We start from the raw sequence: 72,089 nt of genomic DNA, 5'->3' as shown, positions 1-72,089 counted from the left end.
ACAAGTTACTGTCTTCGTACATATAGTATATACTATTTCCGTATATATATATCAATTGCGAAGCATTTCTGGGTTCGCCAGTTTGAGTAGAAAATCAGCAGATCACTGCAAATTATCGTACGGGATTCGTTTCTAATTCTTACATTTTCAGCTCACTTGCGTATTGTTGCGTGTCTGTAGCACGGGAAAACTGTAATATGGGGACTAAGGGGCAGACGAAGGCAAGGACTCCTGAGACATTTGACAGAAAATAGTAAATAATGGACGAAGCAAGGAGGACTTAAAGAACGGGGTAGCACAGGCAAATATACTCTTTACGGCCAAAAGATATCCGTTGTATCAAACAAGCGCTTAATGTGAGGAACAATGTTCTGAGGTAGCACAGCACTGTATTGAACTGAATCATGAACTGTGCGATAAATCGAAGAAGAAGAGAATCCAAGCGTTATAGGTGTGATTCTACACAAGCATGTTAAAAATTGTGTGGACTAATATGATAAGAATTGAGGAGGTTGTCCGTAGACAGGACGATCTAAGCAGTTGAGATATGATTCTATACAAGCATGTTGAAAATTATGTGCAGTGATAAGAGATGAGGAGGGTCTCCGTAGAATACGCGAGGATAGTGATCATTAGCAAAACACTGGCAAGAAGATGGGGCAGGACGATAGGACATGAGTTAAGACGTTAAGGAGTAACTTCCATGGCAGTTGAGTGAGCTATAGTCATTAAAACGGTATTGGACGACAGAAATCTGAATTCATCCAACATATGAGTGAGAACACTGGGTGTAAGTGCTACTCTGCCAAGAAAACATCACCAGCTCGACCTCATACTTTAAGGAGAAAAAAGATATCAGCCCCTGCAATCGATCCAGTGAGAAAATTTGGGCCATAATACTGACACTACATTGTTAAGATATTCTGCATGTACAGCTTTTAAACATTCGTGCACATCTGTTCTTTCACTCCCTCCGCCACACCTTGTCCAACTTTTTATATCTGATCAAAAGTAACCGGACACCCCCCAAAAACATACGCTATATGGGGCGCTCCGCGGAACTCACGGACTTCGAACGGGGTCAGGCGTTTAAATGTCACTTGTGTCATACGTCTGTACGTGAGATTTCCACACGCCTACACATCGCTATGTAAACTGTTTCCGATGTGATAGTGAAGTGGAAACGTGAAGGGACACGTCCAGCACAAAACCGTACAGGCCGACCTCGTCTGCTGACTGACAGAGACCGCAGACGGTTGAAGAGGGTCGTAATGTGTAATAGGCACACATATATCCAGACCACCACAGAGGAATTAAAAACTGCATCAGGATGCACTGCAGGTACAATGACAGTTAGGCGGCAGGTGAGAAAACCTGGATTTCATGGTCGAGCGACTGCTCATAAGCCACACATCACGCTGGTAAATGCCAAACGACGCCTCGCTTGGTGTAGGGAGCATAAACATTGGACGATTGAACAGTGGGAGAACGTTGTGTGGAGTGACAAATCACGGTACACACCGTAACGACCCAAGGGCAGGGTGTGGGTGTGGTGAACTCCCGGTGAACGTCATCTGCCAGTGTGTGTAGTGCCAACAAACAAATTCGGAGGCGGTGATGTTATGGTGTTGTCGTATTTTTCATGGAGGGGGCTTGCACCCCTTGTTATGGCGCTATCTCAGCACAAGTCAACATTGATGTTTTAAGTTCCTTATTGCTTGCCACTGTTGAAGAGCAAATCGCGAATGGCGATTGCTTCTTTCAACACTACAGAGCACCAGTTCATAATGAGCGGCCTTTGGCGGAGTGTTTACACGACAATAACATCCCTGTAGTGGACTGGCCTGCGCAGGGTCCTGGCGTGAACCCTACGGAGCACCTTTGGCGAGTTTTGGAACGCCGACTTCGTGCCAGGCCTGACCTCACCTCAGTGCAGCATTCCGTGAAGGAAGGGCTGCCATTCCCCAAGAAACCTTCCTACACCTGATTGAACGTATGCCTGGAAGCTGTCATCAAGGCTAAGGGTGGGCTAAGATCATATTGTATTCCAACATTACCGATTGAGGGCGCCACGAACATGTAATTTTCAGTCAGATGTCCGGATACTTTTAATCATATAGTGTATGTCTGAGCGCCAAGTACCGGACAGCGGAGTGACAACCTGTACCCACCTATTCGTGGGATGTTGAAGGCGTGGAAAGAGGTGGGGACAGGTTGGCACTTCTACCCAATGTGTTTTGAACTCTTGTTAGAAAACAGTCTTGGTATTCTGCGTGAAAAATTGCAAGTAATTTGAGTATTCAACATGTCAACCTCATTATACGTTCAACATTATTTTAATAATGTTGTCGTATTGTTTTTCTGCAACTATATTTACGTTTGAAAATCAAAATTAATAAATGTGGTTCACCAAGGAATACTTATGAAACGAAGTCATTTTTTCTCGATTTATGACTTAATCCTGCCAATGAAGAATAACGCATCTCCTGCTAATCACCTTAATAGTTCCAGTTTAATAATGCACAGAAAATAACACTAAAAAGCAATGTTAATAACTAAACAGCGTTACGCTGCTTCTCTAACGACACGCTAATGGATTTCATTTATTCAGATTTCAGTTGTGAATTGCAGCATAAAACTGTTTAAGACAGAGAGATCTGTGGCACCGGGTACAGGCTGCACTATGAGATAATAAGCGAAGCATGCTACCATTGTCAAAACAGTATTTCACGGAGTTGCTGCTCTGCTGTACAGCAGTTCGCCCGCAAGTATTTTGCAAATGTGCTTTTTCTTCCTGAAAAGTCCATATTTCCTTGATAGATGAAGGAAATTCGGGGCGTATCAAACCAGTCAGAAATATGGACATAAAAAGTCAATGTTTCTTTCAGTTTTTGTATCAAGCAAAGAGAAAAGAACGGAAGGCATAGTCTTTAACTCAACGTGGAAGACGTGATCATTAGAGATTGGCCGTAAGGTCAGACTATAGAAGGACGGGGTAGGGTATAGGTTTGCGTTTTTCACAAGAGGACCGCCTGGGCATTCGCCTTAAGCTGTCTAGAGAAATCACGGAATGGCTCCTGTTTATTATGTTAGTGGCTGATACCAGCGACGACCACACATCTTGTAACAATAATGTTCAGTATGGGCATAGATGCACACAGAATATTTCAGCGGATAATTCGTATTCTACTATGTTTTGACGCAGGCTTATGTCAAGAGGAATTCGCAAGTTATCAGAAAGAACTGAGAAGTAGAAAGAAGATGAGTCATGGAAATCTTATATGCGAATGTTTAACTGAAATAAACATTATTGACAATACAGTGGCTGGCCAGATACTTCATTGCCGGTCCATCCGAAACGATCCCGTATTCTTACCACTGCCATTCCTCTCTCCGCTACTTAACGGTGATACTGTACTCACCCAATTTTATTTATATTTTGAATGGCTTGTACCTAAAACATGTTATATTGTACTATACCTAAGCATAACACTTAAATGAAAGCTACGATTTTATGTAGCCAACCAAATCAAGTGGTTAACAGAAACAGACATCAGTAAAACTCAACGCCAGTACCATTGGAACGACATAAGATTGCTAGTCGATATTCATCCTCAGTCTTCGTATCAGTTTATATCACAAGAGGGAACGATCTAGTGACTAAAGCATCCGTTGCGTCAAGACGTTTATATCCCTCAGAATTGTACTGTAGACGTTTGTGTTTGATATATGAAAAAAAAAAGAAAACAGGTCGTAGTTCTGTGAAGTCCGGCTTTCATTGCTGTAATAAACTAACACTTATTCATCGCAATCTTGAACTGAACCTACTTGGCTAAAGAGTGGTATACACGTTGAAAATAAATGATGCAATAATTCGTTCAACTTCACTGTCTTCTGTGGTAATAATTATTTTCGGCAGTTTCACATAAGGTAACCACATGTCACCTATGTTCTTAATACTGGGTGGGGCAAATAAAAGTGACCCGGGCGACTGGATACAACTGGACTTGAATGCACGCATGTATCAGTGGAGTAAAGGACCTACACTTACTTCCAACAGGATGGAGAAAGAGCCCATATAGCCAGCAGAATATTAGAGCACATATACACAACCTTCAAGCTTGACAGAGTTCTTTGGATAGTTCAGCTTGATCACGGCCCTAGCTAGCCACCCAGTCACCTGATCTGTCAGTGTGCGATTACATAGTGTATGGAGCACTCACGTCTAAGGTACACTCCTGGAAATTGAAATAAGAACACCGTGAATTCATTGTCCCAGGAAGGGGAAACTTTATTGACACATTCCTGGGGTCAGATACATCACATGATCACACTGACAGAACCACAGGCACATAGACACAGGCAGCAGAGCATGCACAATGTCAGCACTAGTACAGTGTATATCCACCTTTCGCAGCAATGCAGGCTGCTATTCTCCCATGGAGACGATCGTAGAGATGCTGGATGTAGTCCTGTGGAACGGCTTGCCATGCCATTTCCACCTGGCGCCTCAGTTGGACCAGCGTTCATGCTGGACGTGCAGACCGCGTGAGACGACGCTTCATCCAGTCCCAAACATGCTCAATGGGGGACAGATCCGGAGATCTTGCTGGCCAGGGTAGCTGACTTACACCTTCTAGAGCACGTTGGGTGGCACGGGATACATGCGGACGTGCATTGTCCTGTTGGAACAGCAAGTTCCCTTGCCGGTCTAGGAATGGTAGAACGATGGGTTCGATGACGGTTTGGATGTACCGTGCACTATTCAGTGTCCCCTCGACGATCACCAGTGGTGTACGACCAGTGTAGGAGATCGCTCCCCACACCATGATGCCGGGTGTTGGCTCTGTGTGCCTCGGTCGTATGCAGTCCTGATTGTGGCGCTCACCTTCACGGCGCCAAACACGCATACGACCATCTTTGGCACCAAGGCAGAAGCGACTCTCATCGCTGAAGACGACACGTCTCCATTCGTCCCTCCATTCACGCCTGTCGCGACACCAGTGGAGGCGGGCTGCACGATGTTGGGGCGTGAGCGGAAGATGGCCTAACTGTGTGCGGGACCGTAGCCCAGCTTCATGGAGACGGTTGCAAATGGTCCTCGCCGATACCCCAGGAGCAACAGTGTCCCTAATTTGCTGGGAAGTGGCGGTGCGGTCCCCTACGGCACTGCGTAGGATCCTACGGTCTTGGCGTGCATCCGTGCGTCACTGCGGTCCGGTCCCAGGTCGACGGGCACGTGCACCTTCCGCCGACCACTGGCGACAACATCGATGTACTGTGGAGACCTCATGCCCCACGTGTTGAGCAATTCGGCGGTACGTCCACCCGGCCTCCCGCATGCCCACTATACGCCCTCGCTCAAAGTCCGTCAACTGCACATACGGTTCACGTCCACGCTGTCGCGGCATGCTACCAGTGTTAAAGACTGCGATGGAGCTCCGTATGCCACGGCAAACTGGCTGACACTGACGGCGGCGGTGCACAAATGCTGCGCAGCTAGCGCCATTCGACGGCCAACACCGCGGTTCCTGGTGTGTGCGCTGTGCCGTGCGTGTGATCATTGCTTGTACAGCCCTCTCGCAGTATCCGTAGCAAGTATGGTGGGTCTGACACACCGGTGTCAATGTGTTCTGCGTTAAATTTGGAGCTATGTAACGCCAGGATCTATGAACACATTTCTCTAGAATGTGCGATGCATGTTCGTGGTGATTGTTCCCTTACATTTTAGGGTTAACGGCTGGTGAGATGTACATGCGTCAACTTAAATGTAGCAGATTACATTATTTGGAAAAGACTTTCCTGTCACCTTGTGGCACGTATGAATACGGGTAAATGAATGAAAGAAAGAAGAGAGTTGAAGGGGAGTGAACAATAGCTGGGTAGTATGTGTCATGTGTGTGTGTGTATGTGTGTGTGTGTGTGTGTGTGTGTGACTGGGTAAGACTGTAGAGGGTTGGGGGAGGTGACGGGAGGGGGGGGGGCGAAAGTTTGAAGGAAGCACGTGAGCTATGAATTGACTTTGAACAATAGGGATTTTTGTATAGTATTCGCAAGAAATTAATATCTGTAAAATTGTTTAGAGTTTCAAAATTAGATGGCTGGAAATCCAAGAATTATACCGCGTACTTCTGTTATTAGTACTTCTAATATTAATCACTATGTGTTAACATTACTGAATGCGTAGATTTCACGAACACACGCAAGTAGCTCTACTGACAAGTGCACTAACAAATGAGAGATAACATGCAGATCATTAACTTTGTTTTGGAATGTTTTTTTCATTCTTCTAAATTAGATGTACTCCCAGACAGTGAGTAAAATTGAGAAGACAGAGGGTGCCTGAATTAATTTCTTAATATTTACGAGAGTAAATGGGGAACCGATATTCTTGTCACTATTCACGTTTTCCTGTCCTCAGGACAGTGCATTGAACAAGGTTGGTGTAGTTAGTTTATTTTATGTATCTGATGACATCAGAAACTGAGGTCTGTACCGTAACAGAAGTGATCAGAGAATAATTTTGTTACATCAAACACAAGTAATTGGGTTGTGTTATTGATTTACTGTGTAATGACATGATACCTAGTAGACCAGCAGAGTAAATGAAAAATTTCTATCAGCCTAGAAAGGCTGTAAGGCGGTAAGGTTTTCTTAATCTCTGCTAAATCCTCCTGTTTTGAACTTTTATTAAGGTCATGCATCTCTGGAGACAAGTCAAGAAGAAACGCCTGTGAGTGTGCAACCAAAATGACGCACCTACTTTCCGGCTGCCTACAGCCCAGGCGCAATATGCTTGGGGAATTGCCAGGTAAGACCGTACTGGGTACAGCATTGTATTCAATAACTTTCCCCCTAAATTGTGTGACAATAGGGGATAACGTGACATTGACACATACAAAGTTAAATTAAACTTACCTGGGCCTGTTGGCAGCAACAGATATAAAGACGGATAGTGCGTAAACCTCGAAACAAACTATCTTATTTCTTCTTTCTCTGGTACAAACCCAGGCTGAAAGTGTTTACAAGTCAAACTACTGCTACCTTTGGCCTTTTTGTCATGGTTTGCTTTGACCCAGACGTAAAATATAAAAATAATCAAGTGCAAACATGTACTTCTTTTCCATTACATATATTAAAGTGAATCACGTAAGTGTGATCTTCTTTCTATTGATTTCTACACGAAAATTACTCGTAACTCACAATTTTATGTGATGGGGTGCAGCTCGTCTTTCGTGAAGATCTTCGTGACTCGCGATAACAATGTAAATTGTAGTTGTGTGTCACGTTGTGTTCACACTCACTTGACTGAGTGAATGTTCGACATTTACTTGAAGATATTTTACACACACATATAAAACACATCAACACCGCTGTTACATGACGAAGTACTGCGGGTAAATTATTATAACACTGACGTCATAATATCTATGCAAATCAGTGTGTGAAGAAGAATCTAGATTACTCACAACAAAAGCTCATATCGATCATCCGCTTGGGTCGGAAGCTCTTGTTGAAGCTTTTCGTGTATTTGAATTGAATGACAAGTACTACCAGAAGCAACTAAAATGGGACGAGGTGAGAACATGCTCAGAAACAAGGACTGCAAATATATTTCAGCATAAACACCATAGTGCAGAAAAATTTAAATACAAAAAACACTTCCAAAGCTGTAATCTAACATGTAATCAGTAGTCCAAGCCATTCTGTCTACATAAACTAATCATGCACAAATTTTAAAAGCAGTAGTCTGAAACGTCAGAGTCTTAAATTATGAAAGTACGTCTCAAGATCATGTCATACAAGAAAATCACATGCCAAACAACGCCTAGAGTGATCTAAGATCCTCAGAGAAGTCAATGGTCTTACAATAGAGGAAAACTAGCACATACAAAAGCGGTGGTACAGGGAAAGAAAGTCTTGAATGAAGGTATAACACTGTGCAAGGAAGTTGAAGTTAGCGCCTCAATGAACAGAAACAACAGCAGCAACGTGAACATATCTCTCTCAATGAGTATGGAGATGCAGGAGTTTCTTCAGATTTCTTTTGTGAAAAATGCGTGTGAAGGAAAAAAAGGTGAAAGTGAAATATAGTGTAAGTATGGAAAACAATGCACGCAATAGCTATGGAAAGATGTATCCACGAGAGTTGCACAACAGAAGAGTAAATGTAGGTTCAGCGACATACATAATCACCAACCAGGAAAAAGTATTTCAAAAATAAGCAGATTGCTTCACGACAACATTGCAGATTGTCAAAACGATAACAAAGCGCACAAGAAAGCCGAGCTGCAAAAGTCTGTTTTCACTAGCAGTGTCATTTTCAGGTGACCCAAAAAAAAGAACCTGCTGCTCTTGTTATACTTTTAGGCAAAAACGGCTGTATCCAACACAAATCTATACAATTTCCTACAACGTCTAAAGCCATGGAAAAGCGTCACGGAGATCCTGAAGAAACTGAATATGCGGGCGCTTGAGCACGGGTGCAAAATATCACGGAAAACCTACTTACTACATTTCAAGAAATGGCTTTTTCTAATGTAACTAATGACCCCAAGACTTTACGACAACGCTCTTCGTGAAACTTCCTGGCAGATTAAAACTGTGTGCCGGACCGAGACTCGAACTCGGGATCTTCGCCTTTCGCGGGCAAGTGCTCTACCAACTGAGCTACCCAAGCATGACGCACGCCCAGTCCTCACAGCTTCAATTCCGCCAGTACCTCGTTTCCCACATTCCAAACTTTACAGAAGCTCCCTGCGAACCTTGCAGAACTAGCACTCCTGAAAGAAAGGATATTGCGGAGACATGGCTTAGCCACAGCCTGGTGGATGTTTCCAGAATGAGATTTTCACTCTGCAGCGGAGTGTGCGGTGATATGAAACTTCCTGGCAGATTAAAACTGTGTAACGGACCGAGACTCGAACTCGGGACCTTTGCCTTTCGCGGGCAAGTGCTCTACCAACTGAGCTACCCTAGCACGACTCACGCCCCGTCCTCCAGCTTCAGTTCCGCCAGGACCTCGTCTGCTATCTTCCAAACTTTACAGAAGCTCCGTGTCAGCGCCGTAGGGATTGCGAAAGCATGATCAGACTAATAACAGCACCTTTACAGAGACGCCTAAACAATCATCTTCTCGTACTCCGTGAGTGAATGGAACAGGAGGAAGCCCTAAAAACTTGTGCTATGTGTTTCACCCTGTCATACAAAGTATCAATGTAAAAGAAGGTAAATTAATTGCAAAGTTGTGAAAAATGAATTCTGATGCGGAAATATAGCATTTTCGCGCCTATATTCGCAAAAGTATTTTGTTTAGTACGTATGAGAAGTATGTGTAGAACGCTTGACCACATCTTTTTGTCAAGCTATGAACGTATTGTTAACTAAAGTAAATGAGCTCATTTCGTGGGGGAAATAAATCGAGTCTCTTTCACGAAACTTATATGTCACATTCAGTGCACGTTAATCTATTTGGTGTTAAATTCTACCCGTAGGGAAGGCCGGGGTACATTTACGCACGGGACACGTTTACGCAGAGCAGTTTCTCGAGAATCATTACAGCTAGAGCGTTACAGACAGCGGAAGATTACTACTGCCATCTAGTGGAGTCTTTCATAAACTTCACGGTACCAACTGAGAGAATTTCCTAGCTCGAAGAATATATTCGTGTTTTTAGGCAAGGTTAGTAGATTTTGTTAATCACATGTCGATATAATTGAGAATAGATAAATATGTATTAGTTTACAGGAGATAATTCTACTTTAGAAGATAAATTAGTATAATTTGAAAGCCTAAAGCTTACTACTGTAGTTCTTTGAAACTAATCCACCATGGCGATGTGGCACGTTGACGCAGCTCTGTAGGAGCATGAGTATGCACTATTTTGATTTGCCATCCTAGCTGATACTCCAGTGAAGGGAACTTAAAGAAAACAGCTGTTGGAAACACATCGAAAATAAAAGAAGGCACATGGCAATAGATGGCATAAATTGCTAAAAACGCTATTTGAGGATAATGAATCTCAAGTGGAAAGAATTATTTCTATGAGAGCCAGAACCTACATGGGCAATAAATTGCTAAAAGCAAGAACAGGGGAAAATGTGGATAGGCCTGTTTCTGATGTCATCATTAGTGTTTTGTCCAAAGGAAAGTTGCCACATTATAACTCTCCACGCTTTCCTGTCTTCAGGCTTCCTCCTCAGGTTCGCGTGATTTCCGCTTCCTTTATGTCATCTATCATCTTAAATCTCTTCCTTCCTCTCAATCTCCTCTCACAAACTAGTCCTTTCAAAACGTCTGTTAGCAATCACACCTATGTCAACTAATGTACCATCCAGTTTCTCTTCCTCTCTCTTAAAACTAGTAGTAGTTTGTTGAAGAGGATAAAAATTGCCTTTGTATTTACTGCTTGAAATGATGCAACCAATCACAAGGAAATCAAGAATTGGGTTCAGTGCCTTAAATATGAAAGACTGTGCCACATGAAACATTAATTTTTGTGTGCATAAACTGCAGCTCAGACAGTGATGATGAAGAGGCCTTTGTTAAATATTCAAACTTCAGCGTAGGCCGTATTATCCAAACAGATGAAAATCTGACAAAAAGTTCGTCTACTACCAGTAACATTTTGGTATTTTTCCGCGTTGTTTGCTTAAGTAAGCCAGTGATTTTGTTTACTTGCAATAAAACATATTTTGAAAATTTTACTAATGTGTTTTGTTTACTTACTATATGCTTCTATAATATGTGTAAACATGGCGTCATAGGTGCATAAATTTGCCCCATACCCGGGTCACATTTACGGACTTGCCATGATCCTACATAAAATTATTTTGCACTCTTATGTGTAATTTTGAAATATAACTGTGTATACAAAGTTATACTTTAATAACCATACTAAAAGATTAAACAAATTTAACCACGAAAAATCTAACTGAAAAAATTTCAAAAATTCAGTAATAATTCGGTCAAATTGTGTCCCGATCTGCGCTATACACTTAACAAATCATGACTGGGACTGAAAACATTATGTTGATTTTCTTATCGGACCTGCAGCCTGATCATGTAACGATCAATTCCGAAATGTATTTGCATCGAAGGCATCAATGGTGGAAAGGTTTATGCGGAGTTATTTATCTTGGAGTTAAATCTCATGTAAAGAACATTTCCAGAAACAATAAAGTCTTATAAAGTTGTAATATTATATACACCCAATGAAGATATTCGAGAATAAATCAGCTAACATATAAGGAGTTATACGCTAAGTACAATAAAGGGAAACTGTTTCTGTTATGAGCACATTTCCAAATATGATTAAAGAGGGAGTGAGTAAGTCTGCATGTCGTAATTTGGATAAAATTTACCTGGATACAGAGCAGTGTTACATTTTCACCAACCTTTAGTGCAGTATAATGTTGCTATGTTTGCCAAGGACATATTTAAATGGACAGTGAAATAACACTCACTTTGCAGTGAGATCATCAATTTGTTAATCCATCGAATTACCGCTTACCTAATTCTCCATGATTTTAAGAAATAACCAAAGAATAACAGATACATTTTGGAAGTGTGCTTGTAACGCCCTTATCGCAATCAATTTTCGGGAAAGTGAAATATCTGTGTGCGAGTCCAAATCACACTCATACTCTTAATCTACCAGGAACACTCGTGATGTCATTCACATCAATAAATGATCCACTCATGATACAACTTCTAGAACCGCCAACAGTATTGATTTTAGGTACATTATAACAACTTTTATGTTATTTGTAAAGTTGTGCATATCACCACATTCAGTATAAAACTGTTACTATTTTGAAAGATATTGTACACCAGCATTAGTTATCTGTAGGAATCCCATTAACAGGTATTCACAATCTGTTTCCCCCCATCCCGTGTTTTTATGAGCAGGAGGCACTTTTGAAAAGACAAATTTTTGTTATATACTGCTGAGCAGTAATGTACGGCAGGAATCAGTGTAACACAAGGAGAAAAGTAGTTTAAGGAAAGTAACAAAGTAAGGAGAAAGAAATACAAGGGGAAAAGTAATATAAGGAAACAAAAATGGCTGGTAGACGCCTATGGAAGTACAGCTGAGGTTTTTGTAAAGTCAGAACGTCAGGCATCCTCAGTAAGCGAAGGGGACACTTGTAGCTATTTTCTCCATCGTGAGAAGCCACAAATAATCCATATATACGATGGGTAATACATTTTCGTCTGGCATTCTCAGAGGTAGAAATTTGTTACAACATAGGGGTGACACACATCGGGTAAGTTTGTTTGTGTGTGTGTCTTGCCAGCAGGTGAGCGAAAAGGGATAAAAGGGAAAAAAAGCCTGCACATTCCCAATCAAACTAATCAAATTTTCATCTTAAGATACTCTTCACATCAATTTCTGCCTATATTACATCTATCTTGTGGTATATATTGTACCATATAGCCTCAAGTCTATAATTTGAACGACATATTTAGTTGTCATCTAATAATAGCAAAGAAACGTAACTGCAATTGAACTAAAAATTCTATCTACACGGAAAATGAGTAAGTTGTCGAAATAAGATCGCCAAATCATATCTGAAATTTATTCGAATGATCGAAAAAAAGTTCGTTCTGGGATGTTTATCTTAATTTAGTATACAATAGGAAATTTATTTCTATTCAAAGATCTGTATATTATACATCCTTGTAAATCTGTAATTAACAGTAAACAAGCTGATTGGTCAGAAACAATATTATGAATATATTTCAGCGCAGCGTGTTTATCCGAATCAGCTTAAGTTTCTATAAGTATTTGTAATATACCTGGAAGTAAATGGCATCAAGGGACGTTGTCTATTAGGAGACGGTGATCTCAGATGTAACGAATGGCGCTATACTCTACCCTCAATACGAATGATAACTGAAAATTTAAAACGGGGACTTTGTCGCGGAGAGTTCCGGTTGTGGAGTTGCTGGAGGAGGAACATGCGAACGATAAGTAATCATAATGAATTTTAAAACATTGTATGTAAATCAGGTCTCTCTGTTCTTTAACACAGGCAAATTGTTTGCTCAATGACTCTGCGTGGGTTGAAATAGCCAGAATAGTATTTAGGAGAGCGTTTCGCTCTGCTCCTGCACATTGTTTATAGTATTAAAAAAAGAAAATAACAGAATGTAAATTTCTTGTGACAAAAGTGGCAGAACGTAGACAACTACATTCATCGACAAGAACAGTTAAAGCAACCACCGAGCAGTAACGATTAAGTCCCAGCGATTCATGGTCATCATGTATAGTTTCTATGGCCATTCCAAAAAACAGTGTACAAAATTGCATTCACCCTAACTTTCACTATGACTCCATTAGACCAGACCATCTTTGTCTAGGGGTAGCCTCTTCCATTAGTGTAAGTAACACTTCCTAGGTCCTGGGTCCGATCCACACGCCTGTTTAAAATTTCTATAAAATTCATCTGCAATGGCGGCGGAAGATTCCTGGTTTTCAGCACCTTTGGTCTGTCAACTAAATTATGAAAGAAGGTGCTGCACAGAGGTACACGACAATGTCTTGCCCTTTGGGAGCGAAACTGCCCCTAAAAGGCGAGAGAACCTGCAATGGTCAACTGCATGATGATGCAGAAGACAACAAAAACCAGTATACGTAACCAATAATTAAGTGCCATAATGATCTCTCCAAGGGCAAATGATCTCATATCAGTCTTTTACTCGTATCTTCCGGATGGGAGGGCCAAGAGAAGTTAACCAAGAGATAAAAACTGTATAGACAATGAAAGGGTGGTGTGGAATGTGAGAAGTCTGAATCCGCTTGGAAAGCTACAATATCAATCTATGTGTACTGGGCGTCAATGGTGTCAAACAGCAAGATTAATATCTGGTCACATACATTAGGGAAAATGGGCAGCAGCAGAAAATTGAATAACTGGAGAAGAACTCGTTATGAATAGGAAGGTAGGGCAGAGAGTGAGTTACTGTGAACAGTTCAGTGATGGGTTTGTTCTCATTAAAATCGATATCGAACCAACATCAACAGCAATAGTTGAGGTACACATGCCGACGTCACAAATAAATGATAAAGAGAAAATATATGAAGACACTGAACGGGTAATTCAGTACATAATGGCAGACAATAATCCAGGGATTAACAACTGGCCGGTTTTGAGCGCGAGTACTCGCGTTTGCTCAGGCACGTGCTCGCGAGCAGGTGCCAGGTCGCGGAGTAGAGTGGGAGGGGAGGGAGGGGAAATGCGCGCGCACTTTTGAATGTGATCTCGCGTTCTTAGCAGATTTAACTAGCCATCTGAATGCTTTGAACATTTCACTACAAGGTAATTACTCATTTCATAGATCGAATACGAGCTTTTAAAATGAAATTGACACTTTGGGTGAGTTAGCTGGAAACAGGAAACCTAGCTCATTTTCCTAAATTACCATCCATGCAAGATGTTCACAAAGACTGTGAACGTTATTCACATAGTTTAGTTGATCAGCGCTTTTAAGATCTGACAGCACTAGACAGTGATTTTGATCTGTTCTCTCCATATTCAGCGAATATTTAAGAGATTCGTCCTGAGCTTCAGCAAGAAATTATTGACCTTCAGTGTGACAGAGAATACAGAGACAGATTTCAGAATAAGAAAAACATTTTGGTATTTCCTCGTTTGCACAAACTGGCGGCTACAATAACATCAATGTTCGGTTCCACGTATGTTTGTGAACAACTGTTCTCTGTAATAAAATGTAACAAGACGCGCCTGAGAAACGCATTGTCTGATCGAAATTTAAACAGCACGCTGCGCCAAAAATGCGCAAGAACAAGTCCGCCAAAAATGCGCAAGAACAAGTCCGGTAGTGGGGGTAGCGTGCTCGCGCTGCTCCGTGCTCGCGCCTTGCTGCTCACAGCTTGCTCCGCGAGCACGTATGTTGTGAAGCCCTGCAATAATCGAATGAACGTGGAGGATAGGAACACGGTGGTAGGGGAAGAAACAGAAGACAGAGTAACTGGGTAATATATGCTTGGCAGTAGGAATGAGAGAGGAGAAGATACGGGTAAGCTAGTAGTAGAGTATTTATTTATTAATTTATTGTGAGAGTCCACAGCCTCAACATGATTTCCTTTGAGAATGAAAGTATGGTCTAGGTAGAGTGTATTCTTTTTATTAACTATGCGATTGGCCCCTTTCAAACTTTGGACATTTTCAAGATGTACCCCTGTCCACATATACCAGCGACATGTTTATCATAGTGTAAAATGAAGGTGGAAGCTTAAGGTACCTGCTTCAAAGCGACAAAAGGTTGGAATTGGCCAATGGCGCAGATATTAAAGAGAATGCAGCATACCTGGTCCATGTTTTAATTGACAAAAAATGAAGTGTACCTGGAAAAGCTCTGGAATACGGGACTGCAGGTGGATTACGTCATGGTCAAGCAGAGAAAACAGATGTTATGTAGACTGTAAGGCTTACTAAGGAGCAGACAAAGATATTCATCAGAATTTAGCAATGTAGAAGGGTAGACGGAAGAATCAGTGTAGGGGGAACTGGGATACTAAAATACAGAATAATGATAAGATATTTTTGAAGTTCTGTGAGGATGTTGGCGCTGCGATAATGAGTAGCACAGTAGGCAATTCAGCTGAAGAGTCAATAACACAAATAGGACAAACATAGCCCACTGGATATTGGCGGCGAAGAAACGTTCCTTCATAGATGAAATTAAATAACTGACGAAAGAAGGAAATACGAAAATATTGATGGAAAGACAGGAAGGCAGCAATACTTAGAAATGAAAGAAGTACGAAGTGCTGGGAGGATAAAGCGAATTGGCTGCAGGAAAAATGTGAAGAAATTCAAAAAGGAATGGTCGTGGAAATGATACATCCATCAAATAGAAACATCGAAATGGACGTGGCTGAAATTGATAACAAGGTCGTCATCATTAAGAATGCAATGTGATTTCCACTTTAAGAATACAAATTACGTGTAAATGGTGGGAAAATCGAAATTTTTTATGAATTTATTAATTTCTAAAGTCTTTCCTGATTACATTGATATACACATTATAGGGTTACAAGTGAAGAATGACCTATATATGCCGCCACGCACCTTTATTTCTGTTACGGAAACCGGTATTATTTCTAAAATAACTGTGAACTTTCTGTTTCCAGCGATTAGACGTATGATACATTCTATGTGTTGGTAACAGTGCAGTTTTCTAGTGTCTGTAAATGATTGCTAGTATTTACTTTTGTTTCACTGAAGCAGTTTGTTCACGTTCTACTGAATGTTTGTTGCCCAAGTACTACATGTGTTTATGAAAGTACATATCCTTTAGTGTGCAATAAATACGAACTATGCCACGCATCAAGAAATTCAATGAAAAGTAATTCCGCTCTAACCAGTTCATAAACAAAGCAAGCCACACTATTGAAAGTAACCTACGTATCAGTTCTTCAGGGAAGAAACCCCCAAACAGCACGCTTCTTGGTGATTCAAATTTTTGTGTTAATAATGACGCTGTTTGTAGTAGTTTCTTTGTTGTTGATGTGAGCATCTTATCTTTTTTAAAAAAAAGAAGTGGAGCAATGGAAACAGTGTGATGCTATAGCCTGTCGGGAAATAACTGAACAACAAAGTAGCAGGAACATTTTAGCGTTATAATTAGTTGTTCTGTGTAGACCTTGCACTAAATCTACCCTGAAAATGACTTCTAAAATTGTGCATAATTCGCATGACGTGAATTTGAAGTTAGTGTATGCAATGCGTGCAATAGGAAAAGGGAAAAAGTCTCCTTAAACGTTTTGTGGTTTGATGGATCTTTCTCCTCTTCCAAGTAGGTTGAGCATGTACATCAAAATACTTTTACGCACCTTGACGGTTGTGTCTAAAACATCTATGATACGTGTAGTAGAAGAGACTGTAAATATTAGTGCAAAGCAAAAAATATTGGCCACATACACCATCATAAGCATTCTCTTTGTGAGCCTCTTATGAATGAAATAAAATAAATTTTAGGAGACCTGAGTGACCCTGTTTTGCTTAGTAAATGTCTTCATGGTAGACACTCAGAATACACATGAAAGTTTCAACCATTTCGTATGGGAAAGATTACCCAAGAATGTTTTTGTAGGACTAAATACATTAAAAGTTGGTGTACTAGATGCAGTGATATGTTTCAGTGGTGGAGTGGTAGAAAGGTTGGAAGTGCTTAGAAATTGAGGCATAAAATGTGGCTCTTATATAGACGATCAATTGCTTGCGTGTGACAGACAATGGGTGCGTGAAGCTGAAAAGTTCGCTCTTCAAGTTACTGAAGAAGAAAAAAGTGCTAAAAGGAATGCCAAGGTGAAGCTTGATGACGAAGAAATGCTGCAGGATGAAGACCATGTTTCAGGAATGTTCTGAGGCACAGTTTAATTGGACTCATTTCTTCATTCACAATTTCGTGCAAGTTGTATTTGTCAGAATTCAGATACAAATATTTCCTAAAGTTTATAAGCATTGCCGTAATTTTTTTCTGTAACTTGTAATAGTTCATACGCATGTAGTAGACCTAAGCTTTATTGCAGAAAAAACTAATTTATAAAAAAATAACATATTTATTAGGAAAAAAATTATAAAAATTAAAATGTAAGATGTGATATTTTTTCCTTGTAATATACATAATAGGTGGAGGTCTAGTACATCAGTCATCATGTCATGCATGTCTGGTAAAAATTTGGTCTCCTTAAAATGTGTAACATTGGGTTAAATGGTAGCTCAGTTTGGGGAAGCATTTTGGAAAAATAATTGCATCAGTTTCTTTGTAATTTTTTAATAACCCTAAACAGGTTAAAAAAATATTGATAATACTTCTAATTTGTTTATAAAGTGTGCTGCATTACCTGATATCAACAAAAAATGTGTAAAACATATACACTATAAACAGTACCTAAAAGAAGTAGGTGTTTATATCTACATAATATTGAACCGGAAAAGTACCCTGCATCCTTAAACACAGATGACAGGGCAGACAGATGGAAAGAGTACATGGAAGGCCTCTGGGAGAGGGAGGAACTGTCTGATGACTTGATTAAGGAACAAAAGAGTGTGGGGGGGACTGTGATCCAGTATTACAGTTTGAGTTTAGTAAAGCTTTGAAGACTTGCAATAAAGGAAGGCTGAAGCGATAATATAAAATTTTCTTTCGCAATTTATGATATCATTAAGGGTAGCGGTAACCAAGTAACTGCAGATATTGGTGAAAAGAATTAATAATTGTGGAGACACATCTTGTGACTTTCGGGTAGACGTCACCCACGCAATCACGAGAGTAGCAACGGCAGATAAGTGCAAAAACTATAAGCACAATTAACAGCTTAAGCGTCCAAGTTGCAGACAAAAATGCTATACAGAAAAAGGAAGAGAAAATTGATGATATGGTAGGTGGATTTAGGAAAGGTAAAGGCACGAGAGAGGCAGTTCTCGCTCTAAGACCGATAACAAAATCAAGACTGAAGAAAAATCAAGATACCTTCCAAGTATTTGTCGACCAAGAAAAAGCTTTTGAGAACATAATACTGTAAATGGTGTCCAAAATTCTGAGAAGAGTAGGAGTAAGCTATAGTAAAGGTTAATATACAATGTATACAAGAACCGAGAATGGGACTGTGAGACCAAGAACTAAGTGCTCAGATTATAAAAGATTTAAGATAGATGCAGTCTTTGCCCCTATTTCAGTCTATACATCGACAAGAACGACAGCAGTAAAAGAAGCCTTCACGAGAGGGATTAAAATTCAGAGTAAAGGAATATGGATAACAACCACTTTTGACATTGTTATCTCCAGTGAAAGCCAGGAAGAATTAATGACATTCTTAATGGAATGAGCAGTCTATCAAGTGCAGAATATGGAATGGGAGTAAATCGAAGAGAGACGACAGCAATGAGGAGTAAGATAACACCGAGAAACGATTCAGCTACCTCAGAAGCAAAATCACGAATGACGGCAGAAGCAAGGAGGACGGCAAAGACACAGGCAAAGAGGGCATTCCTTGCCCAAAAAAATGGTACTAGTATCAAACATAGGCCTTAATTTGAGGAAGAAGTTTGTGAGGACGTACGTTTGTAGCACACAATTGTATGTTAGTGAATCGTGGACTGTGGAAAGCTGGAAAAGAAGAGAACCGAAGCGTCTGTTTCGTGGAACGATTATGAAAATTGGGTGGACTTATACCATAGGGAATTAGAAGGTTCACTACAGAACCAGTGGAGAAAGGTTCGTAAGCAAATTACAAACAAGAAGAGGGACAGGACGATAGGGCATGTGTTAATGCATCAGGAAATAATTCCCATGGCGTTTCATGGTGCTCTAGAGGGTAAAAACTGTGGTGGTAGACAGAGATTGGAATACACCCTAGAAATAATTGAGGACGTAGAGTGGAAGTGCTGCTCTGGGATGAAAAGAGAATGGCACAAGGAAGGAATTCGTTATGGATGGCATCAAATATCTAGAAGGCATATGAATCTAATAAAGTGCAGATTCGTTTACAGGTACTCTCTGACTGAATTTCTTAGTTTTCCAGTTTACTTTGTATGCACGACACGCAGAGAATGCGAGATTAGGAATATGGTAACACAGCGTGCTTTTTTACTGTGCGTAAATGTACAACATAAATGTCAGGGCATGAGTTTAAACAGATACTATTATTACACCACATAGGATCATTATCTTGATATGCACATTCGTAACTGTCAAGCGACACCATGATGTTCGTCCAGCATTGGAACTTTCGCAAACATTAGAATCTGAAATTGAGTTTTACTGTTGACTTTGTTGTTCATATTCTGTCCTGAGGCTGTTCCACAGATTTGGTGTGACACTACAATACAGAAATTTACCAATTTTTTTTTCACTTCGTGGTGTTAAATCCTCTTTGTCAGCTTACATTCGTGTTCAGTAAAACATTCAATATTTTGCCCAAATAAACGCTACCATTGCTGTATCTTACATCAGTTCCCTCGTATATTTTCCAGTTTTTTCTTGTTAAATTTTTATCTCAATCCGACAGTCCTTTGTAATTTACGAAGTTGTCCGAGTAGCAATATTCTCATTTCTATATTGTCCGTCGTAGAGTGCATGACTATACAATATTATTTCATGTGTGAAAGAAAAGTAACATCTAAGTTCATCCTGTGTTGATAAAAATTTTGTTGCTTGTCATAAAGTTCCTGTTAACTTTGAAGGCCTCGTAGTATCGTACGGAGGACCAATAATTACTTTTCGATGAAGCTCCAGATACATTCCCGTCTGTACAATATGCTACCAGTTACATGCTTCGACAGTCATTCGTAGCAATAGCCGCCGTATTGCATATTCATGAAGTTTCGCTATAATGTAATGATAAGGAATATGTATGAAAAAAAAATATAATAAACGATGTAGTGTAAAAACTCTGGAAAGGAAACGATGTTTGTCTTGTTGAACAGCATTTATTTCTGAGAATGAAACATAATTTTGGCACAGTTTGACGAATGATTATAATGGCAAGTCATGTCCAACAATAGTTTACTTTACATATATGTGTGTATAAAATGAAATGCACACTACGACAATAATGAGTACAAAAACACAGAGAGACTATGTGAAATGCAAGAAACTTAAGAAAGTCTTAACATCTAAGACTAAGTGTCAAGATTCTCGCCTGTATTCTTTGTCATACCAGTTTAGTAGCAATATCATCACTTCTTACAGTCTCTAAGAACCTTAAATAATGCTACAAACGAATGGAGACCAGGTGCATAAAGTGAAGAGGACGCAGTGGAATGGAATAACTTAAAGCGGTCTTCCCACGGCTCCGTCTAGTGAACGTAGTTGCTCGGAAGCACTGATTCGCCTTTTACCACTTGTCACACGCGCACGCCCCTTTTAGGCGTGCTGCGGGAAATGTCCGTATTATACGCGGTGTCACCTTGTGCTCCGGATAGTCACTACTGGCGGAACCTGCTGGGTGTCGGGTAGTTGTCAGGCTCCTCTGGAAGAGCACCATCAGCCAGGTTCTGTTGGAATTTTGGGTTTCTCGCTTCCTCCTCCTGAAACAAGACAGCATAATGATTAGTTTTCAGCCAAGAAGTGGAACTCAAATTCACTCGCTTTACATGCGTATGATTATCACATATAAGCAACGATTTGTCTTTTCCTGATATGGTTCCAATATTATGCAGCACGGTTTTACTTGGGAAGCTAGGCATAATCAAACAAATCGTCGTGTGGTGAACCAAAGCCTTTCTTGTCCAGACGAAATTGTGCCGAATTTTGCTGGGATCACTGGAACTCCCGCGTTTTTATTATTGTTTCTACTAGAATATACTGACAAATTCTTTCTTGAAATTAACCATTTTGGAGTGAATTGTCCACCCAAACATTCTCCCAGGATCACTAATTCATGGAGAATGCAAGTATACAGCTTTGTGAAATTTGGGAAGTGGGAGTGAATTACTGGGAGATCTTTGAGCTAATCTGGACAGTTACTAATGGCTAGATAGCTTGTTGGGTAACTTAACGGTGGGGTATCGTGAAGGTCTGGATTAAAAGGGACTCAGGACACGACACTGATCAGTGCGTGTTCCCTGCACTCGCGACTGTGTCTCCATTAAATGCAGAGACCATGACTGTACATAATGATATTATGAGTGTGGTGTAGCGATAGATAATCACTCATCTGGAAATAGTATTGTCCATCTGTGTATATGGTGTGCTGAGGTGTTTCCCGAAACTTTTATTCCTATGCTACCCGTGCGCCAAATAGTGTGTTGTTGCGGGAGCGCATGTAGAGTCGATAAAGCATAGACAAAACTACGGATTTTGTTTCTGTCCGTACAAGTCCATCGTCTGTAACAAAACTTGATACAGACTTTCTTCAGTCTGGCATAACAAATAGCTTACACGCCATAGAAAAAATCTATCTAAACATCTTACTGTCAAATAGTAAAAACTGTTTTTACTAACAGAAGTTAAATATATGTCTATGGTAATATTCTAATACATTAGTTATTCATTTCAAGTTATTGGTTCATAATATACGGTTTTTGTGCTGTGACACTATGTGATGGTGTGAGTGAAGAAGAGTGTAATACTTAGTACGTCAGAAATTAAAAGATGTTGTTACTTAAAGATGGATTTCTGTAGGCTTATAATTTGGCAAAATTCGAAACAATACAAGGGCAGCAACGATGTTCACTGGCCAGGGATTGCCTTAGCCAATAAATAAGTAAATAGATAAAACACTTCCCCACGTTCTACAGACTACAAACTGCCTACGTAGATTAATGAGCGAGGAGTCAGGATACTCTCTCCATAGAAGAGGGTAGTGTCTCCATCTGCTGTGCAAATTTTGATATTGCTTTTAATCGTGTATTTTGGTGACTAGCATTGTGACAGACGACAGAGTAATGCGTTAGTGATTCTATGATTTTGATTATTTCTCATATTTTTGTAAGCTAAATTGAAATTTACCTTTCTTGGTACAAATGGTATCATCATTTTACATATTACACTGTAGTTGCTTTGATACACCAGCTAGAACTGTGTAACCTTTGGCAAGTAAATTTGAACTTTGACTACTGTGTGAACGTTTGGTAAGCTGATTTCCATTGCGCTTTCTAATCGAAATGTCAGTAGCTCGATATGGATGCTGACAGTGAGAGTATGTAGCTTTAGTGAACTAAATAGTTTAATTACAGAATGTACATATAGCCACTCTCGGTTGCATAAAATAGTTGGTAAACTGACCATGGTTTCGACAGCTCTAAGGCGCTCTTCATCAGAATAATAATCACGTAAGATTACATGTACTCACACCTTTAACTTAACGCAGCAGAGGTGGCTATACGTACATTCTGTAATTAAGTTAAAGCACGGTTGTTATACTTCAGCCAATAACAATGTTTAAAATTTCAAGAACTAAATAGTGTAACATGCTGACAATCTTGAATATTTTTATCAGAACTGTACACTCGAAATATGTACTCGTTGTTCACTAAGGACATGATGTCCGTGTTTGTAAGTTTTGCGTCCAGTAGAGTTATTTGTCGAAGATGTTACCTCATTTTGATAGTGAAACTGATAATGGAAGAAACATACACACATGTTTAACATTACATTCGAAATATTACAATTTTTTAATAAGTTATACAGGATGTACACATGAAACCTCCATAATGGGCAAACGTACTTTTAAAAAACTATGAGACATAGATACTTGCTGTCTGCGGCATCAGATAAAGAAACTCAGAGTCTTCTGTAGGTTTTCCTTTCCCAAACGATTTCTTCTGTTCTGTTTCAGGTGCTAAATAATTACCAGAAATGACTACGCTTTCACAAAGCTTAATGCGCATTGGGGTATGCAGAAACGAAACCGCCCTTTGCTTCTAAAGAAATTTCAGAGGTCAGTTTCAAAGGCAGACATGAGAAGTAGATACGTTTAAGGCATAGAATGATAAGCCACTGGAAGTGTAAACAGACATTGAGGGTCTGGCAGACAAAGCTTCGTATGAAATGGTAGAGGAGATCCTCCTTCCAAACAGGCCCACTGATCTCAGTTCACCGAGCATCACGAGACTTAAACATACCCTGACCAGCAGTTCACAAAGTGCTGTGCAAACGACTTCGCTTGCACGCTTACGAAGTTCAAATCGCGTAACGACTGAAGCGAATGTATTTGCAGCTTCGCCACGAATTTGCTATTGAGATGCTGGACCGGATCGAGTAAAACCTCAAATATCAACGAAATGTCGTTTCGTGGATGAAGAAACCTTCCACGTATGTGCGAAGGCCAGTCGTACTGATTTTGCATATGTGGTTCGGTAAACCGACAAAGTTTTTGTGAACATGTCAGAGTCAGCAAAAAGTTGAGTGTGTGGTTTGCACTGCTGAAAAACGGTATATTTGGATCGTTTTTCTTCTTCGAGTAAATAGTAACAGGAACCGCTCGTCTGAAGTGGTTGAGCAATGTGCTGTCCTTGAGCTTCATCCCCTTCAGCGAAATGCAAACGAGCAGGATAGTGCACCACTGATCTGTGGTTTCCTGTTTTTCCACTGTGATTTCGTGAACTGAACAATTCCTTAGCGCTGGAAAGGATGTGATATACCAAACAAGAGGCCACCGCGACTTGTTGACATATCCCCTCTCGATTTCTTCCAGTTGCGTTATTTGAAAAACATTGTGGAGACCTCATCTGTACGTCACCTTAGTGACTGCACGGAAGAGTTGGGAATGCAACAGCCTACATCATTACAAACATGCTTCTGCTCTCAAAGGTTGAGATATACGGAGAACCATCAAGCAATTCCCGACATGCTCTTCTCATTCTTTTCTAAAAGTATTTTATTAGATTTACATTAGACCTAGTAATTTTCTAATTCGAGTTACGAGTTTGGTAACAGTGATTGTAAGGATCAAGCCAACTCTATATTCTTCTCTATTATTCTGACTCAGTTTCTGTGCATGTGCATTTTTCGCCTGTGTCAGCAGAGATCTTCGAAAGTCAGCGGTTACACAGAGCAGGGGATGCGACCCAAGACATCCCAATGCGTTATCCTGCAGACAGCAGTAGTGACTTGAGAAGAGCTGCCACCAGGTGATAGAATGCATTGATCCAGCTGGACACGGTAGATACTTGGTCAGCTAGTGTTGTTGTAGATCGGATGTTGGTCTGGCGCCAGATTACTAACAGCGGTGACCCACGGAGACTCACTCCAGTAGATAAGTAGATGTTTTTATAGCTAGGCTCTTCCCTCGAAGTACTTTCTCCATAGGGTAGCGTACTTTAACTAGTGAATTCTCAGAAGACAAGTGAAAAGAAGACACATTCGTGCAGATTACTATGTGCCTGCCGGTCCTAAAGGCAGATGAGCAATTCAGATTCTGCATTTTTTTTCTTTCGCCGCTAGGTGAAAGTGTCGCAACAAACTTGCGCCAAGACCAGATGGCACAGCAGATATTTTCTCCACTCACAAGTAAGAAAGATACGTATTGGATGTTGTCAAAATAAACAAATAAAGTGAGAGATCAAGAACAGTTTCCTGAAATTTTGTACGAAGAAGGGCCATGGATTGGAGAATAAGCAAATGAGATGAGTCAGGAAGTCTTTGTAAAACTACGGGGAAAAGGCGAGTCGACTTCAGAATAAGGATATTACGCTATTGGCTAGAACTGGACAAAATTTTTCTCACTGGGAGTGATTTATTACTCGTATATACGAATTCAGTGCAGAGCAGACATAGGAGACGCTGCTAGTAGACACCCACTTGTGAGGCACCTGAATTAGCACACGAGTTGTGTTGTTGTGATGGCATCCATTGGAACCATCCACAGTCCACTCGTCAATTAACACCAATCATATCTGGTGGCATCAGCTGGTCAATAAATTCATTAGCACAATCGCTGTTGCCTACCTACGGCTATTTGTTCTAATTTAATATGTTACGAAACTGATTACTGTCGAACCCATTCCCTGAAATAACATCATTGAATATGTTAGTGTTTATTTTAACTTACTGTCAAGTTTCAGTTAGGTGTTCTTTGCCACACGATCAGCTAATATCTTTGGACGGTCAGCAACGTTAGCTGGGTGGCCACCGTGTCTGACTGCCTAGCAGCGGGCTCGGGTTCGGTACCCAGCCGGGTCGGGGATTGTGTCAGGTCAGGGACTGAGTGCAGTGTTATCCTCCTCACCATTTCATTGACACGGAAGTCGCCCAATACGCCGTCAACTGGAAGGACTTGCACTCAGACAACCGTACTTCCCTAGGGGGTGGCCTCCTGACCATCAGTGCCATACGATCATTTTCATTTCTATACAGTGTCGTTCATTAATCTGTGTGCATTCAAATCTTTCTTTATAATAAAATTGGGTACCCTTAGGCCAAATAATTGATTTTACAGTTAATGACGTCTATTCATGCCGTGGGCCAATATTAAAATATGGATATTTCAATACCCGAGACTCATTAATAGGGCAACCCTTTTAATTAATAGTGTTCATTAAAATACATTTGTACAGTATCTAAGTGCTTCGGAGACGGATATGCCTCTCTGCAGCGCAATTGATACAGATCACTGCACCACTCCAGAGGGAAGCTTCAGGTCGACTGGCATTTCGCAACGTTATAATCTAAGTATTTTACGGGTTACGAAAGGAGCCCATTTAGAAATGTAGTCACATGTTGTAGAAAACTTTTTGGGTAGCTTTGCATGATACCACAAGTATCTATGTCTCACAGTTTTCCTAATTGCTTTTGGAAATCTGGGAAGTCTCATGTGTATTGTTCGTAAACTTAATCAGGTGGCAGACCTGTGTTGCTTATTGAGGTGAGTGAACAGTGGATAAGAAATGAACTGGACAACCACCAGGATGTAGTGCGGAGCAGCTGATGTACGCACCTGCTGTTGCTTGATGCCTGCGTAGATGAGGTCCAGCGACTTCTGGATCTCCTCGGGCACCGGCGGCGGCGTGGGGATGTGCGAGCCCTCGGCGCGGAAGCCCTGCTCGTCGGCCGTGTACGTGATGGTGATGAGCGAGCCGTCGGGCGCCGTGTACGAGTAGGAGCCGTGCTGCACCAGCGCCTCCGTGTCCTTGTCGCCCACGTTCTTCAGGAAGCCCGTCTCCTCTGCCACGATGTTGTTGCCCGTCTCGTAGCTGGCAACATCCAGTTTCAGAGGTCAGTACATTGGTCCCACTAAATGTGACACAAGCTGTTCACTTCAGATTTGTTCTAAGTTAGGAAAACTTAGCATTTGTATCTACAATGTAATGTTTCCGACAGCATCACGTTCTACGAGGGTCAGTCAAAAAGTAATGCCTCCTATTTTTTTTTCTACGTTTAATTGTCAGGAAATTTAAATGCAATTACATAGGTTGAAAACCACAACATTGAGGATCATTTTGTCATTTTTCAATGTAATCTCCGCCCATCTCTACGGTTTTGGTCCATCTTTGAACAAGGGCATGTATCCCAGCACGGTAAAAATCACAGCTCTGCTTCCTAAGCCATTGACGCACGGATGTTTTGACGGCCTCCTCATCTTCAAAATGAATCCCACGATGAGCTTCTTTTAGTGGCCCGAACAGATGGAAGTCTGATGGTGCCAGGTCAGGGCTGTATGGGGGATGAGGCAAAACTTCCCATCCAATTTTGACAATCTCGTCAGAGGTGTGACGACTGGTGTGTGGTCTTGCATTGTCATGCAAAAGAAGAACATCTGCCATTGATTTTGTTGGGCGAACTCGCTGAAGACGTGCTTTAAGTTTGTTGAGGGTTGTGACGTATTGAACAGAATTTACTGTGCATCCCTGCTCCAAAAAATCAACCAGAATCACACCCTCTGTATCCCAGAAAACTGTTGCCATAACTTTCCCTGCCGATCGCACAGCTTTGAATTTTTTCTTCCTCGGCGAGCTTGTGTGACGCCACTCCATTGACTGCCTCTTTGATTCGGGTTCAAAAAAATGCACCCATGTTTCGTCCCCGGTCACAATTTTTTTCAGAAACTCATCTCCCTCCAAACGGAAGCGCTGCAAGTGTTGGGAGGCTATTGTTTTCCTTGCCTCTTTATTCTGATCGGTTAACATTCTTGGAACCCACCGTGCACAAACTTTTGAGTACCCCAATTGTTTAATAATCGTGATCACACTGCCTTTACTAAGAGAAATAATGCGACACACTTCATCTGCAGTCACCCGACGGTCACCACGAATGATGTCATCAACTTGCTGAATGTTGTGTGGAGTCACTGCACTCACCGGCCTGCTGCTCCGCTTTTCGTCAGTCAACGGTGTTTGCCCTTCAGCTTCCTTACAACGATGAACCCATCGTCTAACAGTGCTGTCATCCACTGTCACAACACCATACACCTTCTTCAGTCTTTCATGAATGCGTATGGGCGTTTCACCTTCTGCATTCAAGAATTCAATCACACAACGCTGTCTCAAACGAACATCGATGTCGGCCATCTTACAAACTTCTGCTGTGCTGCCACCTGTTGACACAGAAAGTTACTACTGCAGTGGATTGCAGAGGAAGGTTTGAGGAATGGCGCCAAATTCAAATTTTTCACTTAACTTAATTTCTTTAAGTAGAAAAAAAATGGGAGGTATTACTTTTTGACCGACCCTCGTATTTTGTTGAATATTGCTCTGCTTATACTTGTTTCCGCTGTACAGCGTCGGTGCATCTATTCTGCAATTATTGAGTTACGTGCATTCAGTTTGTTCACTATTATTTCAAGAAATAAGCTGTACAGAAACTGCAAATGTTTGCAGCATATAGATCATTTTATGTTGTTATAATGTCTGTAATTATACTCCAAATCTTCTGTGTAACAGATACATTTATTTTAAACTATCTGAAAAGGATCCTGTCCCTTTTGTTTCCTGAACTGGAAGAAAAGTAATGTGTTAATGATTTTATATGTATACCATCTAACTTAATCAGAATATTTCCAGAATGAGATTTTCACTCTGCAGCAGAGTGCGCACCGATATGAAACTTCCTGCAAATTAAAGCACACAGTTTTAATCTGCCAGAAAGTTACTCAGAAGAAATTGTTATAAAATAAATTTGCTGTTTTGCTTTCGGGTGCAAAGACGAGTAAATTTCTCTCAGGAGTGTTAGTTCTGCAAAGTCATCAGGAGAACTTCTGTTAAGTTTGGAATGTAGAAGACGAGGTACTGGCGGAATTAAACCTGTGAAGAGGGCTCGTCACTCATGCTTTGGTAGCTCACACGGATGAGCTAAGGTCCCGAGTTCGAGTCTCGGTCCGGCACACAGTTTTAATCAGTCAAGAAGTTCCAGTAAATTACGCGCTTGACTAACAAGCAAACATGGATCATATATGATCATTTCTTTAGTGAGTACCATCGACAAAATAAAGGTATTAAGTTTTAATTGAAAAATAAGGATTGCAATCTGCACGATGACGTGTTATGTACACACGTTTCCCAGTTGCACCTGATACTGGCTCAAAAGCCGATACTGCAATAGTGAAAATAATAAAAATAATACATTCAAATACCAGCAATGTTATCTTTTAATGTATGGTTGTCTGGCCGACACGATTCATTTAAATTATTTCCGCAGCATTTAAACATTTCTTATGTGCATTATTGACAATCATACAAGATACACTAATTTCATCAGGTATTTTCTTCTTTTCAAGAAATTTTCCAGCCATCTACTGTGCATCTGAATTGCAAAAAAGTTCAAGATAACTGTTGCAGACCTAATTACGTCGAGATTTTCCTTTTTGTAATTCACGCTTCTCGTCGTTATGTATTACGCAATAGAAATGGGAACCTTTTAAATCAGTATGGTAAATTAGTTGAAACGCATTGTGTTCGTGGTAAGACTACCAACCTTTCTTTCTTTTTCCTATTAAAATTTCCAGTTGTATCACGGTAATAAGTTTCTTGTCGGGGCATAAAAGGGGCATTGAGCAAATTTAGAAATTCTATTTTAAAGCTGTGGCTTTCATTTTGGTTTATCATTGTATGAACTGATTTAAATATTTTTTCTTCCCCTTGTATCATATACTATGTCCGTTGACTTACTGGTTGATCTGTGTAGTTCTTAGCTGTTAAAACTGTTCGCTCACACAATCATTATCACAGTGACACGATTCGCAAACATTTGGAGAACTCCAGCTCTTTTCCGCATCAGTAATACTACGCACAAACGGTTGGTGTATACATTATCCGTCCCGAGTGGGGGAGGGGTTATGAAGTGGCGACAAGAATTCATCATGCAAAATCTGTTAATAAGCAATCCGATCCTGTGCCGATGCAGTACAAAGCTGAAAGGAAAAGAGGAAACAAGATAAACTTCCTTCAAGCAGGTATTTTCTTCTTTACTTCTTTGCATGATAGTTTGCAGACTATTAATGTAGGTCTGCGTTGCTAAAAAGTTCAAAAACTGTTGCAGACCTCAATATCTCGAGATTTTCCTTTTTGTGTTTCACGCTTCTCGTTGTTATGTGATCCACAATAAAAAGTGAAGTCTCATATCAAAGCAATGTCTCTTCTACAATAAGAAGGCACATCTGAAGCTGTAGGTTGTATCAGAAAGAATGAAGATCTTGGTTGTAGTTTTATGTTGCTTTAACTCGTGTTAAGGACTCCTTTACGTGTTCCTTTACATTGTGAGATTTGCTTACTACGCCATATTTCACTGACAGTAGTCAGATCCCATCGTTGTACATTCGTAGATGAAATTTTATAGAAAATGGGAATACTTTCAGGACAGAATTATAGGCCTCTATTTCATTGAAGAAAATCGTAATGATACGAAGAACACCACTTTTGTGCAAGAAACATGAGGTCTGTTATTGGAAGAAATACCTTTAGGAACGAGGAACAGAATGTGGTATCAACACGATGAGTGCCCGGCACGTTTTTCGCTGATGGCTATAAATGAGCTGCAGAGACAATTCCCAAATCGTAGGATTGGACGTGGAGGAGATATTTCGTGGTCGGCTCGTTCGCCTGACTTGACACCTCTGGAGTTTTTCTTACGAGGGTTCGTAGAAGACGTTCTTTATATAGACATTCGAACTACGCCTGAAGATATAGACATTCCAACTATACCTGAAGATATAGACATTCGAACTACACCTGAAGATATGAGAGCGAGAATTGTGAGAGCATATGCTTCGATAAGTGCCAGTGTGATAAGAAATACCACTCTATCCATGATAATGAGACTTCAGCACTGCACTGATACCAATGGTCATCTCTTTGAACACGTTCTGTAAATGGACGCTCATGCCACATTTGTTACCTTCGTTGACCTTCAAAGACCTTACTGTTAGATATCATCGTATTCCTCTCGACAGCTGCTATCAGAAAATAAGTACCAAACTATAGAATCCCATTTAAAAAAATAAAGTTGACCTTCATATGTCTGAAGCGACGCCACCTATCAACAAAGAATCAACGTCATATTATGGCCCCTGTTATCCCATTCTAGTTTTGTCCCACAAACTTTTCAGCTCATATCCTACTTTCGGAGCTATTCTTGGTGGCAACATTTAGTGACTCCGTTTACGCTCATAGTTATTGTGATATTTACGTGAAAGTAAGACAATGGGCGAAATTCGGAAATGCGTGCAATGAAAAATAGAGATCGCTACGATGTTTCGTGTGGTTCATATTGCATAATACACTGTTGCGTATTAAAATTAGCCAACATATTGAATTTTTCTATAGACTTGGCTAGAGATATCTATCTGTCACCAACTTCGAGAAAACTGATCTAGCACACTCATTTGCGATCAAGCCGCACCAGTGATAGAGCCACAGTGAAGTACCGACAACACTCCTCACATTTCATAAACGGTTTCGATATCGAAATCAGATTGTGGTAAAAGGTAGCATACACAGAGGAGAGTATTTTACCATATCGTTATTATTTACAGTGATATTCCAATAACTACAGTCTTTTTCAGTGAATAAATGTAATTCTTAAGGGCCATCGATAGCTGGTGAAAGGTGGTATGCTATGGCTTTTTGAACAACTCGTGTGAAGACATTACACTTTTTTTGTACCGATGATGTGCTTTTTCACAAGCTACTGACATTACTTTTGCTAAGTTCCTCACTTAATAACGTACTCTTTCAGCAATTTCTCGCAAATGTGTCTACTAAACATGTAAGATGAGACAGTGTAAACTCCGCTGTGTTTTGGCAAAAGAAGCATATTTAGAAATGAAAATAAAACGTGTGTGATACCTTATGGGACTTAACTGCTAAGGTTATCAGTCCCTATTCTTACACACTAATTAACCTAAATTATCCTAAGGACAAACACACACACCCATGCCCAAAGGTGGAATCGAACCTCCGCTGGGACCAGCCCCACAGTCCATAACTGCAGCACCTTAGACCGCTCGGCTAATCCTGCACGGCTCAAATTTAGATGTGACTACCAGAGAAATGTGTAGGTTTTACTCAGAATGTGCCACTCATGGTGCTTCTCTGGAAGTGACAAATGGTTAGCTAGCCATGCGCAAAACAATCGCTGCTTTTTTGGCGGAATCCTTTTTAGATACTAATGGAAGCAGAGGTGACAGTACATCTTTTTGAATGGTCTCCATGAAAGTGTGCGCGTGGAGGGGCCCAATTTAATAACTGCAAAAAGATGTGAGGGTAGGCTTCGTTTAGAACGGCGCTTCCCCTCCAGCGCTCGGCATTTTCCCTACAGCCCTCTGAGCGACCCCCCACCACCGCCACTCTCCCCTCGCTTTCCCAGCCGACTGCGCATCTCGTGGCCACGGCCGTTTGCGCGGAATGTATACCTTGTGATGCTTACACCGTGACGAAACCCGTTCCCGAGCGCCTGCCAGCTGTTCAGCAAGTCCAGCGCTCCAGTTGCCACAGAGTGCGATTGTTATTCGCCGGAGCGCGGCCGAGACCTTTGGCGAAGCGCGGCCGCGACATTCGCCTTGCAGGCGAGAAAACCGGGGCCGCAATTGTCTTGACGCGCCGGCAGTCGCAGAAACTGGTTCAGCTTTCACCACTCTGACGCCGGTTCGATTCCCGCTGCCGTACCTACGCGCTTTCCCCATCGCCGCCCGCGCGGTGGCATTTAGGCCTAGCACCATTTCCCTGTTACGACCCACGCCTCCGGGTCAGCCGCTGCTCGTCCCTGTGTGACGCAACTCTCCAGTGGAGAGTGAAACCCAGGCTGTCTGTAGCCGTCGTGCGGCCGCCGGCTGCGCGAGGCTGCGGAGTTGCGCAACAACTGGTGCCGCATCTCCGGCCTCCTTCTCTCTCTGTCTCTCTCTCTCTCTCTCTCCCTCTCTCTCTCTCTCTCTCTCTCTCTCCATCCATCCCTCTCGCACACTCACTCTCTCTGGGACGAGTCGAAGAGCCCGATTTACGACGGTGCTCCCGTAAAGGTCGCGCCGGCACGACTCGCACGCCGTAGCCTCTTGCGTCACCCTGCGACCAAACGCCGTTATCTCCCTAGGAGCACGCCAGGGTTGCGAAGAAGCCGCGACCTTTCGCGCATGAATAGCTCAAGCGATTTAGTATGCTTGTAGTTCGCTCATCACAGTAACAACTACTCTTCGCTGATCAAAATAGCAACTCCCTGCTGGAGAAATTACGGCATATGATCAAACGGCTGTTACTTCGCGTTAAAGGGTACTGTTATCTGTGAAAGACCACAGTGCGTTTCAGCTGCTGAAATATAAACGATTGTGAAGATCCTGGTCCGATTACCCGGTGCCAGAAATTTCACCCAGGAATGTTCCTAGTGGGAACGAAGCAAAGAAGTTTCAAATGGTTCAAATGGCTCTGAGCACTATGGGACTTAACTTCTGAGGTCATCAGTCTCCTAGACTTAGAACTACTTAAACCTAACTAACGTAAGGACAGGACACACATCCATGCCCGAGGCAGGATTCGAACCTGCCGCCGACGCGGTTGCATGGTTCCAGACTGTAGCGCCTAGAACCGCTTGGCCACAACGGCCGGCAGCAAGGAAGGAATACAAAAACTATTTGTTAATAAAATCTTTTAATGGTCAGGATCGCATGTAAGTAACATTAAGTGATAACTAGTATGGGTACAACAAGATCTTTGTTATCTTCGTATTTTGTGGCTTTATAGCACAGAGTAGTGATGGCTAATTACTTTTTCTTCCCAATTTCATTTGTAGTGTCTTGTGTGCTTATTTGTTATAAAAGTGACTCCCAAGTATATTTAAAGCACGGACACTACATTTTAGAGGATCCTACATCCAATTCCTCTCGACAATCTTCATCTACAACCAATTATTCCCGGTTTTTGTGTTTATTATCAGGCCCCAGTTTGAGTATTCATCGTGCCGTTCCATGAACATATAAATGGAGTCGTCTTTGTTTACGGCTATCCGGAACTGGACCTTTGTACAGAGCAAAGAGTACTGTATTCATTGTCCTACATTCCCTTATTCTGTTATTTTAGAACGAGAATTTTATGTGTGAGAGAGCAGATAAGGCAGTATTTGTACTGAATCAGCAGTTCCACAACTATGTTATATTATTTTTATAATCGATGGCGTATGACAAGAGATCGTGATTTCTGTTGGTATAGTGAATGAATAGCGCCGCCTGGATCGCTTTTCTGTTGGTATAGTGAATGAATAGCGCCGCCTGGATCGCTTTTCTGTTGGTATAGTGAACGAATAGCGCCGCCTGGATCGCTGCTCTTTATGTTGATAGACATAACCAACTACTGAATCTGCCAAAGTGTGAATACTATATATGAGACATTTGGACAAGATCTTCTAGCGTTTACTCTATAGGTGTCACACTTCAATCTGAAACCCTTCCTATTGAGTGGAAAGATCAGAGACGTTTTCCGTTCTGTTGGTAGTTCTTCTTTGGTCCAGATTATTTGCATCAGCCGGTGTAGTTCTTCTGCAAGCTTCTCGCCTCCTGCCTGGATAATCTCGGCTGGTATTCTTTATTCACCAGGCCTCTTACGATTCTTAATCCTTTTATTAGTGTTTAGATCTCACCCAATGTGGATGGGGGTGTAATCCGGGTCAGGTGTGCTTAGAGACAGGAAATCTAAGCATACATCAGTTCATCACAGCTGAGAAATTGGTCGAAGTAGTTCCTCCCTCTTTCGGCGATATCACTTTCATCGGTAAGGATTCCATCAGCCGAGTCTTCGACAAACTTCCGTCTGGCCTGGTACTCTTTGATAAAACACTTCACCTTTCGGAACACTTCCCTCATCTTATTTCCTCTAAGAGCTGTTTCCGCCTCAATGATGATGTCCTTGACATACTTATTCTTCGCTCTACGAGGAAAGTTGCTTGGGTAGCTCTTCGAACTTCCTCAAATTGTCCTTCACTCGGCAACAGCTCTGTCTCTCCCAGTCATTTGCTCATGGCTTCCTGACTCCATTCCAAACTATCAGCGCCTTCCTACGCAGACCACATCTGCTTGCCAACTGGGTCTCGTTTGAACCTTTCCATTGCTTTGTCTGGCACTGAGCTCTATATGTCGCTCCTCTGCCGTCCAGTTTACTGAATGCTTCGAATCGGCTATTAAGATTTTTGTGCTGCATCACTTAAAATGCCTCATCGGTGTCAATACTTTTGCTTGCTTAATATTAAGATTTACAGGAAATTCCCTTTTTCCATTGCATTGTTCATTTATCTGTTAAGTTCAGCAAGTTAAATGATTTCAATCAGAATAGCCAATTGTAAGTTAGAGCCTTTCTCTTAATCTATTAACGGTGAGGTTTTTATAAGTGAATCACGAGCTCGAATTGGAAGCGGGTGGGGAAATAAATCTGTCGCATCCTGTTTTCTGTTTTGCCTTTAAGCAGTTTATGAGTACCGCGAAAACCCTAAGGCTGGATACTGTTCCAACCACTATGCGAATTTGCTCAAACTGGATTTTTATAGTCAGCCACCAAAACCGCAGGCAGTTTCTAGCTCCATCTTATCTGCTCCTGAGGTTCCTACATTCTAAAGACCGGCTCTATTAACTCATAAAAATTGCAATATTCTAACTGACCTTACTAAAATCGTTCAATGCGACAGTGTCAAAAGTCTATAACTAAGGAGTTATTATAGTGCAGAATATTAAATTTTTTGTGGATCCGGTACCAAACGACCAAAGGCTGAGTATGATTAAAGTTTACAGCAGACGCTGGGTCGTGTCTGCTACCCTTTTCACACACGGCCATTACAATTACTAACACTCAACAAATACTCTTAACACAAAATCCTCCAAACCACTGTAACATAAAGGAATATATGTGATCCGCAGTAATGATGACATAGTGCATAACTCCCACCACTTCCTTCCATTATTACCACAAGTACGGTGGAAGCTCAGGTGAATGTCCACCACCGCAGGATGTTCCAATGACCCTCGCCCGAGGCGCAGTGCGCGTTTCGAGCAGCTTTTCACCCAAATGGCGGTGCAACGGGACAGGAAAATCGAGTTAGTGGAACAAGAAATGTGATTCATCCAACCTGGCGACATTATCCACTTGATCCACCGCTCTAACTCGACTATCATGGGCCGACCGTATTCGCAGCTGACGATGTAGTTTGGTCAGCTGCTGCGGAGACCGATGTTCAGCAACGTACGCCGTGTAGTGTGATCCGAAAGACTTGTCCGTTCATCAGCACTGTATTCTTTCGTCAGATCCGTCAAAGATCGCTGCAACCGCGCGTTACAGACCGACAAAGCATCACACGTTGAGTCACGAAGCGTTGACGTCCTGAAGCTTGTCGCCTGCTAGTGCTTTCACTGTCCTTCAGCCACTTTCCATAGAAGCTCTTGACAGTGGCACGCCAAATGTCGACAGGTTCCACGCTTTCTGAGATGCTCGTTATCGGGTGTCGGCCCAAAACAATCTTTCCTTTGTCAGAGTCGCTTATATCGGTGGATTTTCTCATGCCTACCGCGTCAAATCACAGTGACGCTATGACGAGGCACTTAGTTTCGTGTTAGGCAGTGGCCAAAATATTTTGGCATGGAAATGAAGTACACATTGTCTTAAAAATTATCGAAAGATTGTTTAGCCTACTTTAGATGACGGTAAATGGCTGTTGTGTAATATGCCAATGCAAGCTTCTTCGGCAAATTCTACTGATTAATTCTTCTGTGAACATCAGCTAAGCATGGCCTTAGAATTCGACTCAATTGAATTCCCGAAAACAACGCAACTGAACCGTTCCTTACACGAGTGGAAGTCCGAAAATAAAGGGACTGCCGGCCGAAGTGGCCGTGCGGTTAAAGGCGCTGCAGTCTGGAGCCGCAAGACCGCTAAGGTCGCAGGTTCGAATCCTGCCTCGGGCATGGATGTTTGTGATGTCCTTAGGTTAGTTAGGTTTAACTAGTTCTAAGTTCTAGGGGACTAATGACCTCAGCAGTTGAGTCCTATAGTGCTCAGAGCCATTTGAACCATAAAGGGACTTTTGAGAAAAGGACTGTTACTATTATTGATAGAAAACTGAAACATACATTATTTTTGTACATAGCCTCCCAACACATAAACGCACTTTGTCGAACGTTTCACGAGTTTCTTGAATCCGTCGCAGAAAAGAAAAATTGGTTGCACCTGTAACCAATTTTGTACCGCATCGATAACTGGAAATCGCTTGGAGTCAGGTCAGGATACGATAGAGGGTGTTCCAGCAATTCGAATCTTAACTCCTTTATTGTTTCGTCCGTCCACTTGGGAGAATACCTTTCCGCAGTTTTCCGCGACGTTAGCATAAGATTGCAGGTTTCAAATGGTTCAAATAGCTCTGAGCACTATGGGACCCAACATCTTAGGTCATAAGACCCTTAGAACTTAGAACTACTTAAACCTAACTAACCTAAGGACATCACACACACCCATGCCCGAGGCAGGATTCGGACCGGCGACCGTAGCAGCCACGCGGTTCCGGACTGCAGCGCCAGAACCGCACGTTGCAGGTTTCAGTTTAGTTCGCAGCACATCACTATAGTTCGCATTGTTCACAGTTCGCCTCTTGGGATGAAGTGAATGGCTACCACATCTTCCATGTCCCAGCATAGCGTTAGCATAACCTTACTATCTGATGCCTGATGTTTAAATCTCCTAACTTTGATGAAGGGGTGTTTTTCAAACCATGCACGCAGCCTTACTTTTCGGTTCATGATGATGCAGTTACGTTTCACTTACACCAACGATTTGCTGTAAAGCTGCATCTCCTTCGCGATGATGTCCATTCTTGCGCAGATAATTCCAAACATTTTCCTAAAATTTAGCCTGCCTCCACTAAAAAACTATCTAATATGCCCCCGAACAGGCCATGAAGGCCCAACGGTACCGACCGGCCGCCGCGTCATCCTCAGACCACAGGCTTCACTGCATGCGGATATGGAGGGGCATGTGGTCAGGACACCTCCGGCCGTATGTCAGTTTATGGGACCGGAGCCACCACTTCTCACTCAAATAGCTCCTCAGTTTGCCTCACAAGGGCTGAGTGCATCCCGCTTGCCAACAGCGTTCAGCAGACCAGATGGTAGCCCCTAGCCTAGCCCAACAGTGCTCCGGTGATGTGACGGGAACCAGTGGTACCACTGCGGCAAGGCCGTTGGCATTATATCTCTACTACCTGAATGAAATCAACTATAACAGCTTAGTACGCGAATAATACCTGTCGGTTATAAGTGAAGCCCAACCACTCACTGAGATCCAGTGCGGGCTGTAACTACCATATCGCAGCGATACTTGGTATACATACGCTGGAAAACAGTTTGTTCGAATTGTATCTACGATATGCAAACGTAGTACTGTTCAGCATCTCGTCGACATTTCTGGTGCTCATTTTCAACAAATTGTGAAAGGGTCTCATTCGTTTTACCTTCTCTGCCCACGTCCCGTTCCTAACCCATTACATATGGAAGCAGTTCCGTGTGTCTTTCATGCATTCACAGCGCCATATATACAGTTTGTGGCGAAAATTGGAACTAATTACTTTCTCGTGTAAATCGATTCCGCATCAACACATCACAGTACCTACTAAGTTCCGCTGCCATACGATAATTACAGACGACACTGGACTTCGGCGATTAGCTACCCAGTTCGCCATGGACTGTCAAAACGTGAAATTTTTCACCGCGTAATGCTCCACACCTCATTTGAACCGCAGCCGCCCCCCTTGAAGTAGACAACTTCACCATATTTATGATCCGTTTGTGACCTCTCGAAGGATAATAACTGCTTTCATCGCAATTCGTATCATTCGCTATTATGGAGTAACGCCACTTGGCTCTCCCTTTGAATGAGCCTACAACGCGGAATGACTAATGGGGAAAGTGTTTCTGTCGGCATGCAGTTGCTCCACAGCAGCGGGTTGTCACCTGTTTTTTCGACCGCTGCCTTCGTGGCCCACGGCGGACGCTCCTTGCCACGTGGCGGGCAGCCTTCACGTGGAGCCGCCCCTCCCAGATCTGTTACAGTGGGTGGCGCACTTTCTCCAACGTCTCAGGTTTGGGAGCGGCCGGACAGATGGACAGACAAAGACGGCGTTGGTCTATTGTCTCGCCGGTAGAGGGCGCCCTCCAGCAGAACTGAGAGCCGGAGCCACGTCCTCAATCGCACGGGTGGCGCAACGGTCCAGCTCAACAGTGTCTCCCTGAACGTTAGTCACTAGTTTCTATTCGAATACTCGGCACGCCAAAGGTGCAAGAACACAAGGAGGCAACAGTAAACCACCATCGACATTGTCGTTGATGTGGTCTTCAGTCCTGAGACTAGTTTGATGCAGCTCTCAATGCTACTCTATCCTGTGCTAGCGTCTTCATTTCCCAGTACCTACTGCAACCTACATCCTTCTGAATCTGCTTGGTGTATTCATCTCTTGGTCTCCCTCTACGAATTTTCCCCTCCACGCTACCCTCCAATACTAAACTGGTGATTCCTTGATGCCTCGGAACATGCCCTAGCCGGCCGGATTGGCAGCGCGGTTCTAGGCGCTTCAGTCCGGAACTGCGCTGCTGCTACGGTCGCAGGTTCGAATCTTGCCTCGGGCATGGATGTGTGTGATGTCCTTAGATTAGTTAGATTTAAGTTGTTCTAAGTTCTAGGGGACTGATAACCTCAGAAGTTAAGTCCCATAGAGCTCAGAGCCACTTAACATGTCCTACTATCCGATCCCTTCTTCTAGTGAAGTTGTGCCACAAACTCCTCTTCTTCCCAATTCTATTCAATACCTCCTCATTAGTTATATGATCTACCCATCTAATCTTCAGCATTCTTCTCCAGCACCACATTTCGAAAGCTTCTATACTCTTCTTGTCCAAACTATTTATCGTCCTTGTTTCACTTCCATATATGGCTACACTCCACACAAATACTTTCAGAAATGTCTTCCTGACACTTAAAGCAATACTCGATGTTAACAAATTTCTCTTCTTCAGAAACGCTTTCCTTGCCATTGCCAGTCTACATTTTATATCCTCTCTACTTCGACCATCATCAGTTATTTTGCTCCCCAAATAGCAAAACTCATTTACTACTTTAAGTGTCTCATTTCCGAATGTAATTCTCTCAGCATCATCCGAGTTAACTCGACTACATTCCATTGTCCGCGTTTTGCTTTTGTTGATGTTCATCTTATATCCTCCTTTCAAGACACTGTCCATTCCGTTCAACTGCTCTTCCAAGTTCTTTTCTGTCTCTGACAGAATTACAATGTCATCGGCGGACCTTAAAGTTGTAATTTCCTCTCCACGGATTTTAATATCTACTCCGAATTTTCCTTTACTGCTTGCTCAATATACAGACTGCTTAACATCGGGTAGAGGCTACAGGCCTGTCTCACTCCCTTCCCAACTACTGCTTCCCTTTCATGCCCCTCGTCTCTTATAACTGCCATCTGGTTTCTCTACAAGTTGTAAATATCCTTTCGCTCCCTGTATTTTACACCTGCCGTCATTAAACTGGTTGTATTCCACTGATCCCGCTGAATGATTGGATTTTGGACTTCGTTGGATATAGAACACAACACCTACTTCTTAACGATATAGAGTCAACAGATTCATTATCATTATTGTATAGGGTCCCAGAACTTATACACATGCATATACTCGAATTAAGACGTTACTAATTAATACTTACATATGACAACAAGATCGCAGGTGTCACCTCCTGCAGGTCAGAAGGCACTTCTCCACGATATATCCTATAGTCTTTTCCTGTGTACCGCAGTAACAACCAATACTCTCAGATTAATCCCACTTCCTCTGTATGTGGCTACATGTCCCCAGTGCCGGCCGAAGTGGCCGTGCGGTTCTAGGCGCTGCAGTCTGGAACCGCGAGACCGCTACTGTCACAGGTTTGAATCCTGCCTCGGGCATGGATGTGTGTGATGTCCTTAGGTTAGTTAGGTTTAACTAATTTTAAGTTCTAGGGGACTAATGACCTCAGAAGTTGAGTCCCACAGTGCTCAGAGCCATTTGAACAATGTCCCTAATATCAATAGGATGCGGTTGAGAGTCGACTATTCCTTATGGGTATGATCAAACCATGCAGCCTTCGTCCTTAGGTGTGTGTGCTGTGCGAGGACGTTCATATCACTTCACGGAGACATGGAAAAATTAACCTGTTAAGTGGCCAAAGATGGCTGGCTTGACTTCACGGATATAGCTGGTGAATTCTGGAATGCATTACTTAGATATTTCTTATGTGACTCTGTCATCTTGAGAATTTACACATCGGGAGGCCATCTGAGATCCAGGAGTATAGAACAGGCAAACACAGAATGCGAGTAGATCTGATGTATGTGTGCTGTTTTCCCAGCAAGGAGCTCAATATTCAGCAGCTAAGTACACGAGTGAAACTGCAGAAGTACGTAGCGTACCCGAAGTGCTTCTGAAGCTATTTGCGGCTGTTCTGGGGACCAGATTTACTCTTGATCTAAGCTTCTTTGACAGTTTCCCTTAGCGTCAGTTAAATGGCTGTGTCAGATCGAAGATGATATACAGTTAGGTAGTGAAAAACACTGCCTGACAAAAGAAGTGAAACAACTAAAGACATAGCCGGATGGCAATGTAAATGTGAACAAGTCCTCTCAATCGGTAGGAATCTAAATAGTTAGAGTTGTCATTTTCCGTGCCAAGTAGAACAGTTACCACAGTGCATTACGGTTCTTCGTGTTTGGTGTTATTACTAGGCCTAGTACATTGTGTAAGGGAGGTGAGAAGGTTCACATGAAACACAGATATATCAGTAGGTGACAGAGTGAAAGGCGTATTATTGTGGGTCTCCATTTGACCAGATAGTCTAACTGTGCTGCATTCAGGTTTCGGGGCGTTCGTATGGTACAGTGGCTAGATGTTAGATTGCATGGGAACTTGGAGGTAGGCATACTCGTTGTCAGCTTTCTGGTCGATCAAGTCTGACCACAGCGAGGGTGAATCACCGTATTTTCCGCCAAGAACAACTTAGCCCATTCACATTTGCATTGGCCATCCGAGAGCAGCTATGTTCACCCTGCAACGTTCTTTATTATCCTACTGTTCCACACCATTGGTCGAAGACTACCGGCTGCCGTATCATGGGAATAGAACTCTACGCGTTAGTAGCCTTTAACACTACAACACACACGGCTGCGTTCGGTCTGGTTCCTTGACTGGGAAACACTGGACCGTTGCATTGTGTTCAGCGATCATTGGCGGTTCAGCTCTACTCCAGATGACCATCGTCACTCTCGTGGTACCCATCTAGGGGGGAGGTGCTATTCTCCAGAAGTTCTGGAGAGGTGCAGCAGAGTTACTCCTGGGGTCATGGCATGGGAACCATGGTGTGATTGAGGGTACAAATGTACGTCACCGCATCCAACGTCTTCGTTTATCACCTCTCATGCTTTTCAACAGGACAATGCTTTTCCACACATGAAACATGACTATACGAACTGTCGACGTGTTTTTGTATTACTCCTGCGGCCCATAAGATCGGTCGGCGACAGCATATGTGTGAAAGCATATCAACGTCCAACCCGAAACCGTGCCAGTGTCTGGGATATCAACCATCAATTCCAACAATTTATAGCCAGCTTGCCACAGCAGACGATACAACGGCTTTGTTACCCTTCCTATCAAAACCAGTGCATGCATCCTGGTCAGAGAGGAACTTCGTATCGATAGGTGGGCCTACAATGCTAAGTCCTTGTCTCGATTTTGTGGTCACTGAAGTGACACCACAAATCCTTTCAAACCGTGAAGTTTCATTACGGTTCCCTCTCCCCACATCGGAGGTTCACTTCGTTGTCATGCTGTATAGTTATGAGGACCCTCGCGCCTGTCAAATAACACATGTAAATTACTATTTGTGTATATATTATAGAAACTACACTCTTTGACCTCTATTTTACTTCGGCTGTGGAAACTACCATCTAGCGTTCCTCAGGTTACGATGTAATATCTATTAATTTTTAGAGACATATGCTGCTACACAGCAACAAATGCTAGGGTGTGCAACACAGCTCTAAGCAGTTCGTTCAGGATCAATCAGAGATAGTATGCATGGTTACACCTGATAAATCAACAAATGTAAAGCTTACTTCTGGAGTACTCCGAAGGTAGTGTTAGTGTGGATATCGTTGAAGGCCTCGTGAATTTGTTCGCGAACGATGCTGTTGTCCGCAGGAAGGCTACAGAGGCAGAAGACTTATGCAAATTGCTTGTAAAACTCCAGAGGATCGATGAGTGGTACAGGCACTGAATATTACACTTGAACGTAAATATCGTAGAAGAAAATGAACAGTTCCACTATTTTCTGATTACACTTTTGGGAACAGATCACTGGATATTTTTACATGTATACTTATAGACTGCTTTGATACAGACTGCTGTGAGCTGCTCTCTTGTGCTAGCTTCTTCATAATTAAGTAGTGTTTGCACCGTACTTCCTCATTTACCTGTGGAATGTATGATATGATACCTTCTGCAGCTACTTCTAGTGCCGTGGAAGTTATTCCCCGAAGTCGCAATAAACACACTATCATTATTTTTTCTTGTCAATTTTATTACATATATTCGTTTCTTCGCTGATTCTGGGGAGTATCTTCTCATTCGTTGTCTTACTGTTCATCTATCAATATTCTTCTAGCGCACACATGTTAGGCACCCAGTTTCTCTTCTTTCCAGGATTTCCCATAGACCACGTCTCACTATCGTCCAATGCCGTGCTCCAAACTTACGTTCTCAGAAATTTCTTGAATTAAGGTCTATGTCTGATACTATTAGATTCCATTTGTCTAGGATACTTTTACTGCCAGTGCTAGGCTGATTTTCCGCCCTCATTGTTGCTTCTGTTCTTCGTCTAACTCGTGGTCACCAGTTTTGATGTCAAGTTTATCGCCAATCTTCGAATTTTGCTCGACATATAATATAATCATTAGTCTGTTCATTCTGTTCATCACATCCTGTAATTCTTCATTTTCCTGAGGACGGCACTACAATCGGCGGAACTTGTCACCGACATCCTTTCACCCCGAATTTTAATACCATTTATGACCTTTTATCCCCACTACTGCTTCTTCGAAGTACAGACTGATCAGTAGGAGAAAAGGAATACATACCTGACTTACAAACACTTTAATCGGTGGATTTTGTTGCTGGTCTCCCATTTTTATTGTTCCCTCTAGTACCTGTACGTATTTGTATTACCTCTTTCCGTATAGCTTAATCCTACATTACTCATAATTCCTAACATCTTGAACCACTTTCCATTATCGAACACTTTATTTACATCGACGGCACCTTGGTTATTCATAAATTTTGTATCCGTTACAAAGCAAACCGCTAGAGCGACTGCTCGGTGACTTCATGATTCCTAATGCCAAACCAGTTTTCTTTTCCATTCCTGTGCATATTGCTGCTGAATGCTGATCTTCTAAGCTCATTATCCCATAGTTCTTACAGTTCCCTGTCTTTTCTATCTTCACTGCAGGAAATCTGATGATATGCCTACAGTCTCATAAACCCTACAAAGTAAATTCTATAGTCTTATGGTTGAATACAGAAGAAATGCATCGGAATCGTACGGTGCTCTGTTAAGTCATAGCACTGGAAGGACCAGTGAACTTGTTTTACTTACTGCCCTCCTTTGTATGTCTGTTAGTACTAAAATGCTCTAGCATCCCGCCAATTTCAGAGTAATGGTGATTTATAAAGTAAGTAAGTAACTTCACATTATACAATTTATGAAGGAGAGTCGTAACAAGTTAAAACTTATAATAATATTTACTTACTACATATTGTTTTCTTTCAAAGTTTCATGAAAAGCTAAAGAAAATATCTCTATCCCTTAACTGCCTACCCATCCACAATGAAAACTGGGACGCACACTGGTGAGCGTTAGGGACCAGGTTGATTACCACTGCTCTAGATCGACACACGTTCCTTATTCCGTGAGGCAGACAGTTCCTCTCCCTCTCCGACGCTCACAGTTTTCTTTTCCCATCTGCCTGATTTCTGATTTGCATCCAGAAGCTAAATTACTTTTGCATTCTTAGTGTTCCTCACGTCAGCTTTTACCATACTCGAAAAATTTTCTCGTTTTTTCTTCATCTCAATCCGTTTTACAGGTGACCATTTCCTTTTCGATATCCTCAAATTTTTCCTGTAGTAATTTTGTTTTAGTTTCTCTGAATTCCTATTTATTTCCTGTATTAGTCTGATTTTACGCCCTCCTTGCTACGTCCGTCCCGTTATTTTGCTCTCAAGGTAGCAGAATTCCTTAACTTTGTCTAAATCGCCGTCACCAATTGTCATGCCAAGTTTATTTCACATTTGCTGCTCTCCACTACTTATACACTTATTCGGCTTAACCTCAACACATAATGTAATTATTAATCCTTCATTTTTCTTGAACGTAATAGTATTTCCTTCTTTCGTCAATTAATTTATTTTCTTTTACTTTCAATTTCTTCGCGATTAAATTAATTTATTTTCCTTTTACTTGCACGACTACCTTTCTTAAACATGTATTTGTGTGTCTCGCTTCCATGATTCCTATTTTTAGGGACGTTCAATACTCCTCAATTGTGATATTCATCATTTCAGTACCTGTATCATCAGAGAACTATAAGCGCATGTCATTACCCGTACATCAATAGCATGTGTCCTAACTTACCAATTCATGCTGATGATTACCTCCTACTTCGACCTACTCTTGCCCCTTACATACGGATTACAATCTAAGATCTTATTTCATGATTTAATTATCTGGTCTTCTCCATGGTACATATCCCCCCTTGTGTTTTTTATATATCTTACCCCTCCTTACCTAAACTAACTATTAACACCTTTGTGTAGCTTGTTTTGAGTTTTATTATTATGTATGCGCTTTGCATTATTTTTTAAAGAGAATTCTTCGTAATGGCGAAGGACATTTCTGACTGTATTGGGGAGTAGTGGTCCAAAAAGTAAATTTTTTGCCTATAGAATATTCTAGAACTAACATCACAAAGCATTCTTATAGAACTGTTCTCGGTTTTGGAGAGAGGAAATGGGAAAGAGAATTGTTGTATGCAATAACGAAGATGGTACTTCGCTACCAGTACAGAAAATGTTTTCGCAGTACTCAAACTTGACTCTAGGGTGCGAAGGTGAAGTACAATTAGAAAAAAGAGAATCGTTGAAAAATATATTTCTACTGGTACAGAAACCACAGCAGTGCTACCTGTATATAAAAAGAATGCTGCGTGGACTTAAACCCTCTGTAATGTTTACAGTTTCGTTGTGGCTAGTCTCTCGGCGAAAATTACGAAGTAATTTCACAGAGTTTCACTTATTCCTTGTTTAGCACAAAAGAATCCAAGATACCTTGTAGCAGGTAATATACATCGGAGGGCAACATGTGGTCATCCAAGAGAAACTACCCCGGAGTAGGGCCCATATGTGGCGATTATTCGTTGCGAAAGCCAAAACATACGTGCAAAACCAGTGGTCTCTAGAGCATACACTATACCCCATAATTAGAATTTATCAATAAACTTTTGTATTTAGCAGTTGATAAGCGTCCACTACGTGCTCGTAGCTCATTTCCTTCAACTGAACGGGTGGTCGCACAAGGAACCATAAACTGAACGCGTGGTCGCACAAGGGAACTGGACACTGGTTAATCCCAGGTTCCACAGAATTGTGTCCCTTCAGTGACTGACGAGTGAAGGTTCTTCAACTGCCGTTAAAACTAGATGCATATATTAACCTCATCTCTAGAAGTTACATAAACTTACAGTCTACTAGAGCAAATAAGAATGCACGGCCGTTGATTATAAATTAAATAAATAAATTAAAACACCTTCGTGTAAACTCCTTACAACAGCTGCTCTTGAGGACAAACCATTATATCTTGTAACATGACTGGCACATATCACTACGCAGTACTGTTTCATTGTACACCACTATTTCGTGGTTATTTTATACAGTGCAGTGGACGTGTGGACATGATAGGAACACTTTGCGATTCTTTCGACAGGAAGATGCACTCCCACTGTGCACTCGGTTCCAGTCTGTCGGCAGGAGACAGTCGGTGAGCCTCGTAGAAGGGGCGGCATCACTAGGGAATTGGGCAGTTTTTGCAGAAGTTGGCCTTTGGTCTGCTTCGTGTTTTTGTTGGCAGAGTCGGTGCCTGACTTGTTGATAGCAGAGGACCACCACTGCCGCCCCCAGAGAATACAGCATGATGTTTATGACTTTTCTGTATGTACATCAAACGACGGCATGTCATGGTGCCAGCTGACCAGTGTGGGAAAGTCAGTAGCTATTGCTCCAAAATTTTTGTGTGCCTACTTGAATGAATTTCCCCTACACCAATATAGGACTCACTGCTCCTGATGAGTACCAATCTCATTTTTCTTAACCTGCACTTTCTACACCAAGACTGGGAAATTTCTGCTGCGTTGCCATGTTTTCGCAAATAAGCGATATTTTCGTTCATCACATTGGCAACAATATTAGGTCTCCACTCAATGGAGAGTTATTTTTTGAAAGCGTGGAGTTGGCGGATGAAACTAATTCCCGATGATTCGTCTCCTGACCACCACCTGCTGTTGACCAGAAAATGGTAGCTGACTTTTAGGGAAATGTCCTTGTGGCAACTGCAATAGCACGATTTATATTCTAAGCAATACCCAACTACTTCCTTCCTTTGCCAAGCAAGTTCTGTTGTTTAATTGGCTATAATATATGTTTGCGTCATTTTGTGATTTAATTTAAGCTTTTAGAGAATTTTACTCTGGGTTAATTTAATGTGGATTATATCAATTATTAAAGCAAATAAATACTGTTACTCTACGTCTTCATTTAGATTTCGAGATTACCTTACACTCCCGGAACCTTTCCAAGGTTAGGTGACCCGCAAATAATAAATGTAACACCCTGTATTCCCAAGCTGTTAATGTCACGGTTATTATTGTTTCCGTTGTGCACAGGGCTGATGTAGTACTCGACAGATTCAGTAGCTCAATAGCCTCAACATTACTCAATGAGTGCAATCATTCGTTATTTTCCGTAAGAAGGTTATGTAATGACATAGAGGAATTATATATTTCAGTCGAAGGTAAACTATTCGACACAATCCTTTTCTGTGTTCTTAAGTGACCATGCAACGAAAAATTTTAGTCATTAGCAGAATATTCGGGAGACACATACATACGTTGCCCATAGATTCAAACATGGATACCTGGCTTTTGTAGGTAGTACACCAACGAACGAGCATCGAAGCAGACATCAGTGATGAAGTACCAAATTCTCAAATTCTTGGTATTAGTTCGTTCACATACCCTTCAAATTCTGAAATGTACGACAGGAAACTTGAGGCAAGATTTTAGTCTAGCTGTGCCGCCTGTTATTAGTAGCTGGTACGCTAGTTTAGGTACAAGTATGACTTACAATATTCACTCCAGGCATGTGGTCAAAATCGTTGGTGTTCCATTCGATTATCATTGATAACTATTGCACCCGAGAGGCAATTCTGACGTTGTGATTGATAATGGAAGCAAGCCTAAAGAAAAATCGAAACACGTTAATATGATTTGTCGACCGGGAGAAAGCTTTGGAAAATGTAAAATGGTGCAAGAGTTCGAAATTCTGAGAAACTTTAGGGTAAGCTACAGGGAGAGGCTCGTAATATATAATATGTACAAGAGCCACGAGGGAATAATAAGAGTGTAGGACCAAGAACGAAGCGCTCCGGATAAAAATGGTGCAAGACAGGGATGTCTTCCCCCCTACTGTTCATTCTGTACATCGAAGAAGCAGTGACAGAATTAAAAGAAAGGTTCTGGAGTGGAATTAAAATTAGAGGTGAAAGGATTTTAATGATACGACTCGCTGATGGTATTGTTCTCCTGATTGAAAGTGAAGAAGAATTACATGGTTTGCTGAATAGAATGAACGATCTAATGTCTACTGAATATGGATTGAGAATAAATCGAAGAAAGATGAAAGTAATAAGAAGCTGCAGCGATGAGAACAGCGAGAGACTCTACATCCTGACTGATGTTCAAAAAGTTGATGTTCAGGAATTCTGTTACCCAGGCAGCAAAATAAACAACGACGGACGGAGTAAAGAGGACATGAGAAGCAGTCTAGCACTGGCAAAAAGGGCACTCCTGGCCAAGGGAAGTCTACTAGTATCAAACATAGGTCTTAAGTTGAGGAAGAAATTTCTGAGACGTGTGAAGCACAGCCTTGTATGATAGTCAATCATGGACTGTGGGAAAAAGCGAAACAGAAGAGACTCGAAGCATTTGAGACGTGATGCTACAGGCGAATGTTGAAAATTAGGTGGACTGGTAAGGTAAGCAATGAGAAAGTTATGTGTAGAATCGGAGAGGAAAGGAATATTTGGAAAACACTGACAAGAAGAAGGGATAGGATTATAGGACATCTGTTAAGACATCAGGGAATGACTTCCTTGGTACTACTGGGAGCTGTACAGGTCAAAGACTGTAGAGGAAGGCAGAAAATTGGAATACATCCAGCAAATAAATGAGGACGTAGGTTGCAAATGCTGTTCTGAGTTGAAGAGGTCGGCACAGAAGAGGAATTCGTGACTGGCCGCTTCAAACCAGTCAGAGGACTGATGACAGACCCTCCGCCCCCCTCCCCCCCCCCCCCCCCCCGCCAAAAATAAATAAATAAAAATATACTTGTGAGAATCGCGGATGGTCCCAGTATAAGGTAATAACACTGAAACCCTTTCGATAGTTTACAAAGAAAGGAGGTGGACTTTAGAAGCAACTTAAAATAACAAAGAGGCTTACACAGATCCCTGCAAGCGTTTCATTGTAAATTATATTTAGTTAACTCGAGGGACTGGAAGGGAACCCTTTTCTTTGGACAGTCTTCCTGTTATTTACAAATAATACAGTGGATACGTGTTCGGAAGGTGTAGGGAGGGATGGGGACCTACCTGGTCTTGTAACTGCCGTCGGCACTCTGCTCCTTGTCGAAGCGCACGATGGGGATGGGCGTGGTGTAGCGCTCATCTCTCGGGCGCGGGTCCGGCTGTGGCTGGCCGATGGCTCGGGGAGACGGCTGCGGCGCCGAGAAGGGTTGCGGCTGCGCCCCGTCATCCTCAGGGTACTGCGGCAGCGGCTGCGGCTGACCCCTCAGCGGTCCCCGCTGAGCCAAGGCGCAGGACGCTACAATCGCCAGAACCACCTGCCAAACAGAAGAGCTCCAGTGAACGTCCGTCCCGTGTTTGCTTGAACGTAACAACTGCCGAAAAATCATTTCCCTCAATCCACCCGGAAAGAATTTGCTGTAGAAGTCCTGAGTTGTTAGAACGGCAACTTAATTTGGAGTAGATACGAAAGTTTACTATGCATATAATGCTTAACAGGTACGAGATGAGGAGTAAACATTGGAGGAGGAGTAACTTTATGCGAAGAATCCCAGCTCTGAAAAGAACGAAAATTTTCCTTCGTCGGACAACATACTTTCATCACTGGAAGAGCTCTGGTTCAAAAATGGTTCAAATGGTTCTAAGCACTATGGGACACAACATCTGTGGTCATAAGTCCCCTAGACTTAGAACTACTTAAACCTAACTAACCTAAGGACGTCGCACACATCCATGCCCGAGGCAGGATTCGAACATGCGACCTTAGCAGCAGCGCGGTTCCGGACTGAAGCGCCTACAACTGCTCGGCCACAGCGGCAGGCGAGAGCTCTGGTTACAGTAATGACAGATGTAAATGTGCAGACACCGTCACGCTGAAGGATTGTGAGGGGCTATTCATATAGATAAACTTCCGGAGTAGTGAGGTTTCTCCTGGGTGCTTGTAACGTGTTGAGCTCCTCACTTCTACTGATTTTCACAACTCTAAGGGGAAACTGAGCTCATGAACGAATTTTGTGTGTAATGAGGTAGAGTCCCTTCGCTCTCTACGTCGTGTCTTAGTGAGCGCAGCTTGTAATTATTTTCCTGTAAACCTTGCCCAACAATTTTGGACGTCATGGGTACATTTACATCCGCCAGCGTTGCTTTCCAACCATGCCATCTGCTAGAAGGTGTTGTCTCAGTAGATGAGAACGCGTTAACATACTTGATCAGTGTACGAATTATATAATAGCGACTCCTCAGGAATATAACAAGGATCAAATTCGAGTAATCCTTCCACCCGACATCCCCCGCCTCAGCCACGGATATATCCATATAAAATATAAACACCTACATAATCTGATTAAAAGTATCCGCACACGTATTAGTAGACCTTAATATTAGGTGTGTCTACCCTTCACCTTTGTGATCGCTGGGGAGACTTTCAGTGAGGTGTCAGTGTCTGTGAAGGACTGGCAGCCCATTCTTAATCATTACCTGAAACCAGAGAAGGCACACTTGACGCTGGAGTCTGGAGCGAAGCCGGCACTCTAACTTATCCCAAAGGCGTTCCATTACTTTCAGTTCGTACTCAAGACAGGCTAACCCGTTTCAAGAACGTTATTTTTTTCACAGACCGTTACCCCAAGGATGATTAATTAAGAGAAGATGCACTGTCATGCCTAAATAAACAATCATCGTCTCCGAACTGGTTCTGTCCTGTACGCATAACATAGTGCTATAGAATGAATTTACATATTTCTGCACTAAAGCGTTTATTTAAGCACTCTAAGGGCGCGACTTCTTTAAACACAGAAATACTTCCGCCGTACTTCACATTTGACTCTAAGCGTGATGGCACTTACGTTCTTCAGCCCTCGGCCAAACCCAAATCGGGTTGCCATAGGCTGTAGTGTGATTAACCACTCCATATCACTCGTGTCCAGTCATGTCACTAGCGTCGCTTTTTTAAACCATCTTAAGCGCCTGTGAGACCTTAACTTTTCCCGGCGAATTGAATGTTCAGATAACTTACGGGTTTGCTGCCGGGTGACGTCGTCGACCACCGCCGATATTTCTACAGGAGCACACCCTACAATTCTCAAACCTTGAGAATGGCACTGTGTACTCCTGTAGAAATATCGCCGGTGGTCGACGTCACCCGCTACCAAACTCGTAAGTTATTTGAACATCTTAAGCGTCGCCTAGCATTGGGTCCACAAGAGAACTGCTCGACGACCACTGTAACCCATTCTTTTCAGATGGCTACGCATAGTCATTATGTTGGCTGGACTGCTGGTATCACTTTGGAATGATCCCTTCCGCTGATTTCATGCAATTTTTTCACAACCTCTCTCATCAATACTGGACAGATATTGTCTGTCAGTACATGAGGTCTGCCTAGTTAGTTTTTCCTTCGCCTTTTCACTTCATAATTATATCACCAAAAATCTCTTTTGGTAGGTTTAGCAAGGTTGAAATGTCTCTGATGGATCTGTTACTGGCTTGCCATGCAGTGACTACGTTTGAGATTTTTGAGCTTTCCTGACATACCCGTTCTGCTATTACTGCTCTCTACTCACAACACAATACTCAATATCTACTTATACATTGGCGGCTCCATCTATCAAGATGGTCAGTTTGGCATTACATACTTTTGTATGTATCGATTTCCCACGCTGAGTGACAATCTTCTAGCGTACCATTATTTCGCAAAGCCACTAATTTTGTACATAAATGTATAATCTGAACTTGTACCAAAATAATACTTGATTCCAAACTCAGCTCACTACATGTGCTTCAGCGTTTGTGTAGTATACATATCAGTCACGTGTGTAGTTGACTTACCTGTGTGGGTGAAATAAGGAAGTGAAAATATACTGCAATCGGCCAGAAATAGGCACAATGTGCAAAGCATTTATTTATCAGCCCAGGAACATATCACTTCAACACCTCATAAAGGCAGCGCTTACCATGATATGTGACTAGGAGAAGTGTCCATAAGTCTCTATAGGTATGTCACATCCGGATGAAGCTGTTCATTGCAAACCGAATCTCGTAGAGCTATCAAAGTTCAGGAAGCTGAGTGATGCGTTTCAGCCAAAGGCCCAAAGAGGCGCAGAAAATTTCTGTGAGATTAACTCGAGTAGTTTAGAGGGCAAGTTCGAAGTGTGGCAGGCTACTTGAACGTTTCCCAAACTAGGAATGTATGCGTGTAGCCCAGTGAACACGACTGTCGTCATCTTGGAAGTGTCCTCAGGACACTCCTCATGGAGATACAGTTGAAACGAGAATATTTGGTCACCGAAACGACGACATAAAAATCCCAGTTCAGATTTAAGGTAACTTGGACGAGCAGGCCCAAGTCACATTATGGAATGAAGATCTAACTTCAATTGATAACATTAAATGTATTCGCAACTTTGAATATGGACCATCGCCATCTGTAGAATGCAATGACGACAATGAAAACGGTCACGTTACCATTTGGCAATCCAGGCATGATTCAGGGCCAGTTCCAGACACAGAGTTGACGGAAGTCACGGTCTGGCCGTGAGTTGTCTGGCCGTGAGTTGTGCCCTGGTAACCAAATGGTAAGGCGATCGCTCGCAGTAAGCGGAAACGAGTCCTGGTACGGCACAAATTGTCATTATCGTCTTTATATTATAATACAGCTGACGGTTGTCCATATTCGCAACTGCGAGCACGTTTCATATCTTTCATAGCGGCTATACTCTCCGCAATGCCTATTCCTCTGGACGTGCATGCACGTTCAACGGAGCATTGATTCGTAATTCGGAATTAAACAGGCATTGCAATATTGTATGTATCCACCGACACCAGGCAAACGATTTTCAAGAGAAATGTCTCACTCGTACGGGAGTATGCATAATAGATGCACGAGTACAAGTTACAGACACATGGTTGATGACATATGGAGGGTTGGGTATGGCCGTGCATAGTGGTACAGATAGCCAATCGGTAAGGCTACCGCTCGCGATAAGCGGGATATACGGGTTCGAATCCAGATCTGCCACAAATTTTACCTGTCGTCATTCCATTCTGCAGCAGATGGTAGTCCACACTCGTAAATGTGAATACGCCCAACGTATTTATGACGACTATAGTCGCCGCAGTGCCTCATCCTCTGGTCATGGATGCATGTCCAAAGGAACTTTGCATTGTAAAGCAGAATATCACATGCACTGCGATATCGTCTCACATGATAACCTGTGGCCTGAATGACATGACTCTCTCCACAAGCTGTGGGATAAGTGATTCACTGTGCTTTCGGTGTACTCAACAGCTTTCATTATTTGTAGGCAGTCTAAATCTCACCCGTCGGACCACACTACACGCCTCCAGTCCGCTATAGTCTAGTTTCTACGAGCTTTGTCCCATTAAAGTGTGGGGTTATTTGCTGCTGTCAGTAATGGCCATTTTCGATGTGCCCAGCTTCTTTTTAATACAGTACCCCGCAAAGTACGCTCGGGGACATACTGAGATAGATCTGCATTCATTGGCACCAGCTAACCCCACTGGATCTGAAAGGGACTGTCATTGATGAGGTCTGCATCTTGTTCAGTCATTGTTGGTTAGCATCTGTTTACGACCACTGTTCTTATTCCGTCTTACATTTCCCCGAACTGTGCACCCTTCCTTGCACACCTGTTGGACCATCCACATCAATAAACCAACAAACAGGGCAACTTCTTTCACATTGCGGTAATGGGTACTTCGTGAACGCTTTCTGCCATACTGTAACGTTGTCCCATGACTCGATCCGCTGTTTTTTCTCACACACACACACACACACACACACACACACACACACACACATACATACGCTCGATCAGACACTCACCTGACATGAGCGGTTGTGGATCAATTCTACATCACGGCACAAACGTCTGTGACTATTATTTTGTCCTGTGAGATTACTTGCTCATCTAAGATATTCCAATTCTCCTGACTCCCGAATTCTTTGGACCATTCAGCTGCAGTAAATGGTTACAAGCGCTTCAGCTGTTCAGTATGAAATGAAAAGTGAAACACCTGCAGCCGTCCCTTTTGGGTTTAATTTAGTTACATTACCACTTTCCAGTACACCATCTTCAGGCCCAATGATCAACGAAAATTCGGCAAAAAAAAAGCTCTCGTGTGCAGTCATAAGAGGAGCCAATGTTAAGTAACTGGCGTCTCTAGACCTATGGTTAGCACGACACTATTCCTTCGCTCATCAATTTAATATTGGTTCCTGCTGTAATTGCAAGCGAGGCTGAATTCTTTCCAATTTACGTTGCTCAAGGGGGACGAAACGGTATAATGGAACAGCGAAACTGAGCAAATGCAAAAGATACCACTGCAGGTACTTTAATTTTCATTTCATTCAGCTGAATTGTTGCTGGCAATAGCTGCTTGAGATGGGCAAAGAGGTCTACATCTATAGCGGTAGTTGATGAATTTATTTTGTTTAGTGTCCAAAGGTTCTCGAGATCTGGAGACCCTGTCCAATGTGAGGAGCTGTTCCGGCAATTCACCTTTCCCATTAGCGAGGTCTGATAGCTGATCTGCATATTTGATCATTCCAAAACTAAGCTGATGAACAAGATCTGTTCTCATACACATTCTTCTCGCTTTTTATTAAGACATCAATATAAATATTTTGGAATTTTGTGGTAAGGTTTTACAGGACCAAACTACAGAGGCCATCGGTCCCTAATCCTACACACTACTTATTTTAACTTAAACTGACTTACGCTATCGTAACACACACACACACCTATGCTCGAGGGAGGACTCGAACCTCCGAGGGGGAGTGGGGGGGGGGGGGGGCGCACGGACCGCGACAAGGCGCCCTAGACCGCTCGGCCACCCGACGCGGCTTCTTGAAATGTTATGGATTGTAAGTGGTGTCATATCAGAACACTTGTACCAGGCAGCCATACTCTCCGAATGGTGACTTCCGGCCGTAATATGCCACACGAACGCAGGTTGTGATACGTTGGCTGAGTTACTATTGATACAGCATTTTCAACTTGGCATCAACTTCAGCTAGTCTCAGTCATCTTACATTTTATTTAGTATAAACGGTCCAATCACATTAATCTAATGGCTGTGTTCGATGGTTACGAGCAATTGCTACTCAACGACGGCAGTAATGGGGCGGGGAGTAGAGAAAGTGGGTCGTAATGCGGAAAAGAATCGATTTATCTGACGTCCAAAAGGGTATGATCATTGGCTTTTAGGCCACGGGTGGAAGAATGTCCAAAACGGCTAAATTTTTAATGTGTTCGTGTGCTGCCATGGTTAAAGCATATCATGCGTGGCAAAACTGCTCTATCCAAAACAGTCGCGGAGGCAACTGCGGTGCACCACCAGCCATAGATGACATGGATGTACGACGGCTGCGTAGATGTGTACGAGCGAATAGACGTACAACTGTTGAGGAACTGACTGCCCAGATGAGCCAAGGGGGTACCAACAGTGTCTCCTCAACGATCGTTCAGCGGAATTTGCAGCGTGTGGGACTGCGCAGCAAGTACCTGGTTCATGTACCCATGATGGCTGCTGTTCATCGGCCACGAAGACTGGAATTTGCTTGCCATTACCTCAACTGAACGTCCACTTAGTGGCCCAGAGGGCCTTTACGTATGTTACGTTATTATGCCGCAACAGACAGAATGTCTTTGGCACGTACGGCGCTGCAACAGTCGTCTGAAGGGGTCTGAGCGAAGGAGGAAGCGTTATGGTCTGGAGGTTATTTTCTTGGCATTCCCTAAGTGATTTCGTCGAAGAAGACAGTGCAACATGTTGCACAGCTCGCAGAGTACTTGCGCGTGTGAGCATCAATGTGCTCAAGGATGAGTTTAATGTATTTCCCTGCCCACCGAACCAATTGGTTCAAATGGCTCTGAGCACAATGGGACTCAACATCTGAGGTCATCAGTCCCCTAGAACTTAGAACTACTTAAACCTAACTAACCTAAGGACTTCACACACATCCATGCCCGGGGCAGGATTCGAACTTGCGACCATAGCGGTCGCACGTTTCCAGACTGAAGCGCCTAGAACAGCTCGGCCACACCAGCCGGCCCCACCGAACTCACCAGATGTAAGCTCAATCGAGAATCTGTGGGACCACTTCGATCCCATGGATCCCCAGTTGTGAAACTTAGTGCAGCTGACCACGGCACTGGAGTCGGCATGACTCGACGTCCCTGTGTGTACATTCCAGAACCTCAGTGACTCACTTCCGGCACGTCGGTGTTGCGGAAGGTGGGTATTTCTGTATCTGCTGCTTTTACTCATGAAGTTTTCTTATGTCGCTGTTAGGAGTATGAATTTCATTGTATCGGTGAGGGCAGATAAAGAGAAAAGGAAAAACTGACAATTCTGGACTTGATCCAGGAGTACATGAGGCAAGGTAGCGCTGGTGCATAGTCTTCAGTGTGTCGCGGACTTCTGATCTGAGTTCACTAGAACATTTTGCAGGAACATTTCAGCACATTTGGGATGATCTCCTCTATAAATAAAAAAAATGTCGTGTGACTAGGGCCTCCCGTCAGGTAGACCGTTTGCCGGTTCCAAGTCTTTCGATTTGACGCCACTTCGGCGACTTGCGCGTCGATAATATGATGATGATTAGGAGAACAAAACACCCAGTCCCTGAGCGGAGAAAATCTCCGACCCAGCAGGTTATCGAACCCGGGCCCTTAGGATTGACTTTCCGTCGCGCTTACCACTCAGCTACCGTGGGCGGACATCTCCTCTATTACTGAAGTATATAACCTCAAATGTGCTTCTAGTAAAGTAAGGAAGTGAGCTATATCTCTGCAGTGGTCGCATTCGATAGGGATCGAGATGAACCAGCTGGCCCATATTGTGCTACGCTTGACCCCACGTGGCTTTGCGTAGCTTTACTGCGGAGGCCACATTTCACTCACCAACAGGCGATTAAATATTTGCCTTTACTTGCGAAATCCTTTTGCCTCTTCCCTCTTCCCTTTTATTTCACCAATAGGGCTCTGTGATAAGTCATCTTTTGGATATAATGTCGTATTCAAAAAAACTAGCACTGAAAGTTCTTAGAATGACATATTACGGTTTTGAAAGATGGAGAAATGCTCTTGTTACATGTCTGCGACTGTGGAAGGGAGATCTCAAAAACAAAAAAGACTACGTGTCAAGCTTATTCCGTTCACAGCCGTAAGGGTTGTGTCTAGATTATGGATGAACATAATATACATTTACATGATATCAGGGAATGTAGGCTTTCCCGGTGATGTTGATAGGGGAAACTTCCTCAGGTTATCAGGCTAATCGTGACGTCGATTACGTACGATGATATAAAATACACCCTTCCTTATTCGTAAACACATAACATTTCAGATAAACATATAAGGAATTTATAACTATATTTCTATCATTAAGCTTGCATTTCTTTCTTCCTGTTGTCATGAAATTATCGACTTCTGTTTGTTTGAAGACATACTTTCCATGATATGTAGCGCTTAGTAGTGAAGTATTTTAAATATTAAATTAACGAGGATATCTTAGTGGCTTCATGCACGTGATGGAATATATATACTGCGGGAAATCACGGAAGGAGTGTATAGATAAAAGGATTTAATCCTTTGTATTCACTCACAGTTAGTATGGCTTCTTGACGGAAAACAATGTGTATACTTGTGCCAGATGTCTAGTGGGATATGCTTCACTCGTGCATGATATTTGCAGGGCAACCATTTTATTTAGTAGTCAGAATTTGTAGGTGACTGAAGTAGCCTACATATTCTGAGGGCGAGTAAATATCCATAGTTCGTATGCTCACAAAATTAGAAATGTTACGCAGCCACCAACACTAGACAACTAAATGGGTTGTGGGGCTGACAGCTTGTCGACGATCACAGTTTGACTTTACACGGATACGATTAGCCGCCTGCATTTAACTAAAACGAGATTTTGTCCAGTGAAGAATCACTGCGAAATATGTAGCACCCGGGGTGTTATATCAAGATTATCTTCGATGAACACGTGCTCGGTTCCGTCATAGTGCCTACAATAAAATACACTGACTTCAGCATTAAACTGCGCTTATGTTTCTGACTGAGTCGTTTTGAGGCAGATGATCTGTTGACAATGACGAACATGTCCTGAATGAGCGTTTCTCTGTACAGTAATGATTCAGGGAATGCCTACTAGGTAAGAAAACGCCTAAAATCTGTACCCAGGTGGTCCATATCCCAAGCGAACGAGTATTAATCCAGCAAGTAGTTTCGACTTGTACCAGTTCACTTCCCTGTGTAGCTATGAGTGATTCATGCTACAGATGACACAGCGAAATTACACCAAATTTACTACAAGTGAAGTTACATCATTAACGGTCCGAACGTTTCATATACAATGCTGAGACTTCAGAATGGCGACTGGCGTGAATCTTACAACGGAGGCAACGAAAGAGACCCGAAATCACAGAGAGACGCGACTAGAAGCTGCATCAAACGCCTGAAGTCGGTCCCATAAACGAGTTGTGCTTACTCAGTTTCGTATCAGTACTTCTGACTCACTTCTGCGAAATTTCAGGGACATCTATACTTGTGTTATTGATGGAGAATCATGAGGCAATCACGCCTAACAGTAGTTTCCTCTTCATGACAGTAGTGGCGAAAGTTAGATGTAAATATAATCTGAAATTAACGTAGGTTTGAAACCAAGAAAAGAAAATGTTTTCAAAGCTACGAGCGCGAAAGACCCCGAGTACTTACTCAGGATTAGTAACGACTCGCATGCGCTGCCCAGTTCATTGACCAGGAGCCGGTTCGCAAAGCGAAGGAGCTACCAACGACTTTCTCCTACAGATTCCCTGATGCTTCTCGGACCGTAAACAAGTCTTCTATGCGGGGAGACTCCTTTCGGCTTCTCGCATTAGCGCCTACGTGCGTTCCACTTTTTACGAAGAGCGACGGCTTGTTTATGTCTACCAGCCTGGTCAATGGAAAGTAGTTGACTGACAACTTACGCTTTTCAGACCGTTCCCGCAATTATTTTTTAGACAGTTGCTGCAGTTGTACATGACTCTCAGATCAAAGAAAGTAGAGCAGTGGCAGCGAGAAATGTAACTTTTTTCAGTATGCTAATGCTGTATGCAGTTCTAAACAGGACTGAAATCGAATGCCATTCAGTTACACAATCATTAACGTAAACATTGATTTAAGAAGTACAAAAGATTAACTGAGACTTTCTGGAGAATAAAAACTGCGTACCGCTCTGGGACTTGAACTCAGGACCTTGCCTTTCGCTGGCAGTGCTGTTATCGACTGAGCTATCCAGCCAATATGCAGACCCGAATTTACAGCTTCACTTCTGACAGTATTGATTCACTACTTTCCACATAAAAGGTGGTAAGAGCATAATTCACTAAAATCAGGATTTAGGTTCGAGTCTGAATGCTGTTAATAATTTTCTCCTCACTTGAATTCTGAAAACAACTCTAATTTGATTCTAATTCAACTGCATTCTGAGGGGAGATCAACCATTCGAAATTGTAAACCGTTTTTGGTCACTCCTCTTGTTATTGACACGTATAATTAAAAATTAGGCACCTGTGAAAGACCTTTCCATAAATCTTCCTGTAATAATGGTGAATCGATGAAATTTTTCATGTAAAAATAAACAAATATTTCTCCGGTATAATCTTGTATGTTAGGGACTCAGGCACTTCCTATTCCTCTTTTTTCACCGATAAAAATGCTCGCATACAGAGTGTGTGAGCATTAAGCCACTGTGAGGCTCTATTGCTGGATATAAAATTAGAAGTATAAACGTCAGAACGGTGAGATCGCTTTAGTACAGCATTTGTTTCGATTACCGATTTCTTCAACTAATATTGTCATCTTCGGATCTTATGCAACAGACTGCAATGAATCTCGACCATGTACGCATTATACTGTGTCAAGGACATGCTGTCTGAAGTTGTTACTTCTAATTTTATGTTAAACTAGATCGCCTCCATAGTACAAGTATGTCAAACATTATGGAATATTTTTAATAGGGGTCGTTGGGTAGTTTCTTGGTATACTATCGACCACAGTGCTCTTTTCGTCTTCCATAGGCATTATATCGTTCCTAACTTGAATTATAAGTGCGAAGGTATCTTTCATTCGTAAGCATCTTCGTTTCTTCAGATCGTAAATTTCTAAGTAATCATTACAACGTGATTCTATTTGTCGGATACAATCGGTGTTTCCGTGTACACGAAGGCTGGGCAACGATAGCGCTCCTGTCTTAACCGTGTATCGAAGTCTCCTGAGAAATCGGTTCCTATCCCATATTATTACTATGATGAATGAAAGTAAAGATGGCCTATATTGGTGATGTATACATTGGCTAAAAGATAATCGTGAACGTGCCTTCTCTTTCTCAGCATCTTAACAGAAAAATGCACAATTTCCAGTTGACCAAATACAACTTGCTATTCTTTTTTTTACGAAGTATGATCTGCTTGTGCCTCTCAGGCTAATTTTAACTAAATAATTTGCAAGTGAATGTTTAAATTCGCTTTGACAGCGCCCGTTTCAGTTTCTTATGGAGGGTGAACATTACGCCACGATCGAAGAAATGCCCCAAGCACTAATTACGCTCCCTCCCACCATGCTCGTTACAGCTTGCACTTTCAGTGTGCGAAATTGCTGAGAATGAGGAATTCTACAGGCGATGACACAAAATGCTGAAAAGATGGAAACTGGTATTTTAATCAGAGAGATATTGACTGACCTGTAGAAAGTTCTTTGACTTTCTTGAGTACATAACATAATTAGAAGACTGAATTAGAGTATCATATTAAGAAACAGTACGTAGCATTGTTTGTATCCACTGTACAGTAAATGTGTACGTATATATGAAAGATTCTTATATTTGATAAATAAGAAGCCCAGAACTCGAATATTGTATGTACTTTTGACCAGGTATTACAAGGAAAGATGCTATACCTCGAATAACAGTTGAGGGATGGAAACTCAGGCTGTCTGTAAATCTACTATGGCAACTAAATTATGAAATTTTGGGAAGAACGAGAGCAGTAAAGCCGATAAATTGCAAGAAGAGACAAAGACTGACATATACAGGGTGGAAATTATTGAACTATATGAAAAAAATCGTAAATTACTTACTAACAACGCCATGCCCTCACATTATTCAACAAGTATACGTCACTAAATATATTCGGATTTAGGTTATGACATGTACGATATGCCTGCCATCATTGGCAATGGTGTGGCGCAGACGAATAGCGAAATTCTGCATGACTCGCTGAAGTGTCGGAACATCGATGCTGTCGATGACCTCCTGAATGGCTGTTTTCAGTTCAGCAGTGATTGTGGGATTATTGCTATGCACGTCTTTAATACGGCCCCACAAAAAGGAGCAGTATGTGTTCAGACCGGGAGAACATGGTGGTCAGTCGAGGCACAGGCCAGTGGCCTCTGAATACACCAAAGTCGCATGAACCACATCTTGTCGAAATCAGGGGCACTTTGGATAATGGGGATGAAATCATCTTCCAAAACCTTCACGTACCGTTCAATAGTCACCGTGCCATCAATGAATATCGCACAGATAATTCCTTGAATGGACACTGTACACAACAAAGTCTCGCCAGTTTTACTTATTGGCGAGCCCATCGAAATGAAAGTGGGCTTCGTCGCTAGAGCGCGTGCGCCTGCGCATACTAATTCCCATCATGCCCCGCGGCCAGGCGCGCATTTTGAACGTTGTAACGCAAACCGTTCGGAAGTCATGACGAATTTATTTCTTTTCGTCCAATAATTGTGACCCTGTATAACGTAAATTACCCAATGCGGGAGGACCGCAAAATACAGAAAGATACATGAGTCGCGCATCGGAGAAAATGGTGAAGTGCAGCAGACCGTTGCAATGGCATTGAGAACGTGGATTTTGAGAATGAAATACAAAACCCAAGTAATGATAATAATAAATCATCCAACGTCTCGTTGTATAGAAAGTAACAGGAACACATAAAGATGTCACTTGGACTTTTCAGAGAATCTAATGGGTGAATCTGATGCGAAATTGGAATGACTGTTCCCAGGGAGAGGTGTAGCTCTTGTTGCTTCCATATCGCTGGAAACTGGGAAGTCATTTGTTAAAATTATGCTACGGACAACATGGTCACTTTGTTACTATTTTTCTCCACTCTGATATGTTTACTGCTTTTATAATCTGCCATCGCTTTCGAATCAAATACGGTTTAATCTTTCGGCAATTTAATACGCTCGTCAATGTGAGCCACCACTGAAGGTTTATCTGGTTACTCTACTACATCACCCCATGTCTTAAGACTGCTTAGCATTACACCGGAATACATTAACCGGAGATGTGGAGGTACTTGACGTTGAGCGCAGTGTTAAGATGACAGAAGAGCCGTAGTTGCATCGAAATTGATAGCAAACAAGTAAAAAAAATGAATAGTTAAATGGAGAAAATATAATAAGAGTATAGCGTTTGTTCGCCATAAGAGTTTCATTCAGTTCTCCGGAATGAGATCAGAAACGTAAATGACTGAAAGGCAAATCGTCCACCTTTTCAGCGCGAAGGAGTTCATGAGAATAAATTTCATAGCGATGTAGGCCTCTCTAGGTGATTGGTAATTGGTGAAATGATGGTTGACAGGGAACGATTTCCATGCTTTTCAGAACAGAATCGACAAGCCAAGTAAACTGGAAAAGAAATCCAGCTTCTCAACATTTACATTGACACGGGAGACTGGTTGGTTTAAGGGACGGGACCAAATAGCGAGGTCATCGGTCCAGTCGGATTAGGGAAGGGTGTGAAAGGAAGTTGGCAATGCCCTTTCAAAGGAAGCATCCCAGCGTTTGCGTGTAGCGAGTTAGGGAATTCACGGGAAACCTGAATCAGGATGACCGGACGCGGGTTGGAACCGTCGTCCTGCCGAATGCTAGTCTACTGTGTTAACCATTGGCCTACCTCGCTGGTTGGTGACACAGGAGAAAGTGTTGTAGAAACAGAGGAGGGATTGGAAATTTAGAGGATCGTGACTTAGTGTAACTGAGAACTTGTGCCACACCTGTTGGTATTCGAAGAGGGATGTGAAATCCATGTAATGGAAATGTAAATAGCCCAGTTTCAACCCTCCTGATGGGAATTGGATAAAAATTGGGTAGTTGAAGTGGGAATTTGGAGGTTTGTTGTTGGGTATGACGAGAAATTGGTGCATTGGCTGTAGGTCTTCGAAGGGGAATCGAAAACACAATTAACTGAAAAGAAAATTGTCTGATTTCCCAGCACAAATACGTACATGGGAGAAGAAAGCGGGGAAATGGGAGCTCGACAGAGAATTTAGAGAGAGAATGGAGATTGATGGTAACGGAATACTGCTGCAGGCTTTTCATCAACGAAAATGACTGTAAGTAGTCAGTTTCCCAAAGTTTTTGGGAGGATATTTTCGGAAACGAAGGATAGATTGGGAATTTGGAGAAAAATAGGTGTCTGGGTGTGACGAGTAATTGGTGCAATGGCTGTTGGTACTCGAAGATGTACTGTAAAGTTAAAGAATTGAAACGTAAATTGTAGAGTTTTCGAAACTTCGCAATGTGATTAGAAGCAAATATTGGGGATGTCAAGGATGGACAGTCAATTTGGAGAGAGGTTAATGAGAGGATTGGACGGGGAAATGTTAGGGCGTAGAGGTGGTCGCGCTTACCAAGATCCTCATGTTGATACGGCTGCCGTGTGGGTGCGACTGGGGCGAGCGGAGCAGAGTGTCGTGCCGGGCACTACAGCTGCGCCTGGTGCGCGCTGCTATTTATACGGCGCCGCAGCGCAGCGCGTCCGCCGGCCTGACCCTGTTATGGCGCCCCTCTCTCCGGCCTTTCTCCTTCTCTCTCCCGCCCATCCCGCACCCGGCTATCGCCATCTCGCTCTCCGCGGCTGGTGGCTGCACTGCCAGCGCTCGTCACCACGAGGCTGTGGCAAATCCATTCCGTCACTCATTCATCCCGTACCACTTTACGAACGTTACCCATTGTTGCTCGAGTCACAGCAGGTTTCCTGTGCAGTTTTACTCAGAGCACGTTAAGTTACGCATCCGTCATGGTCGTCATCTACTGTGTCCAGCATATTTTACGGTAGTAGCAGCTTTGTGGAAACACCTCAAGGGCGTCAGGCAAAGCGCGCTGTTTAGTGGACGGCAGCGAGGATTGATTATGCGGAAAGCGAAAGATAGCTGCCGTTGTGACCTCTTCTGTATAGTTAAACGTGTTGCGAAATGTATTCATGTGTACAGTATAAGTATACGTTAGTAACGACTGACGTATCCGCAAGGTCAACAATTTTTACCGGTCAGGGCATTTATTCCCATGTCTGGATGTAGTTTTCGGTTCAAAAATGGTTCAAATAGTTCGCAGCACTATACGACTTAACTTCTGAGGTCATCAGTCCCCTAGAACTTAGAACTACTTAAAGCTAACTAACCTAAGGAGATCACACACATCCATGCCCGAGGCAGGATTCGAACCTGCGACCGCAGTGGTAGGGCGGTTCCAGACTGTAGAGCCTAGAACCGCTCGGACACTCCGGCCGGTGAAGTTTGCGGTCTTGGAAGGGAAATAAGATCACCCACATTCAGTCGTTATCTCTGTAGCCGTAACTGTGTGTGTGGATTTGCCAAATAGAGGAAATGTTTTTTTCTTCTTCTTCTTCTTCTTTCGTTTCAAGGATTTGATGATGACCCGTACCAAAACCAAAGAAATTTAACAAGCAATTTGTCTTAATCTCTTCATTGATCATCCATTATCTCCCTTTCCAGTTTGGTTGAAATGTCATATGAGCCATGAAACATGCTCAGATGGCATCCTTTTGTTGTGATCGTACTATTATTCTTTATCAGTGTCCTGTTCGGTCATTGTTACCTTTACGTCTAGTTATTGTGTTATATGTTCACTCTCTTAGCGTTAGTCCATGAAGTGACCTCAGAACCCTCAGCTGTTTTAATTCATCGTTCATCTCCTTTTCATAGTATGCAGTTTTCACTATCATACATAAGGGCTGGCTTTCTATTATTTCTTTTCTCATAGGCATTCCAAGATACTTCCTTATACATCTACAGCATTACATTTCTGTATACTTTTTTCCACACCTTAGTTAGTTCTGTATATCGATATCTCTGTCCATAGATAATTAAACGGGTTTACCAGCAATATCGTTTTTCATTATTTTTCCACTTCTTATGTGTTTCCCTTCCACTTCCATTACTTTTCTTTTATTTACAGATATAGCGTTATTCAACTTAAACTCATTACTTGTGAAGCACATTCACTGTCTGCTAGGAGAACTTGGTCGTCTACAAATAAAATGATGTTAATAGCCGGCCGCGGTGGTCTAGCGGTTCAGGCGCTCAGTCCGGAACCGCGGGACCGTTACGGTCGCAGGTTCGAATCCTGCCTCGGGCATGGACGTGTGTGTTGTCCTTAGGTTAGTTAGGTTTAAGTAGTTCTAAGTTCTAGGGGACTGATGACCACAGATGTTAAGTCCCGTAGTGCTCAGAGCCATTTGAACCATTTTTTGATGTTAATAAATTAATTTCATTCCAGGTCCATATTCAAACGGTTTCTAAAATTGCATTCTTCTAGAACTTTGTTTATATGCATGTATAAGTGAAGAAGTTTTTGTATGTGGTACCTTAATATGTACATACATGAGTGTCTCGATTATTTCTCTGTTTCTAACAGTCTAAGTCACGTAATTTACTACCCGATATTTTGTGCAAGGTTGTAACTCCATCACCAAGAGCTCTACACCTCTCAGTATAGACAAACCGTTTTATCTCTGCACGTTCACCGTTCACACTTCAACAGCTGACCCGCTGCCCATCCGAAAATAAGGATGGATGGCTTGCTCTTGCCTGTTGAACTTGAAGGTACTAACAGACCTACAAGCGTATGACTTGTAACAGCTTTAATTATTAGTCTACATATGACGTAAACATTGATATAATGGTGTTCAGTACACCATCTTCAATCACCAATGGAAATATCTGCGGTTATTCCCAATACAACCTACAGTAGGTAGGATTGTTAAGAGTTCTCACTCTTGGTCTATCCCAGGTCTACAGTTAAGTTAGTAAGTTTCACAAACGCCACTTAATCCCTAATTTCTCTTTAATTTCTCTTACCACCCAGTGATAACTCGGCTGCTGCTTTGGGTATCTTAAGAAAACGAAATCTTACCATCAACCGCACTACACGCCAAACAGTTGGCTCCTAGTGATATGGCGCATTGAGTAATCCACTGGAATTAGAGAGAAGTGAGATTTAAATCCAACCCCCCACTTCTCAGCAATCCAGCCATACCGATTTAGATGTTCTGTGGTCTCCCCTCTATCCTTTAAGGCCGATTTCGCTTCTGCTCTAAGCTTATCCGAGCTTTTCCTCTGTATCCTGATATCTGGTCTTTGACTGGAAGTTAAATCCTAAACGTCCTTTCTTTTCTCTTTTTTGAAATTGTACGTGCATGTTCTGTTGACAGGAATTAGAACATAACAGATCGGGCACTGCAGGACCTCTGGCAGAATTATATATAGAATTACGTGGTGTTGAAATCAATTTTTTGTTTGTGATCCTTTTTTGCTATAAAACATCTCCAAGGTTCAGCTGTATTTACTGATAATTTATGTTTGGTATCTTCGATTCAGCTTTAGTCTATGGTCTGTCACATATGAGTGTGAAGACTGAGGGATACAACTCGGAAATCGTTAACGTAAAGACGAGTAAAATACTGAAACGAGTATTGTTAGTCGATATTAAAGGTCACTGTTGCTGTAACTCAATCCTTACGTGGAGTTCGTAGGGTGGTTGTCTAGGCGATGTGTGGCTGCGGAATTAATAGGAGCGAGGCACTCAAAATTTTCATCTTCGAATGTCTGTCCAGAGTCGAATGAGCATAGAAGTAGGGAGGATATGAATAGTCTCTCACACGAACAACTCTCAGCGTGCTGTGTTTCATTTAACAGTTTGTCAACATTGCACAATTTACGGCAACAGAATAGGTTTATACACCCATCAGAAAATCAAAATGTTACTGAGCTCCAGAGGCCCGAAAGAATACATTGTTCTTGTTAGTGAGTGAAGAGTACATGATATGTTTCCATTATCATTTCCAGTGCAGAGTTGGGGAGCAGTCGACTCATTTGTGTAAGCGGGACCTGTAAACCATCTGAAAGTACCGTTGATGCTACAAACACGTCAGTCCGTCGTTAAGTAGCGCGTGGATTCGAAACTGATTTCGTTTGCTACAAGTTTGTTAGCTACCCTAAATGACTGAACGGTTATGTTCCATTTATTATAAAAAAGTATCCGCTCTCGATCAAGGTATATTTCATACCACACTTCTCGTACTTGGACAAATAAAGTGGCGTAGTGATATCGTGTTTAAGAAATTGGAATCTCATCTCACAGTATCCTAACTTTTTCTGTGGTTTGCCAGAATCACTGGCAACACCACAGAATGTTCATCGAATATAGAGACGCATGCTTCCCCTGCATTCTCTACCACTTTCCTAACTCAGGTGTCACCAACATACAATTTCTTCCACCACGTATATTTTGTTTGGTATTTAGTTTAAATTCTCTGTGTGGATAATGATAATTCCATCTTTAGACACATTTTCTTAAGTCAAATGAGCAGCCAACAACGACTAGTTAGTAACTGTAAGTACACAAAACAAGAAATTTCTCAAAAGCACTCACAGTGTATTAGAAACAATATGCTCAAATTTGATCTCTTGAATTTTTAATTTTTTCTGCGTCTTTATTACAGTACGACAGAGAGCTAACAAGAAAAATGAAAATACCTCTGAAAATAGCGTCATAGTATTAAGAACTAATCTAAGTGTCTGTGTTTGTACTGCTTGTTCCTTGTTGCTTTTCTGATCCTTGAAACTTCAGGTCAGCCTTACGTATGTCGTAAATATAGGTAACTGTCTTGTTTAAATCAGCAAACTGTTTTCTAATCCAATACATTATGACTGGTACCTTAAGTCACTCGATATCCGAAACGTTAATGGTATAATAATTTTTTTGGGCTTCTATGCGAAAGAGTGTACTAGCATGACAGCCTAATACTTCAACGACGCCAGTAGTTGGATATTTCTACGACTAGTGAGGTACTTCAGCCATTGATAGGAGATCATTTGAGGACCTGAAAGTCTATGGAAAATTGATTATTCTCAGGACTCTTTAGAGCTCTACTGTCAGGTAGACATAGAATATTAGATGCCGAGGATAGGAAATACGATGATTAGCAATGTATAGTCTCACGGCGATATGAAGTAACAAAATTTTGAATTTGTTTAACCACTTAATAGTTGATTAGTAGTTAATTGATAATATAACCGCGAAGCATCCCAACAGATGATCGCAAACGCCACTATTTTTATAAGTTTGAGAAAAAGGATTTATATGGACACACACACACGCACACACACGCACACACACACACACACACACACACACACACACACACACACACACACACTGACTCATATACAGACTTACGTAGATCAACACACAAAAAGGAACACTAAATAGATGATAATAGAAACCGAGAAAGTTGTCAACACTTATGAAAACAAATGATACTCTGGACACAGGACTTGACAGTTAAAGTGTTGTGTTACGAAGACACGACGACTAAACGAAAAACTGGAGGTTTTCAACCGGTTTTCCACATACAGGAAAATTGACTGGTTTTTAGATGGTGAATCAGATGCAAATCTATAAGTGCCTTTCAATTTTATTATGGAAAACGATCACGATTCGATTTGAGTCTCTAATCAATACGTGAAAAGGAAAAAAAAATTACAAACGTCCAGCATGCTGGAGTATCTTCGTTCTACTGAAGGAAAAAAAATTATCTAATATTCCAGACACTCACAGCAAGTGCCTTGTTAAAAAGGCGAAACACGTGTGGACGTATAAATGAAATAAAACATTAATATGCAAAATTAATTAGTTCAAAAGTTACTTTCCTTGGAAACCTACTACAATTTATACACAAATGCTGCGAAAGTGGCCACCACAAGAAACTTGTTTTTTCTTTAGCTCCCAGCCGTGCCAAGTGCTTAAATAGCCACGAGGTTTTGAACCCGTGCTCCTCGGCCATCGTAAGCACTTGACAATAGCCCAGGAGCACTCGTCCGAAAGCTTCTGGATATTTAACCACCTGGTAGTCTGAAAGCTCGAAGAAAATCCTATTACCATGATTACTTTCTAGTCCCAGTCTCAAGGTTCGCCACAAATAACGTCAAAATTATTCCGTTATATGAGTTCCAGGTGGTATTACATCTCCATGAATGCAGGATGTGTTAATTACACGAGGAAAGGTCAGTTTAATGTCTCTGGCGACAGTGGTTATTAGCAGCGAGGTGAGGACTGTAAGGCAGCAAGCGGGCCCGTTGGGACTGCAGAGTGGTGGTCTGGAACAGGCCAGGCCGGTGAAGAAGCGGCAGGGATTTGCGGTCTGGAGAAAGGTCAAGCTGGCGAGGGGGCCAGCCGGCGGGCTGCTAGTGGATGGGTGGGCGGCTCCGCGAGGAATGCCGTCCTTGTGGGGCGGTCGCTGGTCGCGTGAGCACACCGGCATCCGCCACACCACAGCCTGCTGCCCACCAACCTGTACCCTGTGTAGCATCACTTCAATATAGGGTGAGTCGAACTTCACAGTTTCGGAATGATATAGAAATTTAATTGAGGTAACTTACCCAATCGGTAGATGTGTCATTTTGTAGCAAACAACCTGAAGTTTCGCGTACAAGTGTCAAGCGTCACTTTGGTTCTATTTGACTACCATTTATGATGTGCCTAACGTCCCATAGGTAATCAGTTTCTCCCCACACTCGTTTTTCACGTCAGCTACATTGTTTGAAGAGGAGGAACATACACACGCTCTTTAATGAAACCCCACAGAAAGAAATCTAGTGGTGTCTAGTCTGGGGAGCGAGATAGCCATGCGTTTGAACCTTCACGGCCATTCCACCGACATGGGAAGCGATCATCGAGGAAGGCTGGAATAGCTCAAAAGGTTCAAATGGCTCTGAGCACTATGGGACTTAACATCTGAGGTCATCATTCCCCTAGAACTTACAACTACTTAAACCTAACTAACCAAAGGACATCACACACATCCATGCCTGAGGCAGGATTCGAACCTGCGACCGTAGCGGTCCAGCGGTTCCAGACTGAAGCGCCCAGAACCGCTCGGCCACCACGGCCGGCAGGAAGGCTGCAACTTCTGTGTACCAAGAGTAAATTCTAGGCCTACTTGGAGATTCCATAGCGCATTCGGAGTGAAATTTACGCAGGACAGGTGTAGCAAATTTCGTTTTATGAAACCAAAACACAGAGCGAGCAGACTCCGCACCAGTGAAAGTTGCCAGTCCAACTGTGCACTGTGTTGGCGCTTCCAGTGGCGGAATTGGATTCTGATTCCATACATGAATTAAATTTGCTGCCAAATGATGCATGTACCGATTCTGTAAGTTATCTCAATCAATTTCCGTATCGTTGCAAAGTCCCATATGACTCACCCTGAATTAAATCTGGAATCTGTTTATAAAGGCAGAAATCGACAATTTCCAGTGGCTCCGTGATCATGAAGTACACGCACTTAAGGAATTTTGTTGTCGTGGAAGCAAAATAACCCATGACGGACGATGCAAGGAGGGCGTAAAAAGCTGACTAGCAAAGGCAAATAGGGCAGTCCCGGCTAAGAGAAGTTAACTATTTTCAAACATGGGCCTTAATTTTAAGAAGAAATTTCTCAGAACGATCATTCGGAGCACAGTGTTGTATAGTCATGGGCACTGGAAAAATTTGAATTTAAGATAATAGAAGCATTTCAATTGTGATGCTACAGAAAAGAGTTCTGAAACTAAGCATTCTGATAACCTAAGGAATGAGGAGGTCATCGGTTGACTAGGAACAGATGGAAAACACTGACAAGAAAAACTGGCAAGATGATAGGACACGTAATACGAAATGAGAAGATAGCTTCCATGGTTCCTGTGCAGTGTAAATTCTGTAGAGCAAGACAGAGAATGAAATGCATACAACAAATAAATCAGGATGTAGGGTGCAAGTATTACAATGAGATGCAGAGCTTGCCACAGAAAAGAAAGTCATGACCGGCTGCGTCAAACTTGTC

General features: G+C 42.2%; 1 protein-coding gene across 1 annotated transcript; it reads right to left on the bottom strand.

The window, feature by feature from the left end:
* Window positions 1–20,449: 20,449 nt before the first annotated feature.
* Window positions 20,450–64,664, bottom strand: LOC124544924 (endocuticle structural glycoprotein SgAbd-8). Its single transcript, XM_047123668.1, has 4 exons — window positions 64,597–64,664; window positions 49,944–50,194; window positions 26,417–26,672; window positions 20,450–21,065 (listed from the first exon to the last, which is right to left on the bottom strand). Exons 1-4 carry the CDS (start codon window positions 64,606–64,608, stop codon window positions 20,964–20,966), a joined length of 621 nt encoding a protein of 206 aa, XP_046979624.1. The 5' UTR covers window positions 64,609–64,664; the 3' UTR covers window positions 20,450–20,963.
* Window positions 64,665–72,089: the final 7,425 nt, after the last annotated feature.

The sequence above is a fragment of the Schistocerca americana genome, chromosome 8, assembly GCF_021461395.2.
Source record: "Schistocerca americana isolate TAMUIC-IGC-003095 chromosome 8, iqSchAmer2.1, whole genome shotgun sequence".
Taxonomy (NCBI): domain Eukaryota; kingdom Metazoa; phylum Arthropoda; class Insecta; order Orthoptera; family Acrididae; genus Schistocerca; species Schistocerca americana.
This window is presented reverse-complemented; position numbering and strand designations above follow the sequence as displayed.

Coding starts and splice junctions, on each gene's coding strand:
- LOC124544924 (XM_047123668.1), bottom strand. Junction 26,673..49,943: donor GACGGCAGTTACAAGACCAG/GTAGGTCCCCAT, acceptor GGATGTTGCCAG/CTACGAGACGGGCAACAACA. Junction 21,066..26,416: donor CAGGCATCAAGCAACAGCAG/GTGCGTACATCA, acceptor GTCTTGTTTCAG/GAGGAGGAAGCGAGAAACCC.